At 43.5% G+C, this 72,089-nt stretch overlaps 1 protein-coding gene across 1 annotated transcript; it reads left to right on the plus strand.

The window, feature by feature from the left end:
• Positions 1-24,305: 24,305 nt before the first annotated feature.
• On the plus strand, positions 24,306-31,850 carry LOC123433225 (small GTPase LIP1-like). Its single transcript, XM_045115440.1, has 7 exons — positions 24,306-24,662; positions 29,727-29,818; positions 29,893-30,034; positions 30,492-30,796; positions 30,925-30,978; positions 31,073-31,197; positions 31,356-31,850. Exons 1-7 carry the CDS (start codon positions 24,563-24,565, stop codon positions 31,549-31,551), a joined length of 1,014 nt encoding a protein of 337 aa, XP_044971375.1. The 5' UTR covers positions 24,306-24,562; the 3' UTR covers positions 31,552-31,850.
• The last annotated feature ends 40,239 nt before the right edge of the window (positions 31,851-72,089 follow it).

Consider the following 72,089-nt stretch of genomic DNA (forward strand, 5'->3'; position numbering starts at 1 on the left):
GTAAATCTGGCTTACACCCGTTGTATGCGAACGTTAGAATCTATCACACCCGATCATCACGTGGCGCTTCGAGACAACGATCCTTCACAATGGTGCACACTTAGGGGAATACGTTCTCGAAATTTTATGAGGGATCATCTTATTATGCTGCCGTCATTCTAAGCAATAAGATGAAAAACATGATAAACATCACATGCAATCATACAGTGACATGATATATATGGCCATTATCATCTTTGCTCTTTCGATCTCCATCTTCGGGCATCGCATGATCATCATTGTCACCGGCATGACACCATGATCTCCGTCATCGTGTCTCCGTAAAGTCGTCACACCAACTACTACTACTACTACTATAGCTAACTGTTAGCAATGAAGTAAAAGTACTAAACACGTGGCGTTGCATCTCATACAATAAATTAAGACACCTCATATGGCTCCTGCCGGTTGTCATACTCAACGACATGCAAGTCGTGATTCCTATTACAATAACTTGATCATCTCATACATCACACATGTAACATCACGACTTTGGCCATATCACATCACATGTCAAACCCTGCAAAAACAAGTTAGACGTCCTCTAATTGTTGTTGCAAGTTTTACGTGGCTGATTTAGGTTTCTAGCAAGAACACCTTCTTACCTACGTGACAGCCACAACGATGATATGCCAAAGCTATTTACCCTTCATAAGGACCCTTTTCATCAAATCCAATCCGACTAGAGTGGGAGAGACAGACACCTGCTAGCCACCTTTATGCACGGTGTGCATGTTGGCCGGTTGAACCTGTCTCACGTAAGCGTACGTGTAATGTCGGTCTGGGCCGCTTCATCCCACAATACCGCCGGAAAAGAATAAGACTAGTAGCAGCACGCAATTGAGAAATCAGCACCCACAACCTTTTGTGTTCTACTCGTGCATATAATCTATGCATAGAAAACCTGGTTGTGATACCACTGTTGGGTAACATAGCATAAATTCAAAATTTTCCTACGCCATATTCAGATCTTCCCATGGAGAGACCAACAACGAGAGAGGAGAGAGAGCATCTTCATACCTTTGAAGATCGCTAAGCGGAAGCGTTGCTAGAACACGATTGATGGAGTCGTACTCGTGGCGATTCAGATCGCGGTGTGATTCCGATCTAGTGTCGAACCACGACACCTCCGCGTTTAACACACGTGCAGCCTGGTGACGTCTCCCGCACCTTGATCCAGCAAGGAGGAGGGAGAGGTTGGGGAAGATCTCCGACAGCACGACGGCGTGGTGTCGATGGAGAGACAAGGTTTCCCGGCAGGGCTTCGCCAAGCACCGTGGGAGAGGAGGAAGAAGAGAGACAGGGTTGCGTCGAGAGAGATGGAAAAAACATGGCTCCAAAGGCCAAAACCCCCACTATATACAGGGCAAAGGGAGGGGTGGCGCCCCCTTTAGGGTTTCCACCTTGAGGGGGGCGGCAGCCCTAGATGGGAGAGGGGGTGGCCAGGGAGGAGAGGGGGGTGGCGCACCCCTAGGTGGGCCTTAGGCCCACCAGCGCCTAGGGTTTCCCCTCCCTCCCTCTCTGGTGCGCCTGGGCTGAGTGTGGGGGGCGCACCAGCCCACCCAGGGGCTGGTTCCCTCCCGCATTTGACCCATGTAGCCTTTCAGGGCTTGTGGCCCCTTCCGGTGGGCCTCCGGAACCCTTCCGGTGGTCCCGGCACTTTGCGGGTGGTGCCCGAAACATTTTCGGCGTCCAAACCCATCCATCCTATATATCAATCTTTACCTCCGGACCATTCCGGAGCTCCTTGTGATGTCCGGGATCTCATCCGGGACTCCGAACAACCTTCGGAACCTCATATAACAATTCCCTATAACCCTAGCGTCATCGAACCTTAAGTGTGTAGACCCTAATTTTTTTGGTATTTCGTGTTCCATATCCATACCTAAAGATAGAGAACAACTTAGAACAACAAATAAATCTACTTAGTGATAAAGCAAACAAGCACACACGAGGATATTCACCCCACCCTATTGCTCCGCGGCAATGGCGCGAGAAAAAGGTCTTGATAACCCACAAGTATAGGGGATCAATTGTAGCCTTTCTCGATAAGTAAGAGTGTCGAACCCAACGAGGAGCTAAAGGTAGGACAAATATTCCCTCAAGTTCTATCGACCACCGATACAACTCTAAGCACACTTTACGTTCGCTTTACCTAGAACAAGTATGAAACTAAAAGTACTTTGTAGGAGTGATAGGATAGGCTTGCAAGAAAGGAAAGAACACGTAAATAAAACTAGGGGTTGGTTAGATAAAGAAACAACTACGAGTGTCTAACGAGTGTGGAAAAGTGGTGTTAGGAGTTGCGGAATTGTCCCTAAGCAATTGACTACGTTACTAGATCGATAACAAGTATCATGTGGGATAGGCCTCTGCTAGCATGTCATCCCTTACTTGGAATTCTATGCACTTATGATTGGAACTATTAGCAAGCGTCCGCAACTACTAACGTTCATTAAGGTAAAACCCAACCATAGCAATAAGATATATTGGTCCCCCTTCAATCCCATATGCATCAATTTCTATGCTAGGTTTGAAGCTTCTGTCACTCTAGCCTGCCAATACATAGTCCTATCAACATACAAATAACCCTATGGTGTGATCCACGCGCGCGATCATATGATGGGCACCAAAGGACAGCAACATAACCACAAGCAAATTAAACCAATCATAGCAATTCATCAATCACTGATAGGACAATGATAATCTACTCAGACATCATAGGATAGCAACACATCATTGGATAATAATATGTAGCATAAAGTACCATGTTCAAGTAGAGGGTACATCGGGTTGCGGGAGAGTGAACCGCTGAATATAGATGGGGGAAGATGATGGATATGTTGGTGAAGATGACGGAGGTGTTGGTGTAGATCGTCGTCACACGATGATGTCTCGGGCGGCGTTCCGGCCCCGCCGGGAGAGAGGGGGAGAGAGCCCCCTCCTTCTTATTCTTCCTTGACCACCTCCCTGGATGGGAGAAGGGTTTCCCCTCTAGTCCATGGTCTCCATGGCGGCGGAGGGGCGAGAGCACCTCCGAGATTGGATCTCTCTCTCTGTGTCCTTCTGTTTCTGCGCTCCGAGATTCTGCGTTTCACCGTTTCTTAAATTCTCGGAGATCCGTAACTCCGATTGGGCTGAAATTTCAACACGATATTCTTCCGGATATTATCTTTCTTGCGGCGAAAGAGTGGCCACAAGCCTGCCAGCCATGGGCCGACCCCCTGGCCGTGGCTACATGGCTTGTGGGCACTCCGTGCATCGCCTCGCGTTGATTCTTCTTCCCAAAAATCATAAATATTCCAAAAAAATCCCCGTAAGTTTTTATTACGTTTGGACTTCGTTTGGTATGGATATTCTGCGAAACAAAAAACATGCAACAAACAGGAACTGGCAGTGGGCACTGGATCAATATGTTAGTCCCAAAAATAGTAAAAAATTGCCAAAAGTATATGAAAGTTGTAGAATATTGGCATGAAACAATCAAAAATTATAGATATGACGGAGACGTATCAGCTTCCCCAAGCTTAATTCCTGCTTGACCTCGAGTAGGTAAATGATAAAAAAAAGATAATTTTTGATGTGGAATGCTACCTACCATAATCTTGATCATATAATCTAATCATGGCACGAATACTGAAACACGAGTGATTCGAAGCAATAGTCTATCATTTGACATAAAGACAATAATATTTCAAGCATACTGACAAAGCAATCATGTTTTCTCAAAATATCATGGCCAAAGAAAGTTATCCCTACAAAATCATATAGTCTGGCTATGCTCCATCTTCCCCACACAACGTATTTAAATCATGCACAACCCTGGTTTTAGCCAAGCAATTGTTTCATACTTTAGTGTTCTCAAACTTTTTCAACTTTCACGCAATACATGAGTGTGAGCCATGGATATAACACTATAGGTGGAATAGAATATGGTGGTTGTGGAGAAGACAAAAAGGAGGAGATAGTCTCACATCAACTAGGTGTATCAACGGGCTATGGAGATGCCCATCAATAGATATCAATGTGAGTGAGTAGGGATTGCCATGCAACGGATGCACTAGAGCTTATAAGTGTATGAAAGCTCACAAAAGAAACTAGTGGGTGTGCACCCAACTTGCTTGCTCACGAAGACCTAGGGCAATTTTGAGGAAGCCCATCATTGGAATATACAAGCCAAGTTATATAATGAAAATTTCCCACTAGTATATGAAAGTGACAACATAGCAGACTCTTTGTCATGAAGATCATAGTGCTATTTGAAGCACAAGTGTGGAAAGAGGATAGTAGAAATTGTCCCTTATCTCTTTTCTCTCATTTTTGGGCTCTTTGGCCTCCTTTTTTATTTTATTGTTTCATTTTGGTGGGCATCTTTGGCCTCTTTTTTATAAATGGGCTTCGCTGGCCTCTTTTATTTCCTCACATGGGACAATGCTCTATTAATGATGATCACCACACTTACAACTCAATACTTAGAGCAATGATGACTCTATATGAAATGCCTTCGGTAGTGTACCGTGACAATGATCTAGCATAGCAATGACATCAAAAAATGGACAAGCCATGGAAACATCATGCTAGCTATCTTACGATCATGCAATGGCAATATGGAAGTGGTGGCACATGTCATGAGAAGGAACGATGGTAGTTGCATGGTCATATATCTCGGAATGGCTATGAAAATGCCATAATAGGTAGGTATGGTGGCTGCTTTGAGGAAGGCTATATGGTGGGTGTAATGCACCGGTGAAAGTTGCGCGGTACTAGAGAGGCTAGCAATGGTGGAAGGGTGAGAGTGCGTATAATCCATGGACTCAACATTAGTCATAAAGAACTCACATACTTATTACAAAAGTCTATTAGTCATCAAAACAAGGTACAACACGCATGCTCCTACGGGAAAGGTTGGTAGGAGTTAACCATCGCGCGATCCCGACGTCCACACAAAGGATGACAATCAATAAATAAATCATGCTCCCACTTCATCACATAACGGTTCACCATACGTGCATGCTACGGGAATCACAAACCTTAACACAAGTATTTCTACAAATACACAATTACTCACTAGCATGACTCTAATATCACATATTCATGTCGCAAAACTATTGCAAGGAATCAAACATATCATATTCAGTGATCTACAAGTTTTATGTAGGATTTTATGACTAACCATGTCGGGACCCCGATCCTAAGCCATAGGAATCCAGCCTGTAACACATCACATCCCTTTGTGGTCTCACGCACGGTTAACTCCACGGCTGCAGCCTTACCTTAGCCGGGACCGTTTGCGTCTTTTGACTCACGTATGCGATAGTGTCGCTAGCAATCCAATGTCAAAGAACCCGGATCGACATGTCTAGTCATAAACCAAAGTGGCAGTTCCGCACAAGGACAGGCATACATGACCCAACAAAGCAGGTGTCGGTCATCAACGAACGTAGAGGAGTCGTAGCAAGCTACAAGGACTCCATTACGTCGCGTGACATTTCCCCAAAGGGGACAGACACAGCAGCTAAGAAGGACACATGCCGGTCAACCAATGTGTCTGGAGCAGTAGCGAACTACCAAGGCTCGTTGGATCACAAAGGGGCATTTCCTTGTAAGGAGTGCTACTAAAGTTCACGACTAGGTATTCGAACCCCATACATATCAAGTAAGACACACGTACGCATGGCATACCGATATGTATAGATACATCGATGGCATCACAACATAACCATAACCATACAAGCTTTATTTAAGAGGCTCGGAAGAGCCACACACATAATATTACACATTAAGGTCTCTCGACCCATAATAACAGTCATACAAATACAAGCCAGCGGAAGAGTTATAAACTGTCTGGGTACAGACAGTGCAACTAGAAGGCACATGGCCTGACTATACTACAGAGCCGACGTAGGGCCAGATCGTAGCTGGGACACCAGCTACTCGTCGTCGTCGATGTCTACGAAGAACCCTCCATTAGGGTCATTAGCAACCTCCGCAACATTTATTAAGCAAACATGAGTACGAAGGTACTCAGCAAGACTTTAGGAGAACTAACTACTCATGCAAGGTATCAAAAGGTATTGTGGGGTTTCATGCGGGAAGCCAGCATTTGACTCGTGGCTAGACAACTTGCTTTTTGAAATTAGTTTTGACAACTTGATTTCTCGCACACGAGTCCACTAACACCACAACAATACACTATTGTGGAATCATTCCGTCTCCATACGAAAATGCCGTCCACGACACTCACGCTTATCTTGACAATTTTATGAGTAGCCATTGAAGTTATCTATGAACAACATATGTCTCCAAGTAGTCCATATCCGCGGACGCGGCTATTCGAATAGATCATAACCCTGCAGGGGTGTACTTCGTCATACACGCTCCCGCCACTTATCGCCATGTGCATGTCATGCACCTCGGCAACCTTCAAGCGGAAGCCCAGCGAGGGAGTCGGCCACGACCGTTAACCACACTAGTACCTAGTCTAGGTTTATCGCCTATCTGAGAGTAACCCGTACGGAAGTCCGGCCGAGGTTTCCGCCACGGCCTCAAACGATGTGCGCAGGGTTCCCAAGTCCACCGTCCGGGTGCCACTTGGTACACCGTGCCACTGCCTACCGCATCACGGCCCACCTCTCAGGTCAGCACCATGCACGGCCTCCAGCATTACTATAAACACCAGAAACTACTTGCAACTCCTGGACCGAGTACTACGCGATTAATAGGCCGAGCGGGGTCATATTTCAGGGCCCAGCATGTGGTAGTATCTAGTCTTGGATTACATACACGGAACTCAGTTCCTATGGACGGTTCCAATGAAACAACCCGCCATGTACTCCTACACAGCCTTTCACCGGTACCTTTACCAAATCAAGTTCAACACACGACCTTTGCTCACCGAACACATTCCACATTTCTGTTCATCTCCCAGATGACAGACCATACACAACTCTAAGCATAGCATGCATAGCAGGATAAGGCACATCATAGCTCAAGCAACTACCAGGTATGCTAGGTTGCAAAGTTCGGCTATTTACTGTGACAAGGTTAAGTCATGCAAAGGAAGTGGGTCCAACTATCGTGGCAAAAGCAGTTGAAGCATTTGATCCTAATGCAATAAATAGGTGCAGGAGCAAGAACATAGGAGTTATCGGGATGATCAAAAGGGTTGCTTGCCTTGTTGCTCAGAGGAGGAACGATATCCGTCAGACGAATATTCGGTGGAATCCGGGGGTGCGGAGCCTACCGAAATGAATGGCAACATTCAATAGCAATCATATGCAATCAAAATGATGCATGAGCATGGCATGAGAATGCAAAATGATAAGTTATTATAATCAAGATGTTTTAGGTTTAGAGTTGATTTGAATCACATTCGAATAGCAATTCAAACGGTATTCTCGGATACCGGTTTAATTGATTCGACCTGATGCTCAGATCAACCTAATGTTAACATGCATGAAATGTCATGTTATGGTACTGATTTATATCTAGGGCAGTGTGTGATCATTGTATTTATAATGAAATTTGGATATTTTTGCAAATTCCATTTATAAAGTGATTAAAGAATTGAATTATTCCTTATTTCACAAATTAGGGTCCTGTAACTTTTTCAAACATAGTTGAAAATAGCATAATCAGAATCCTTGAATTTTTCTGATACTTTTTCATATATAAATTATTTTCATTGGAGTTACAGATTAATTTCTATGATTTTTGCAATTTTTAGCAATTTCCTGAATTAGTTTTAAACTGGAAATTCCATTTATTGCATCAGGCTGACGTCAGCAGGTCAGCCGACCTGTGCAGGTCAAACCTGACAGGGGGGCCCCACTGGTCAGCCTCTCTGGGACTAATCCCGCGCTGACCAGCCCCTAATTGGGGTTTGACCAGGCGTGGGGCCCTCTGTCAGCGACTGAGGGGAGGGCGATTACGCCCTAATGGTCGGCCACGTCGACGACCACCGGAGGGTGGTCGCCGGCGACCAAACCCGCGGCGGAGGGCTCGCCGGAGGCGACCTAGACGGCGCTGCACAACACGAAAACACACGCGGTTGGCAGCTACGGCAAGCTCGCGAAGTGGCCGATCTGGCAGGACCAACTGGGGAGGCTAGGGTCGCCGGAAGAGGCGTCGGCGACGAGCCGGAGCGGCGGCCGAAGCTCGGGCGTCCTCGGGGTCTTTGAACCAGGGGGATCTACGCTCGGTTCTTAGCTGCTACGGCATCTACACGTCTTGCTGGAGCTGTTGGTGCCCTCGGAAGGACGGGCTGATCATCGGAGGGCTACCGGCGACGAGCGGCAGCGGCGGTCCTCGTCGGGCTCCGGTGAAACTAGCGCTAGAGGAGGGGATCGACGGGGGAAACTTAGGGGAAACGACCGCATGCTCACAGGGAGTGCAGAGTAGAGCTTAGACGGCTCGGGGAAGGCCTGGGGGCGACGAATCGACGGGAGAGGTCCGGCGGCCGGAGGAGGAAGACGACGGCGTTGCGGGCGTTGCAGGGCTCGAGGAGGCTTCGGCTTCTGCAGAGACGACCAGGGCGACGAGGCGGAGCTAATGGCGTGCTCTGGGAGGGGATTCTATGGCCAGGGGCACGGGCAGCTCGAGCTCGAGCTCGGCTCTAATGGCGGCAGCAGGGAGAAGGAGGGGATCCGGGAGGAGGAGGAGAACCGAGGCGGGGAATGGATAGGGGAGGCTCTGGGGAGCTTATCCCCATCGTCGCCAGCGCGAACCGGCGGCCACGCAGGCACGCAGGTGCGTGGCCGCGCCGGAGGAGGCGGCGGCCACCTCCTGCTGCCTACTGGCGCGAGGGAGGGGACGAGCGGGGAGATGGGCCGGGCCTGGCTTGGGCGACAGGTAAGTTTTTTTCCATTTCCTCTGGGTTTTTTTTTCTGTTTTTCTATTTATTGCTTTGCTAATTATTTCAGCTCCAAAACAAAAGGTAAAAACTATTTTAGACCTCCTGTAATATTTTTTATAATATCCCCACTCATTTCCAAGACTTTCAACATTTTTGGAAAATTATAGTTTCTGATTTCAAATTTTAAATTTGAAACCAGTGGCTTTTGCATTTATTTAAAATGCTTAAAGTGTCAAGAAAATAGTTTTCTCCAATGCTCATTTACTTTCATGATTTATCAGAAAGTTTGAACATTTCTTGAGGCCATTTTGGGTTCATTGATTTTGAACTAGTTAAAATTTCCTTTAATTGAAATGGTGGCTAGGGTTTTGAGTTTTTCCTTTGCCACTTTGTTGTTTTTGTTGAAACTTCTTAGATGCAAATGCAAAGAAGACATGAGCACAATGCTATCTTGCTTAAGGGTTAGGGATGTGACAAACCATGTGAATGGCCAACTCCTGTTAACTCTCTAAATAGGTATAAGTGAAGCATGAGAGTTTAATTCTTTCTACAAAATATATGCCCCGCTCTAACAAATATAAGTGAAGCAAAAGAGCATTCTACAAATGGCGGTTTTCTATGTGTAGGGAAACAGGCAATCCAAACTTCAAAAGATATAAGTGAAGCACAAGAAGCATTCTATAAAGCCAACCAAGGACTATCTCATACCAGCATGGTGCATAAAATAAAAAAGGAAAAAAAATAAACACAAAAGACGCTCCAAGCATTTGCACATATCATGTGACGAATTAAAATATAGCTCCGAGTAAAATTACCGATAGATTGTAGACGAAAGAGGGGATGCCTTCCGGGGCATCCCCAAGCTTAGACGCTTGAGTCTTCCTTGAATATTACCTTGGGATGCCTCAGGCATCCCCAAGCTTAGGCTCTTGCCTATCCTTATTCTTTCATCCATCGTGCTCTCACCCAAAACTTGAAAACTTCAATCACACAAAACTCAACAAAACTTCGTGAGATCCGTTAGTTTAATAAAATAAATCACCACTTCAAGTACTGTTGTGAACTCATTCTAAATTATATTAGCATTATATCTACTATAATCCAACTTCACCATGGTTCATACCCCCCGATACTACCCATAGATTCATCAAAATAAGAGAATAATGCGTAGAAAACAGAATCTGTCAAAACAGAACAGTCTGTAGCAATCTGTATATTCCGTATACTTCTGATATCTCAAAAAATCTGAAAACTTACGAACGTCTGGAAAATTTGCATATCACTCAGCATAAAAAAGAATCAACTCAAAATCTCTTCCATAATAAAAATGAAAATTAATTTTGTGAGCAGAAAGTTTCTATCTTTTCTTAGCGTGATCAAACAACTATCACCCAAACTAATCGTAAAGGCTTTACTCGGCACGTTATTTTAAAAAACACAAAGGAATTTTACAAGGGGATAATTATTTTTGTGAGAAACTTCCATGAAAAATTCTACATTGTTTCCATGAGCATGAACGCAAGTGTTCAAGGTCGACCCTCCCTTCCGCAATGCATCACCTTTCAATCGCTTCTCTTTTTGAAAAAATTTAAGTTCCCCTCTATATTTTTTTGTTTTTAAACTAAATAAAAGAACTCAACAGAAATAAATGACTCTCTAAAACTTCCGGGTTGTCTCCCAGGCAGCGCTTTCTTTAAAGCCATTAAGCTAGGCATAAAGTGCTCAAGTAATGGATCCACCCGGATCCCAAGGTATATCAAAGCCAATTTTAATTAGCAATGATTTGAAATTTAGTAGTGAGCACAAGGTAACATATATCAAGCAATGACGAAGTCTAACTCTATTCCTATGCATTGGCATGTCATAAAAGAACAGTTCATGCACACCAAGTAAAGGCCAATACATAGCATAAGCAGTTTCTTGCAATTTTATCGTATTGGAAACATAGAGAGGTGGAGATGTAGTTCCTCTCTCATAATAATTGCAAGTAGGAGCAGCAAGCACATGCATATTATATTCATAAAAATCATCATGTGTAACATAAGGAGCTATAGCTAGCTCATCTTCATAAGCATCATTCATATTGGCATCATGGCCACAAGCATAGCAAGCATCAAGTTCATCAAAAAGGGATATTTCAAACGAATCCAAGGGATCATAGCATTCATCCTTCGGTAAGAACGAAGGGAAATTGAATAATGTATGAGTAGAATAGTTACTCTCATTAGAAGGTGGACACGGGTAGCTATTCCGTTCTTCCTCCTTTTGTTCTTTGCTCTCCTCGTCATCTTTTTCATCTAATGAGCTCACAATTTCAGCATTTTCTTCTTCCATAGTTACCTGCAAAATAATAGTCTCTTCTTGGGCAACATAGAATTTCTCCTTAAATCATTCAATATGGGCATTATATTCATAATTAGTATAACAATAAGCATAGCCAAATTTTCAGATCGGTAAGGAGCATCATCATTATCATCACACCTTTTAAACAGAGCCTCAGTTTCACAAGCACCCATAAAAGCAACAAACTCACATCATAGTAATCATATATACCATTAGCATAAGAAGCCAAGGTTCTATGATCATTAAACTCACAAGAAAAGGGAAGGTGTGGAGCCTTCATCCTAGAGCAACAAGTAACACCATGTCTCTTGCATAGTTCCCAAGCATACCATTTCAACAAATGGATTTGATCCCATAAAAGTTTCCCTTTTTGAGTCAAGCGATAACCCCTAAAGTATTCACATTGATCCAACGTGTATCCCATTATATAATTGAATGGGGCTTTCTCAGGATTATTAAAGAAGTATATAATATTTTCCACGTAACGAGCATCGGGGGTTTTAGGAGGTTCCCCATCTCCATGAGTAGCAAGTACACCTAATTTTTTTGGTATTTCGTGTTCCATATCCATACCTAAAGATAGAGAACAACTTAGAACAACAAATAAATCTACTTAGTGATAAAGCAAACAAGCACACACGAGGATATTCACCCCACCCTATTGCTCCCCGGCAATGGCGCGAGAAAAAGGTCTTGATAACCCACAAGTATAGGGGATCAATTGTAGCCTTTCTCGATAAGTAAGAGTGTCGAACCCAACGAGGAGCTAAAGGTAGGACAAATATTCCCTCAAGTTCTATCGACCACCGATACAACTCTACGCACACTTTACGTTCGCTTTACCTAGAACAAGTATGAAACTAAAAGTACTTTGTAGGAGTGATAGGATAGGCTTGCAAGAAAGTAAAGAACACGTAAATAAAACTAGGGGCTGGTTAGATAAAGAAACAACTACGAGTGTCTAACGAGTGTGGAAAAGTGGTGGTAGGAGTTGTGGAATTGTCCCTAAGCAATTGACTACGTTACTAGATCGATAGCAAGTATCATGTGGGAGAGGCCTCTGCTAGCATGTCATCCCTTACTTGGAATTCTATGCACTTATGATTGGAACTATTAGCAAGCATCCGCAACTACTAACGTTCATTAAGGTAAAACCCAACCATAGCAATAAGATATATTGGTCCCCCTTCAATCCCATATGCATCAATTTCTGTGCTAGGTTTGAAGCTTCTGTCACTCTAGACTGCCAATACATAGTCCTATCAACATACAACTAACCCTATGGTGTGATCCACGCGCGTGATCATATGATGGGCACCAAAGGACAACAACATAACCACAAGCAAATTAAACCAATCATAGCAATTCATCAATCACCGATAGGACAACGATAATCTACTCAGACATCATAGGATAGCAACACATCATTGGATAATAATATGTAGCATAAAGCACCATGTTCAAGTAGAGGGTCCAGCGGGTTGCGGGATAGTTAACCGCTGAATATAGATGGGGGAAGATGATGGAGATGTTGGTGAAGATGACGGAGGTGTTGGTGTAGATTGTCGTCACACGATGATGTCCCGGGCGGCGTTCCGGTGCCGCCGGGAGAGAGGGGGAGAGAGCCCCCCCTCCTTTTTCTTCTTCCTTGACCTCCTCCCTAGATGGGAGAAGGGTTTCCCCTCTGGTCATGGTCTCCATAGCGGCGGAGGGGCGAGATCCCCTCCGAGATTGGATCTCTCTCTCTATGTCCTTCTGTTTCTGCGCTCCCAGATTCTGCGTTTCACCGTTTCTTAAATTCCCGGAGATCCGTAACTCCGATTGGGCTGAAATTTTAACACGATTTTCTTCCGGATATTATATTTCTTGTGGCGTAAGAAGGGCTCCAACCGCCTTAAGGAGTGACCACAAGCCTGCCAGCCGCGAGCCCACCCCCTAGTCGTGGCTACAGGGCTTGTGGGCACTCTATGCATCGCCTCGCGTTGATTCTTCTTCCCAAAAATCAGAAATATTCCAAAAAAAATCAGCGTAAGTTTTTATTACGTTTGGACTTCGTTTGGTATGGATATTATGCGAAACAAAAAACATGCAACAAACAGGAACTGGCACTGGGCACTGGATCAATATGTTAGTCCCAAAAATAGTATAAAAGTTGCCAAAAGTATATGAAAGTTGTAGAATATTGGCATGAAACAATCAAAAATTATAGACGATGGAGACATATCAACAATTCCCTTTGTCTGTCGGTATAGAACTTGCCCGAGATTCGATCGTCGGTATACCTATACCTTGTTCAATCTCGTTACCGGTAAGTCTCTTTACTTGTTCCATAGCCCATCATCCCGTGACTAACTCCTTAGTCACACTGAGCTCATTATGATGATGTTCTACCGAGTGGTCCCAGAGATACCTCTCCATCACACGAAGTGACAAATCCCGATCTCGATTCGTGCCAACCCAACAGACACTTTCGGAGATACCCGTAGTGCACCTTTATAGTCACCCACTTACGTTCTGACGTTTGATACACCCAAAGCACTCCTACGGTATCCGGGAGTTGCACAAACTCATGGTCGAAGGAAAAGATACTTGACATTAGAAAAGCTTTAGCATACAAACAATACGATCTAGTGCTATGCTTAGGATTGGGTTTTGTCCATCACATCATTCTCCCAATGATGTGATCCCATTATCAATGACATCTAATGTCCATGATCAGGAAACCATGATCATCTATTGATTAACGAGCTAGCCAACTAGAGGCTTGCTAGGGACACATTGTGATCTATTTATTCACACATGTATTACTGTTTCCTGTTAATACAATTATAGCATGAACAATAGACGATTATCATGAACAAGGAAATATGATAATAACCATTTTATTATTGCCTCTAGGGCATATTTCCAACGGGGGGTAGATATTTGCGCGGCAGCCCAAAACTTTTGTCCGGTGCGGCGAGAAACTGGCGCGTGCAGTCACATAGAACACAATATTTTTATCTGAACTGTGTGCGATATCCAACATTGCAAATGAATCCTATAGTTTATCTCGTGTTTGATGAGATTGAACGTGGAAATTTTGGTCATGTTCATTTGGAAGAGAAGATGGGAATACAACGACAAATTTTGGCCCGAATTTCCCTCGTTACGGTGGTTGTCCATGTCATTGCTTAATTTAACATGACTTGCAATTTTGAGTACTACACAAAAGAGCCTACAACATTGCCCGCACTTACTCAATCGGGTAATTAAACATAGTTAGTTGACCTAAACAATATTACTCTAACAAAAGACCAACGCTCTAACAAAAGACCATGTATGAGGATTGACCCAAGATAGTTTGCACTTCATCGCACATGATTCATGCACATGAACTATTTATGATATACTTGATTTTAATATTGTTTTTCAAACGAAAAATGAGGTTACTTCGACAAGGGATGTTGTTTGAATTGTAATAAGATTTATTTGTAGTGAACACGGACCAATACTGGTGTCGTGATAAAATATGAAATTATTAAAGGTTTGGTTGAACATTTTCTTATACATCAGCCGAGTTTTCTAGACATTTAATGTGTATAACTAAATTTTGAACTATAGTTACGATGTCCGGTGCATCATAATGGGTTGAAAATCATATAAGTGTCCATGTCATCATCTTTTATATCACAAGAAATGAGAATGAATTTCAAACATCTGGGGGGTCTTGGCTCGACCGCAAGCATTGAAAAACTTGGTTTTAATTTACTGTAAATCCAAAACAAGACAAAAATTCATGAAACTTGGCATGTTGTCATGACATGGCACATATGTGCCTTGGTAATTTTTTTGTGGATTTGGTACAAGTTTTGGCACAAGCCCCTTACAAACCAAAGCTTCTCACGGGAAGATTTGTGGTACCGGTAGGGAACACGTCACATTAATTATGTGGATGAAATGACATTCGTCATCTTCTTGTCTTGAACTTTTTCTAGAGAACATAGACTAGTGAGTGTGTTTTGCTAAAGTATGGAATTATTCAGGGTTTGTTTTGCATTTTTATACATTAATTGAGTTTTCTAGGAATTTAATGTGTGCAATTCAAATTTGAAATGCAATCACAAGGTCTGTGCATCAAAAAGGGTTAAAAACCATATAGTGTCCATGACTGCATCTATAGAGGGGCCATGCAAGAAATGAGAAGTTTTTAAAATTCAGGTAAATCAAAAACTCGTCAGAAATTCATGAAACTTGGCATGATGTTATGACATGGCTCATATGTGGCGTGGTAAAAAAATGTTCAATTTGGGTCAAGTTTTGGTAGAGACCTCTCACAAACTGGAGCTTCTCATGGGAAGCTCTTTGTGGTTCCAATATGGAACGCGTCACCTCACATGATGGGAGAAACGACATCCGCGGACTCTTCTCACCTTGAACTATTTATAGAGGCAACATAGACTAACATGAGTGTCGTGCTAAAATATGGAAGTAAATAGGATTCGTTTGCCCTTTTTATACATTTATTGAGTTTTATAGGCATTTGATGTGCATAATTCAAATTTAAACTACAATCACAAGGTCCGGTGCATCTAAATGGGTTAAAAATCATATACGTGTACATGGCTGCATTTTCAGTTCCCATGCAAGAAATGGGAATGTATTTCAAATATCTTGGTGGTCTTGGCTTGGCCACACAAACATTGAGACACTCGGGTTTTAAATTCACGTAAATCAAAAACTCATCATAAATTCACTAAACTTGGCATGATGTCATGACATGGCACATATGTGTCGTGGTAAAAAATGAGCAATTTGGGAGAAGTTTTGGCACAAGCCCCTTACAGACTGGAGCTTCTCACGGGAAGCCTTTGTGATTCCAATAGGGAACACACGTAACATGCCATTATGTGGGCGAAACGACATCTCCTCCCTCTTCTCGCGTTGAACTTTTTCTAAAGGTAACATAGACCAGTAGGAGTGTCGTGCTAAAATATGGAATTATATCGAGGGTTCGTTTTGCCTTTTCATACATTAATTGAGTTTCATTGGTATCTAATGTGCATAATTCAAATTTGAACTACAGTCAAAAGGTTTGGTGCATCAAAATGGGTTAAAAAAGCATATAAGTGTACATGGTTGCATCTTTAGGTCCCATGCAAAGAAATGGAAATGAATTTCAAACATCTCAGGTTTTTGGCCCGGCCATAAACATTAAGAAACTTGGGTTTTAAATTCAAGTAAATCAAAAAGTTTTCATAAATTCAAGAAACTTGGCACGGTTTCATGACATGGAACATAATGGCATCATAGGATTTTGTTTTCCTATTTGAGACACGTTTCCAATACATTTTTCTATTCTAGAGCCAACATTGAGAATATTGGTTTAAACTATAATAAATCTAAAACTCACACAAAATTCAAGAAATTGGGCATGGCCTCGTGATATAGCACAAATATGATGTGATATTTTCTGTGTCCACTTTGGGAAAAGGTGCACACATTAATAGCCAACAAAAGCTTTTTGGAAGAAAGAACTATCAAGTTACCACGCAAATACTTGCATTATTTATAAACCATGGGCGTTCTACTGCCCATTTACATGCTGCCACACATCGCACTCTTTAATGGCAAGGAGGTGCCATGCAAGTAGTAATTTGAGTTGATGGGAGCCATGCGAGCTGGCCTCCGTTGCGCAAGCTCCCCGGGAGGCGTGCAAGCAGTTCGTTGTAGGCTCACCGGGAAGCGAGCCCTTTGACCTCCATATCCGTGTGCCTCGCTTCCAAGATGTTCATCAGTGGCACTTGAGCCGCTGTTTAACAAGAGGCTTTACTGCCCACTAGTTCATAATCCTATCTCATCACCTCCCATTCCTCTTCATCATTCAAATCTCCACGCACCTACACCATGGCGCACAAGGATCATATGCCACTAGTCTTCCGGTTTGGTCAAGTCGATACCGAGCCAGAGGAGATAGAACATAAAGACGAATGGGATGCCATGGACACGACCCTATAAGAGCTGCATGCCACAGTGGATGCTGCCCTGGCGCACTCGCAAATAACCATTCACGCGCCTGCGCCAGCAACCATCCCCGTGGCATTGATGTGTTGGTCACCAAGCATCATCGCAGAGATGGAATCCACGGGCGTTAGCGAGGTCCCCGCGGACCCAAGCAAGCTCGTGTACCTGCAAGCGCAGCACCTCCTCGCGCGCCTATGCTCGTGCGTGCCCCTACACAGGCCACGCCGGTCCCCATGCGCGCGCCTGCACCCACCGCTGCCATGCACGTGTGTGCGCCTGCACCCGTCCTGGCCCTCTCAGTGGATTGGGACGCCGTTGTCAATAGTTTCCTCGCAGCACTGCTTGTCGTGGCCCACCGGCCCCCCGTTCGTCGATCTCGAGATGACCCGCTCTTTGATTTGGAAGTCCGTAACATTCTGGTCTCGTTTGAAGAATTGAACAACTGCCCCCAGAGCACGACATCGCCAGCGGAGGATGCTGCCACCGCCACCACAACTAGTTTTATTTATATTGTATCTCGATCATATGAACGTAAATTCAAAGCTTGACTAAATGAAATTTATGGTTTGATGAACTAAGTATTTATCTCTGAATTCACATAGTAAACAAAAAACACCATTGTTTTTTTGGTTGAATAAACACTCACCACAAATGGTTGAGGTTGAATACCCGTTTGCAGATCAACAACTATGTTTCCTTCGCCCATAAGCCAAGTGAAAAATTGGCGGAAGGATTGGCGCAATGTGTCAACGCAAACGTTTCTCTAATATGACCTGTGTTCTTACTACAGAAAATCCGAGAAGATTTGCATCTATCATATTGGGTAAATTACCATTTGTCAACATTGTAGCACTCACATTTGTCAAATTTTACAGGAACAAAATTACAATTAGGGTGCATTTTTGCAACTAAAATTCACTAAACATGGATTTCATTCATACATTAAGCAGTGGTCTTTGTATAAAATAGTTCAACTCGACAGCTGAACCGAACAAACTTTCCCCAATTTTGCCAACCACATACTAAAATAGCTAGTTCAACCATATATACTAACTAATTTAAAGTACGTGGTACAGTTCTACCATATCTATAGTTAGATGAACTAAACAGAATAGCCCCTAAATACTGGTACTATGGAGGGGCTTTGTACTACTTCTAGCAGAATCGAGCGCGCTCAGTAAGAGCCCGTAGAGGAGCCTGACGATGAGTTGGTGGAGTCGTGTTTGTTGCCTGCCAGTGCTACCCTCCGACGCTTAAGACGCCCACTCAAAGCGGCGAGACTCAACGTAGATCTACGCATTCTGTGCCACCATGACGGCTTCTCCTGCGACCATGACATTGATGAGCTTATTCGCCTGCGCGACCTGGCGCTCCACCTCCTTCTATAGGTAGTAGATGTAGCGTGCAAGGTTTGCGATGCAGAAGCCCAATGGCGGGCCTTTGGCGGCCTCCACCTCCCGCTTTGGGCCTCGGTGGTAGAGTGGGTGATGACCCGCTGCATGACGGCAGGGGTTTGTGTCCAAGGTAGGCGACGGTATGGTGGCGGACCTGGCGACCACCGTCCAGAGATGCCTTCAGGCAGCGGTGGTGGAGCGTGTAGTTGGTGGCGTGCACACACCCACTAGGGATGCCACGTGCACTACACACTTCAGAGGACTGTTGCGCTGGTGGGATGAAGCCTCCCACCTGGAGCTATCCTATGGCGGAGTGGCTGAGCGACAATAAACGGCCGGTGCCATTTGAGATTGGGGGAGAAGCGAGGGAGGGGATGAAGGCAATGTTGTGTCGATAGCCGTGAGGTTTGTATAGCAGGTCGACAAGCATTAGGAATTTGGGGATTTTGCCAAGCCGGGCGGGAAGCTAGATCCGTAGCACAGTTTTGTCCATGGGAACCTACGCGGGAACGGGTTGATCGAGCCAACGCATGGCCAAAAGTGGTGCCAAAGCATGCACTCAAATCCATGTGGGCGTAAGTACCGCTCCCCCGAGTGGTACTACTGCTTATACACGACTTGTGGGTAGAAACGATCTGATTTCCCTCTCCACTATATAAGTCGGTCTTCTTCTCCAAGAGACCTTACTTCTTTTCCCCCAAAACTCCATTGTTTCTCCTAAGCTTATTCTTGCCTGATCTCTCTCCCTAGCCATCGAATCATGTTGATGCTCCAGGGTTTAGAGGAGAAGGCCTCGATCTACACTTCGACCAAGAGAAATCTGATTCTCCCCACTAATCCCTTGTGTAGCTTGTTACCTTTAGGTGTTTGAGCACCCTAGACGGCAGAGGTCACCTTGAAGATATATTCCATTATGGTGGAGCTTCTCGTGTTGTTGGGAGCCTCCAATTAAGTTGTGGAGATTGCCCCAACCTTGTTTGTAAAGGTTCGGTCGCCATCTTCAAGTCCACCACTAGTGGAATCACGACATCTCGCATTGTGTGAGGGTGTGAGGAGAATAAGGTGGCCTTAGTGGCATCTTGGGGAACATTGATTCTCCACATCGCTCTAACGGAGACGTGCTTCCCCTCAAAGGGAAGGAACTTTGGAAACGCTTCCTTGTCTTCATCAGTTCCACTTGTGGTTAATTCTTACCTTTACTTTGGGTTTATTACTTGCTTGTTATTGTTGTTGTTAGCATCATATAGGTTGTTCACCTAGATGCATATCTAGACAACCTATTCTTTGCTAAACCTAAGTTGTTAAAGAAAAGCTAAAAATAGTAGTTGCCTATTCACCCCCTCTATCTAGTCAACCATATCGATCCTTTCAATATCACATCTTATTAATGATGCGCATGATGAGACTATTGATATTGTTGCTACTGCTCATGTTACTACTATTGAATATCCTGCTTTGGCAGAATTGCTTTATTGTCATCTTCCTATATTAAAAATAAAGAAATTATGGATGACGCACCGTCTACTCCACTAATAAGTACATCACCTAATCCTACCACACATACTAATGTTGAAGTGAGTTTTCCTAGAGCTATTAGAGAACGTGACCCCGATAATGATCCAAATGCTTTGATAAGATCGTTTAAAAAAGAACTTTAGGAGATATTTTTACTGAATGATGAATTTTGTGCTTCTCCCATTTTATGTTAAATGTGATGCTTATGATTTTCCCATAGAACATGATGTTATTAATAATTATGAATCTCTTTGCTTTCTAGGATTGCATGATGAAAATGTTTTTGATCATATCCATAAAATTGAAAATCTTGCTAAAATTTTTCTATGGCACTAGCCTTCCACACTTTATTCTTAAGTTGTTCCCTATTTTACTTGGAGTATATGCTAGAACATGTCTCAATAAATCGCCACCCAGAAGTATAACAAGTTATCAAGATTGTCTCGTTGCTTCAATGAAAACATAAATGCAATTATACAAATGTCATTGTTGTACATAGAGACATTAATATTTTTTTCTAAAACCAAACATGAGGCTTTACCTCAAGCTTGGGGAGGTTTTGTGAGCTAAAAGTAAAGAATACACATAATGGGATTAAGGATCACACTTTGCTAGTATATTTACCACATCTGAGGCCTTAGAAGTAGAACAACTCAAGATCGTTGCGGTGGCCGGTCTCCCATATTTAAAATGAGGAGTAATGTGTTTGTATTTTCTTGAAAAACGCAAGAATAACAATGATTCAACGTTAACGTTTTGAAGATTGACTGCTATAATTGCCAAATATTCAGGCCAAACCATTCTTGTTTGATCCAACCGGTCATGGACTACTCATAGTACTTTGAAGTTGGGCAATGAATTGCTGGTTGTTCACGTAATTTTCCTTGTGTTAGATTTTGTGACAAACAGTCATGCCTTGCACATTATTTAGTGTAGAGTGAAACCTTCTTATTGCTCGCATTTTCATGAATTTATTCCATTTTTTGATTGTAACATTCCCGTGGTATAGTGGACATATGATGATTTCATCAACTTTAAAGTATCTAAGTTCACTCTATCGAATGTGCTTTTTTATTAAAGTACGTGAGTGGCATACTATGTTATTATAAAAGGCATCAAAGATTTACAAGGAACTCTCTAAATATGCGAACACCCAAAAGAGCACACCCACACCTTACACCACAAAAGAAATTCAAGACTACTCTCTCAGGAAACATTGAAGACCTCCAACACCGGCAAACTTCCACATGACTAGTTTCTGGAAGATCAAGGAGACAAGTTGAGATAACTTTTTTTGTTGTTCAACCCTATGAAACACCCTCACATTTCTATGCTTCCATAGCTCCCACACAATCGCAATCACCAATGTATCGAATCCACACTTATCTACCTTGTTGAACCTATTCTATTGGCGAACCACTATGAGTTAAAACAGTCGTCCGCGACAAGGCATGGGATGTTGATCCGACACCGATCAAAAGAAGTATGCCAAACCTCCCTAGCATACACACAATGGGTCAAGATGTGATCCAACATTATCTATCGAATGTGCTCATATGGATGGATTGTACATGCATTTATGGGTGGGTGTAACTATAGGTATGTGCGTGCGTGTATGTACAACTTGAAAAACACAACATTGGTCATAGATTGTATTACCTTTGTCCTGATTTATTAGTCCTCGTATTCAGGGTCATATTTCAACCATGATTTTAGCTAATAAAATATAAACTGTACATAAAAAATTAATATTTGTCGTAAGTTATGTTCAAATATGAATTCAACGATATGTTTTTCATAACATGCATTTTTTTGTTAAAACTATAATCAAAATTTAACACAAAATATAAAAGGAAACAATAAACCACAGGTAGTGGTGGTAACAAGTTTTGAAAGTTTGAACTGTATAGTTTGCCAAACATTCAGGTGAGAATTCTTTATTTAAAATCGTGTTTAAATTTTATGTCATATTTGACATCAATAAAATAAGTTTTTCCCTATCTAATAGTGAGTCTAAATTCTATGTCTTTTATGATACTTTTGTCCATTTTAAACCAAACTAACACTTAAAAAGAGCCTTTTGCCCTCATGTGATATGTTTGTGTGCGTGTTGCTGCGTGTGTGTATGCACACGTGTGCTATCGATGCTGCATGTGTGTGTGCATGGTGTTGCGTGTGTGTTGATGCGTGCGTGTGCTGCTACATGTGTGCGTGTGTGCTAATGCGTGCGTGTGCAGCTACATGTGTGCGTGTGTGCTGCTATATGTGCTGCTCCGTGTGTGTCTTGCTGCGTGTGCCCGTGCGTGTGCCCGTGTGTTATCGTCGACACTAATACTGTGTGCATGCTATTACTTTACACACTTACATATCACATGAAAAACAAAAGATTCTTTTCAAATGCAATTTAGGTTTAAAATTGATAAGTGTCATACTGAACATAAAATTTAGAGTCGTTGTTGTTAAAAAAAGTTTTTTAGTGTAAAATAAGAAAACGAATTTAAAGATATTGTTAAATAAGGAATTGTTTCTAACATTCAACCCAAACCGTTTTTGTTTTATCCAACAATGGCAAAATGGATACAATTAACCTATAGACGCAGCTAATTCACAAAATGAACCATGCATGAAAAAAAATTCATACGACTAACCTTTTTGTGTGGCGTCCAACAGCCGGACGCCACACTACACTGTGTAGAGCGTGACGTATGAGCGCTACACCTCTGGCCAGCGTGGCATCCGCTGCCACATGTTTGGTTGTGTGGCGCCTAAGTGAAAGGAGCCACACACTACATTATGTGGCGATTAACTGAAAGGAGCCACACTATCTTACCCGCTGTAACTTTTAATCCACGCATTCGATGAAAACGTGCTTCATATGAATGTTGTGTATTTTTTTGTGTTCTATGCAGTGGTAGCATTTTCATCTATATTAGGATTAATTTTTAATAAAAAACTCTGCTACGAAAATGCATCACAGTATAACTGATCGAATTTGTTAAGACTTACAAACTTGGCATGACGATAGCCATTAACCTATAGCTCTTATGCATTTGAATCCTACATGAGTTTTGCACTAGATAATGTGTGCATTCATGTCATGCCTATGCTTTCCATGCAAGGTTGCATTTTATAAGATTCATAGTAAATAATGATGGCATCGTATGATTATGATATAATTATGAAAGTTGGAAAATATTATGTCTATTTTAAATTCATGTCATTTTCATACCCACTAAATATATATGTCACTATGTTTTAAGACATTGAAGTATCTAAGGCAATGTTCTACGAGATTGACACTCATTAAATTCACCAAGTCCATGGATGTCAGCAGAACTTTGCATTTTGTAAAATGCATAGCAAATGGACCATGCTTCATATCATGTTATGTAATTTTTTGTAACAAATTTTTATTTATATAATGTTAGTCACTTTTACTATAGATTTTACAAAATAAGACTTTCTGTAACAGAATTTCATTTATATCATGTTAGTCATTTAAATGCAAGACATGAACATGTTAAAGATGATTAACATGAAAAGCATTGGCATGACGTAAACGTATACATTATGTAGTGCAAAACTCATGCAATATATAAATGCATAAGAGTTATAGGTCAATGACTATCATCATGCCAAGTTTGTAAGTCTTAATAAATTCAGTCAGTTATACTATGATGCATTTTTGTAACAGAGTTTTCATAAAAAAATGATCCTAACATAGATAAAAATGCCACAATTGCGTAGAACACAGAAAAATATACAATATTTATACAAGACACTTTTTCATTGGATGCATAGATTAAAAGTTATAACGATTTTTTTCCGAAAAAAAAGTTATAACGATTTTAATATAAGGTAATGTGTCTCCTTTCAGTTAGGTGCCTCGTAATATAATGTGACTCCTTTCATTTAGACGTCACACAACTAAAAGTGTGATCCTAGATGCCACGTCGGCTAGAAATATAGCACCCGTATGCGACCCTACATAGTGTAGCCACATAAAAATTAAACGTGTGATTTAATTTTTTCATGTACAGTTAATTTTATGAATTAGTTACGTCTATGGGTTAATTGCGTGCATTTTGACTCCAACGGCCGTGGACCAGCCATAGCCGGCGCGGTTGCAACCGCACCAGGAGTCCATGTGCGAGTTTGCCCCATCGGCCATCGCGACAGAGCACCGGCAGCAGAGCGAGCGAAAAGAAGCCACGACAGCAAGGGGGGAGGAGCGGCAGCCGTCGCCGACACTGATCCCACGAGCAGATTAGAGAGCTCGCCTCCGTCGAAGATCTGAACTCCCTCCTCCCGCTTTCGGAACTCGGATCATTCCTTCCTTCATTCCGGATCCGCGGATCTACCCTTCTGTGCTGCTGCAGCAGCTGTCGCTGCTCGGTTGATTTGGTGGGTGGAGATGAGGTTCTGGAGGGACGGCGGCGCGAGCGCGAGCGGGCGGGACCTCAACGGCGGGATGCCCTACGGCCAGGTGCGCGTCCTCATCGTCGGCGATTCAGGTCAGTCTTCCGATTTAAGAACTTGTATATCTTACCTAGCATGGGAGTATGGGACACGTTCGGACGCTCTAGGAGGCCTTACGGTACCGATTGAGATCCACGGCGTTCATGACAACTAGTTACACGCTAGCACTAGAATGTCATCATTAATTCCAGTAGGGCACATCTAGATGTGCCCTAGTTATTACACATCTAAGTGACTCAATCAAACTAAAAATGAAATGAAAATCAAAAATAAAATGCCCGTACGAATCTCTGCGTAAAAATCAAGGATATAGGACTTAGATGCGCAATACTTAGGGCACATCTAGATGTGCTTTAGCAAAACTTTAGCTTTGGTACGGCGAGCGTAACTGGTTTTAAAATCTGTATAAATATATTCACCAACCAACTGAACATGATTTATTTTTAGGGGCTATTAAGCAGTTGGCTTAATAGATGTTGTTCATAACTTTGGTGCTCCGATTCTAAGCTTTGAGTTGTATATATTGAATGGATGGACAAACAGCAGCTCCTTTTTAGTTTTAGGATTTACTAGCACGACACCTGTGCTTCGCTACAGAGCAGACATCAGCTGACATGAACAAGACGACAATGCAACTAAATGAATCAAAAATATTATTATATAAGGTCAATTAAACATTTAAAAGTGGCAACCACAAGTCCACAACCATAGCACTTAGAGTGAGCAAGACGAGATTCTTGATGGTGGAGACGCGGAAGACTGCATTGTGGTGGCGGCCACAACTGTCCATAATGCTAGCCTCAGATGAGCATGAAGCCCTGGCAGGATTTGAAACAAGGATCTGCCTCCAACTCCTTAACCACGGCCTCGATGATGTCTGACATGATGGAGCCAGATTGGAGCAAGTCCACGTCATAGACGGCGTGGTAACTGTCCATGGTGTTGTGCTGCATCTCAATGGCGCTGGTGTGGATGAGCGCAGAGCCCCAGCCGGAATTGAAACAAGGGTTCGTCTCTAGCTCCTGCACCACAGCCTTCACGACATCCAGCATAGTGGAGCCAGACCGGAGCAAGTCCGCTGACTACCATGTCCAAGAATCCACCTGCCCACAAAATCAAGAAGCGCTCTTGGCTGCTAGCCTTGGTGAAGGATCAAAGATGCCTCCCTCCCTTCCTCAGCAGAAGAAACCCACACCACATTTGGCTTTGATTTGTTTAGTGATTCCCACACAAGATTCACCTCTGTCCTTTAGCCTGGGGGGGGGGGGGGTGATGACCAACCATATTTTTCATTTCCATATATGTGTAGACTGGAAACATGCGTAAAACATAGTTAGTCATCTAATCTCTATTGCCATTAACACCAAACCCCCATGAGGCTTCTTCAGGAGGCAGGGAAGATTCCGGGAAAGCACCAGGACGCACCTTGTACAACTCGGTGCTGACGGCGACGACTGGTGTTGCCCTGGTCTCGTTGCTATGGCGGTGGCTTGATGGAGGGTTAGGGATTGTTCGACGGTCTTCCTTGATGGCTTCTAGCGTGCTTTTCCACTGGATGAGATATGCAACACCCTCCTTTGAGTCTATTGGTGATATAGTCGTGGCGCCATCCTCCACACCTCCTCATTGGCATGTCTCCGTACTCTCTTGACCGTCCTCGCCGCAGCACCCGACATGGAGTCCACATCAACAACACCATTCCTGCTGCAGGAGGGAGTATCTGCGGTGATTGGCCGCGGCATGGCTGCCTCCCCTCATGACGACATGCTCACGGCCGCCAGCCCCCACGCTTGGAGTCAAGGGACAACATTTGAAAAAGGAATGAAGAAAACACTGAATATGTGCACCATTTTGAAATTGAACCACGACACCATCTACTTTTTTTTTGTAGTACTGTAGCTAGAAATAGCTAGTGTTACAGGATACACGTATTCAGGGTTTTTGGCTATTTGTTCGTGGCTACACTATCATTAGGATAGTATGACAAGAACATGCAAACACCAAGGTGAGTGAGCAATCTAAACATCATAACCAAGGTAAACCTCCTCAAAGCCCACCCTTGTGGAAGTTTTATCAGAGGAAGCAATTAGAAATTTAAAATTTTCTTGAAGCGTCAGCGAACAAAAGCATGAAGCTGCATCTTCAAAAAGGGATGCTGCAAGGTTGGTGATTAATTACCAGGTCCTCATGCTTGATGTGGAGGGTGACCTCCAGGCGCTCGGAGAGCTTGTGGGTGCACTCCAGCAGGTCTCGACGGCCACATTGTACACCTTGGAGGCCAACACGCCCATCAGGTACTCCATGTCACCTGGTCCATCCAATTCGTCTACCCGGTCCTCCTACCCAGCGCCGTGTTCCCTCATGCCTACGACGGACCTGCTCCCGCTCTACAGTGACTCAGGTATCAGGTAATCGTCTACTCTGTATGAAGAGAATGGGAGAAGGACGGCGTAGTTGTTTGGGACAGACTCAGAATGGGGATACCCGCAAAAGAAATAAGACTAAGCCGGGTCCAGCTAAGAGACAACTGGACTCTACTCACAAATAAACTTTTCTACTAGGACTCATACACACCCTGGATACTTCTAGGCTAAGCTTAGGAGACAATTGGACTCCTACAATGCCACGACATTACTCCCCATCTCGTGGAAGCAGCTTTTCCTCAAGCTGCATATTTGGTAGAGCTGACTATTCCTGCATGTTAGCTGGTCCCATGTTCTTTCTTTTATAAGCACGCCCCCAGTAGCTTTTCATGAAGTTACTCCTGCCATGGAGGAATGGTCCGTTGTCAAGCTGGAAATCCGGATAGAGTTCCTTGAATTACCCAGCGGCTCCCAGGTGCTCTCTATTGTTGGCAAACCATGCCATTGCACTAGAACTTCCCACTTGTCTTCGCGTTGGCATGCTTGCTCCACCTTTGCTGGAACTGGAATGAAACGCCAATGTTCAATCAATGAAAGGTCTGGGGCAGATGCGGGTGGATCTCCATGAAATTTCTTCTATAGTGCAGCATGCATGGATACCCGCACCAGTAGGTAGATGTACTCGATTAGCTACTGCACCAATCCTCTCCAGGACTTGATAAAGCCCATAATATTTTGGTGTTTAACTTAGCATGTGCTTTGACCGCTAGAGATGCTGCCTGGCGGTTGTGCAGTCTGAGCCAAACCCAGTCTCCCACTGCAAATTGGAGGTCACGGTGATTAAGTGTCATGTTCCTTTATAGCTTGGAGAAGCCTGTCACGAATTTCCTTTAGGAACTCATCCTGCTCTATGAGGGAGCGCTCAACCGCCTCCACACGTGCTGAGCCAGGCTCATATGACACCAACGATGGAGGCCTCCTGCCATAAACCACCTGAAAAGGGCTGGTTTTGATAAAACGCTGGACAGCTAGTGTTATAGCAATATTCTGCCCATGGAAACCACTCAATCCACTCACCAGGATGATCACATGTTAGGCAATGGAGATACATGGGGACGATTCAGTTGACAACCTCAGTCCCACCCATCGGACTAGGGATAGAATGCGAAGCTGAAATTATTCACACCTATTCAACCAGACCATCCGGTCATCGTTGCCATTGAATGTGTGAAATTCCAGTTTGTGGTATTGATGCACACCTGTGGTATCTGCAACATGGTGGACCCTGAAGAACATCAAACTTGAGGGCCTGGATGACACTGATTGAGGAAACCAAAATCCAGGCTGCGAGTTGGGAGGGATCATGCAGGCCCGGTGTCCCGTGAGATGATTCTTGGAACCAGGGCAGTTGCTGTTGTCTTAGAATTGAGGGCGTGGATGTCGTGGTTGTCACCAGGTTGGCAGCCAGATCAGGTACTATGCTGCCTCTCAGAAAAGGCAAGGATGGAGGGCGCTGCAAGATGCCACCACCTCCTCCTTGCACCCCCGGGCTCTGCTCTAGTGACTTGAATCGCGAATCCAACGGTGGAAACTCCTTGTTGAATTTATTGCTCAGCAGGGCAATTGCTGCCAACACATCTTCATTGGGATTGGTCTTTTCAGGCGCATCGTCAGCCATGGTGGCTAGCTCTAATACCAGATGTTGCAGCCGACGTTTGCTATGGAGGTTGTATGGCGGGGCACACGCTGGCGCAAGGGTTGTTGCCGTGATACAGTAGAGGGGTAGTGGGGAAAGGATGGGGAATTAGTGAGGTAGAAGAGAAGCACAGGCAGGGAATAGATATTTCATTGCTTGCCCTCCTTACAGGGGATACATCCTTATATAGACCCTTTAGATCAGTTACTGTTCTCTAAGCACACTACACTAGTACAACGGTAATCAAACCAGAACCAATCCGGATCATTGAACGAATGCAGATTGCAGAGAGACGATGACCGTTAGATCTAGCGAAGCGGTAATTTAGACAACCCAGTCTGAATATACGACACCATAGTCTGAATAATTGACATGGTGGTCGATGGAGAACACACACGCGTGGACGAGGTGTTGGATCTTTACGGGAGCAGTGAGCAGATGGGCTTCGAACGGGGCCGGATGCTTCGGGTCGGGCGTTTGCACAAGGTGACATGCGCATGGCGATGGGGCCGATTCAGCAGCGTGGGAAGCAGACAGACGGGCATGAGAGGCCAGATTCGATCCGATATTGGAGGGGGATGTGCTCTGATCTAGGCAGAGGAGGCAGCCCAGCAGCGGCCTGATCTGGCCAGGGCATTGCTGACGGTTAGAGGATGAGATCAATCCAGAGGAATATTAATCGAAATGAGATAAAAAATATATCAATTGTCCAAGATGAATCTAAAGAAACTGATAGAGAGGACTAGTCGCCGCGTCTGGAGAGAACTCTAAACCTTGGCTCTTGATACCATGCTAGAGGAGCAACTTCATTGTATTACCATAGCCCATGGGGGAGAATATATAGTACAGGAGACTTGGGGTACAAGGAAGGAAATCTAGACCAATATGACTACATACAGAGACCTAGACCAATACTAATACTCCTTAATGCATCCATTATGATCAACTTGTAGCGATGCTCAAATACTGTTTGTAGAAGTGTAACTTGTTACTGTTTAGTTTAGTGGACTTGATGAAGTTTCCTTCTTTTCTTTTTCTAGGTGTGGGGAAATCTTCATTGGCACATCTCATTCTTCAAGGTTCTGCGATTGCTCGACCGACCCAAACAATTGGGTGTACAGTCGATGTAAAAGTATGTAATGCAGTGTGCTCACTCCGTCGTTTAAGCAGTATATTCTGATAGAATTGTTTACTCAATCGTTTCAGCATATTACTTACGGAGGCCTAGGGAGTTCATCTAATAGCATCATCGGGGATGCTGAAAGGAACTTCTTTGTTGAGCTTTGGGATGTTTCAGGGCACGATCGCTACAGAGATTGCCGTTCACTTTTTTATTCACAAATTAATGGTACACCTCTCTCTATATACCAATATAATATTCCGGCCTTTGCTTTCCTTTAATCTGGTTCAGTCATCTTATATGGCATAATATCCATTTCTAATATTATTTGGTTCTCAACCAGCATTAACAACATATTTTCTCGTATAAAGTACAGTGACAATTTTGCATATTTGCTACTAGCTGTTTAACTCACAACTGCCGAGCTTTATGAGATTCTGCGATTTCAGTAATTCATTCTCTGGTGTTCCTATTTAACTAATCACCACAAAGTGTAAATATCAACTTCTTATAGTATGACTTTTCCTGATTCTCAATTTGATAGAATCAATCCATTCTTTCTATTGTGCCCGACTGATTTCAGATACGTGTTTCAAGTTTTCCATAGCAACTAGGTATTACAAATCCGTGTTAGTACACCAGATAATACAGATCCTGTATTCACTTCTCCATAATTATTCATCAGGTGTCATATTTGTTTATGACCTATCTCAGAGGAAGACAAAGACAAATTTGAGCAAGTGGGCAGTTGAGGTTGCTGAGTCTGGGACCTTTTCAGCTCCTCTTGGGTCTGGTGGTCCAGGAGGCCTTCCAGTTCCTTACCTAGTGATTGCTAACAAAGTAGACATTGCTCCAAGAGATGGTAGAAGAGTTAGCAGTGGAAATCTTATTGATGTTGCTCGTCAATGGGTTGACAAGCAAGGTCTACTTCCATCGAATGAAGAACTTCCACTTGTGGATAGCTTCCCTGGCAATTCTGGTCTGCTCACGGTAATTCTAATGTTGCTCTTGTTCACATCTTTCATACTGTATTGCGGTGGACTTTAACAGTATGACTCTGAATTAAAATGTTTTGCTCTGATCTCATTATTTATGTATATGTTGACCTTTGGATGCAGGCTGCAAAAGAGGCTAGATATGATAAAGAAGCTGTGGTTAAGTTCTTCCGCATGGTTTGTGCAACAGAATAGTTTTCCATTTGAGTAGCAAATAAGAATTCTTGCTACATAATAATATTTACTAATGTTGTTGAGATTTAACTTTCAGTTGATAAGGAGGAGGTATTTCTCGAATGAACTTCCTGCCCCTAGCCCATGGTCTCTCACTCCCAGAGGGGATACCATTCTTCCTGTAGAAACCACGAATGACGAAGAGTTGTTCAAAAGGAAAAGGTGAGAGCTCTTTGTCTTACTTTTTTATGTGTTACCAAGAGCAGGCTAGTGCAGTCGGTGAATTGATATTATCTTTGTAGTTGTCCATCTGAATTCCATTTGACCGGCTATTGGTCAGGCCATCTTGTAGACACATTTTATTTCCCTCATTTTTGCAGCTATGGCGGGCAGAGGTACAAATATAACGGTGTCGCCCCACTATCTGCTCAGCAGAACGTAACTCTACCGCTCAGTCCCTCTCCTCAACAGCCGATGTCCTCTTCCGCGGAGAACTACAGATACCACAGATTCTCGTCATCAGCAATTCCTGACAAAAACAGCAGCAGGACAAGCCGATTAGACATCAATTTATGATACACGGGCTCATAATCACCACGAATAATCACCATGATATACAGCTTGCGACGTGGGAAAAGCACATACTCCCGGGGAACTATTTGAATCCGACTTTCTGTATTCTTGAGAAGTTCAACTACTGTCTTACTGGCAACATGTGCATGTCGTCGGATATGCCTCTTTTTGTTTATTTTGTCTTTCATTGTGCGATCAGTAGTTAGCATTTCTTTCATATCTTGTCCAATATTTATTGAACTGTGATGTATTGGAATTGGAGACAATGAACATGTATAAAATCAGTAGAAACATTTTAGAGATGACTATAGTGTCAAATTGTTCTATTCATGATCTAAAGTCACCTGGAACAGTAGGAAATGGGACTTAGTTTTGACTGCAACTATTATTAACATTGTTCTGGATCAATTTCGCATTCTAGGCTGAATGCCAAGCTCATAATTTTCTTTAGTTGAAACTTAGGGTGTGTTCGGTTTCTCTCGGCTCCTGAACTCCGCTGTTGGAGCGGCGCTGAACGCTCGAACTCCAGGGAGCTGAAAATACGGAGCGGAGTCGATTGCAGTTCTGTTTTGCGGAGCAGTTATTTCCCAGATCTCAAATCTTCAAAATCATGGAGTTGCTAAAATTTACAAAGAAACTGCCACCGCCAAGTGAAAATGGTTCAGAGTGGCCACACAAATCGCTTGTTTTTGTTTCATCCACCTGCCACCAGTGAATCAGGAGCGGAGCTGTCTGTCGAACAGGTTTTTCTAGCGCTACTTTTCACAAGGAGCGGCATTTCAGGTGGTGGAGCAGGAGTCAAGGATTCGGAGGAGCCAGACCATTTCCGAACACGCTCTTATTCGTGTGTCTCCAGCGTCAACCGGTATTGCTTGTACTCCCACGACTGCTCCTCTGTCCGTGCCCTTGTTGCCCTGTTCAAGGGCTCGGTATTGTCTGGTCTCATCGTAACTGCCTAACCTTGACATCCTTGTTATCCCTTCGCAAGCTTGGCGTCGTTTGAAGATTGGGCCCAATGACACGTTGCCTTTCTACATTCACGAGGAAGGTCCTTCAGCAACAAACACACACAAAAAGCAACACCTTCTCTTGCCTAAGGCCATCTTTGGATTATCGCGTTCTATAGAATATACATGTAGAAAATACATGCCTCCGTCTATGGTATTGTTTCCGGCCGAAAATCGTTCGTGTTCGGTATAATATACTTTTCATACCTTCCTATTACGATACACCGCAACCAAGCACGGCCTAAACAAGTTTAAAATATTTGTCTGACGCCTAGAGCGGGCGTGCAACTGGACACCACTTTTTTTGAGCAGAGTACAATTGAAGTCGTTCACATACACGAACGTACACTTATCCTTATGAACGCACACATGCACACCCTACTTCTATGAGTACCTTCGAGAGACTAAGCCGGCACATCATCTTGAGATTGACGAAGTCGTCACTGACGCCTTCATTGTCTCCTCCCACTGAAAGTACATCGCCGGAAGACCTGGAATAAATCCAGGAAAATGCAAACACCAACGTCAAGTCTGAGACTTGAACTTTGGTGGACAGGGGATACCACAGTCCTCCTAACCATCCAACCACGGGTTGGTTTGCTTGTCCTTTGTGTCAGAGGCTAAACGAAGACGGTGACCATGTGTTTCCTCAAATGCAAAATGGTGAAGTGTTGGAGTAGGCTAGGCTGTGCATGAGTGAACTCTGAAAAAATCTGTTGGGTCGCAATTCTGCTCATAAGATGCCCGCAGAGCTCTGGAAAGTCGAAGTGGGCTCTCAGCTGAAGAGTGTGAGAATGGTGGGGAGCAAAAAGCTCTGTCAATGTTAACGATGCTTCCCCAAGTGCTCAGAGAAGCCATCTGTTATAAGATGCCCGTAGAGCTCTGGAAAGTCGAAGTGGGCTCTCAGCTGAAGAGTGTGAGAATGGTGGGGAGCAAAAAATTCTACCAATGTTGACGATGCTTCCCCAAGTGCTCAGAGAAGCCATGGAAACAACCTCATCGGATTCAATGGTGAAACCTTCTGAAGATCACATGAAAGTCAATTTTGATGGAGCTTTTGACTAGGGCACTAAGGAAGGAGGTTGGGTTTGCGCGATTTGCGACCAGGCCGACCTGTTTGGTTTGTGACTAACTTTGCCACAACTAACCTTAGGCAAAGTGTGGCTGCCACAAAAAATGTGGCTAACAAAATGGACACCACAAGTATGAGAATGAACCAAACACATGTCTAAAGTATTGTGACATGACTAAGGTTAGACTTGACAACCTTAGACGGAGAACCAAACATTGCTCCTGGGCCCGTCCCTGCATGCCACCTCATGCTTTCCTCCAATGAGGGTGATGCTTGTAGACACCTGCGTCCTGTCCACATCAACCTTGATCACATTCAGACCCTCATCCCACCTGCCACCCTTAGTGCGTTGACTGACATCAGCCAACATGGGAGGCCATGCAGTTGTATGTCAACATCATGGCGCCATCATCGAAGCAACGCTGACCTCATCATCTCAATTCACCCCCGTGTGCCCCCTCACTACAACATCAGTAACAATGGGCACTAGTGTTGGGAAACACGGTATGTTACATTAGCAAAAACTAAAAAATCTACTGTAAACGCCCAGAAACATACCCCACCAATAGATCACGGGGGAGGGTTTATCACTAGAGCGCATTCCCGCCGGCACAAGAAGAGTTGGGAAAGTGTGTCTACTGTCTCCTCCCAATGAGATCCCATGAATGGTTCATTCAAATGCCACGTCTGCAATGCCTCTAAAGTGTCCACTGATGGCTCTATTTTATACAGGGTTTTCGTGTGTATTTTGCTTGATTTGACCTAGGGTTTTGCCAGTTTCCGCTTCTTTACTAATGAATAACAGAGAAACTTGGCATTCTTGCTTGATTTTCAGGATCAAACACTTCTGCAAGGATTAAATCCATATTTGGATAACTACGGAGGAAATGGACAACTTCCCCTTTGGAGAAAATTGCATCTGGCATCAACAAAAGATAAGACAGTGCATGGTACGAGCCCAATGGTCGCACGAGGCGCAGCGGCCTTTCTCTCAGCTACAAAGACAATTTCTTAATTACGCGACACACAAAAAAGAGACGAAGGAGGTGGAAGCAGAGATCATAGACAAGAAAGAGAGATCTGGAGGAGAATTGCTTCACCTAAATCCATTCCGGGTTCCTTTGCTGCGTGATCTTCCATTCCACTATCGACAACATTGCCATTAGAAAGTGATCCTAACTTGTAAGGCTAGGGTTTAAACTCGATTCCTACTATAACTCAGAGATAAAAATCTGGTTAATCATTCATCTTAACAATACAAAGACGATTCCATTTCATTTGTTCTTTGTTTTTGGTTGTTATTTACCTCTAATGCACAACTAATTCCCCTGGGCTTAGGAGATGTAAGGGATTGATGAGATGTATTTGTGAATAATTCTTATCTGGATATATTTGTGAGATTATGTTGATGATTGGTAACTAGGTTGATCGTCTATAGTGTGTATACGTGTTGCCGGGTTAGTCCATGAACTCAAATTGAAAGCAGAGTTTAAAACACAAACTCTGCCAACAACCGCCCACGCGGCTGACCTGGACCGGGAAGCGGCCCTGCGTGCGGAGCTGGTTGCGCGTCCCACTCCGGCATCTCTACCGCGTGATGAGCCTGCGCCCCGCGAGCCCCCGGCTCGAGATCTCGATCACCGCCCCGCGGCGCCTTCCTGGAGGCGTGATCGTCAGGATCACCGTCGGGGGGAGCGGTGGGGCGGGCCGTCGATGCGGTGTGGTGATGATGGCCTCCGTGCTGACTGGCGCTCCTCTCGGGCGGAGGGTGTGGACTGGCGCCGGGACGACGAGCCTTCTAGGCTCGTGGCCCCAGAGGCCCTGCCTGATGCCCCGCTTCCCGCCCCGGCCCCGACAAAGAAGAAGAAGAAATCAAAGAAGAAGAAGGCTGCTGGTTCTTCCCTTGGCGGTGCTGGTGGCCTGACGCCGCCAGGAGCTCAGGGGGCTCCTGAGCAGGAGGCTCTGGACCCCCCTGCTCGGGTTAACCGCCAGCGCTCCCGCGAGGACACGATGTGCATCAATTGCGGGTGCGCCGGACACTACCGCTCGGAGTGTGAGGCTCTCCCTCGGTGCCCCACGACTCTTGCCTATCTTGGGTATGGCACTGAGCGGGGTAGCTTCTACTTCGTGGATGCAGAGATTGAGGAGGTAGCTGCCCGACCACACCTAGCGACGGTCACCTTGGAGCCCGAGCAACCTATCCCGGATGGCCTGGTGATCTCGTCTGATCTCATCCATGATGAGCTCGCGGCCTACATTGGTGACTTTCGTGGCTCTGAGTTTGCCTGGGACGTGACTGAGACGGCTCCTCTAGTCTTCTCGGTCCCTTTCCCCTCGGCCGAGCTACTCCGGGTCTGCTCGCATGGGCCCATTCGCTGTCCCCTCAACCAGTTCTTGATCAGCGTCCAGGCGACCACGTCAGAGCCTGTACCCGTCCGTCCCTTGGAGAAGGTCTGGGTCCTCGTATACGGCCTCCCAAAGGGGGGTAGTGCGGCTTCGCGGGGTGGCAAGCTCACTCATATTCTGAAGGCCATCTCCGAACCCGTGGGCAAACTGATCACCGCCGACCTGGCTTCTTTCGAGGATGATGGCCCCGCCCGCATTGAGATTCTCTGCCCGACTCCTGCTGAGATCGATGGTCTGTCCTTGGTCTTCTACATTGGTTCGAAGGGCAGGCGCCTCACCTTCGAGCTCGAGTCCCCGGCTCTGGCGGTTCAGCTTGATCCGGCCCCGTCTGGGCCGGACCCTGGTGACGGGGGGCTCGACGAGGAGGGGGGCTCTTCGGAGGAGGGGTCTTCTTCTGATGGGGGGGATGAGTTGGTCGGGGCTCCGCCCGAGCCGTCAGGCGGTCAGCGCAACCCCGCCCCTTCGGCTGCTGGCCAAACTGGGCTCGCAGGAGGCTCCACGGTGGGTACTTTGGCGCCGGTGGTGGCGGTAGGCACGGAGATCACTCTCCCTGCCTCCCCTATCCCGGTGGTCGCTGCTGAGGAGGAGGTGAGCGTGGGCATGGAGGTCTGCCCTACTTCGTCCTTGCGCTCGCCAGGGGTGGTTTGCTACTCGCGCTCTCCGGGCTCCCCCCTTCCCCAACCTTGGGGTCCCCGGATCCACGCCCTCCGGTGGCCATCGACCCTGGATGCGAGCCTGAGTCCCCTCCCGTGCCCCGCTCGCGGCCTCGGGAGGGTGCCTCCCCAGCCGTGGTGGCACGTCAGAGCGCCCGGATCAGCCAGTCTCGGATCCTTCAGGACGGCCGAGTCCCGACGATCCCTGAGCTGGCGGCCCGGCGTGCTGCGGCCCGCGATCTGTTCCCAGGTACGCCTTCCCTCCCTCCCCCTTCTGGCTCTGGTTCTCGGTTTTCTGTTCGCTCTAGCGATTTGGTGCCCCTTTTGGCTGTGGTGGCTGCGGACAGTGGTATTGTGTTTCGGGGGGAGAAAGGTCCCCCTCTTGAGCAGATCTCCATCCTATGTGCGAAAGAGAGGCTTGTGGGGGCGTTAGCGGAAGCTCACTGTCTTGCTGCGCGCTCCAACTCCCCCTCCCCCTGGTGCACGCCGGACCTGGTCATAGCGAGACCAGGGATGGCGACGCACGCCCGGCAGCGGTTGCAGTTGGTCCCGGATCGCCCATAGCTGGGTTCCCCTCTGGTCGGGAGCCTAGGGGGCGGCCGCCCACCCGTCTCAACCCCACTGAGACTCGAGGTGAGGAGCGAGTGTCACGCCCCAGAGCTCCCTCCTCAGGCCCGGGGACCTTCGATGTCCCTTCTTCTCGGGGACGCCGGGGTCGGCCATCTAAGGCTACTCCCTGCCCCGTGGTTGACGAGCGGGCTAGTTCGGCCCCGCTAGCGGGGCCTAGGCATACAGACGAGGTTGTTAAATGAAGCTCCTATGTTGGAACATTAGGGGCTTCGGCCTCCCTGGCCGGCGTCGACAACTTATTGAGTATTTGCGCCAGGAAGAGATTGACATAGTGGATCTCCAAGAAACGATTCGGCAGGACTTTAGCATGTTCGAGCTCCAGAGGCTCTCCCGCCACCAATTCTCCTGGCAGTGGCTCCCTGCTTCGGGCCACTCCGGGGGAATCCTGGTTGGTGTTCGGGAGGAGGCGTTCTCGATGGAGGACATGGACCGGGGGGAGTTTTTTGTGAGCATGGCCATCACCGACCGATGTACCCACCTCAGCTGGGAGGTGATTATCGTCTATGGTCCGGCGGACCATGCCCGCTCGGCTGAATTCCTCACCGAGCTCAAGCATAAGGTGGAGCGGTGCACCACCCCTGTGGTGGTGGCCGGTGATTTTAATCTTATTAGGCGGGCTTCGAATAAAAGCTCTCCGAATGTAGATCGACCCCGGATGCGTCTTTTCAATGACTGCATTGCTGACTTGGCGATACGGGAGATAGTTCGCGTAGGGGCCAGGTTCACGTGGTCGAACAAGCAGGCGGACCCCATCCGGAGTGTTCTAGATCGGGTCTTTGTGTCGCCCCAATGGGAAGTGATGTTCCCCCTCTGTGGGCTTAGGGTGATCACGCAGATTGGCTCAGACCATACGCCCCTCCTCTTCTCGTCGGGGGAAGGCTCCCCCCTAGATCACGGCACTTTCGCTTTGAGACTTTTTGGTTGGATCAACCTGGTTTCTGCGAGTTGGTCCGCGACCCTTGGCATTGGGCTGCCGCCTCCCCGCCGCGAGTCTTCTGTGCGGTGGACATTTGGCAACACTGTGCCAAGATGGCGCGCCAGGCCATGAAGGGCTGGGGTGCTAACTTGGGTGCTGATCTCCGGGCCCATAAAGGGGCCCTGCTAGGTCAAATTAAGTCCCTAGATGACTTGGCGGATGGAGCGGGTCTGTCCCCGTATGACTGGACCCGGAGATACTCCCTTGATGCCGAGCTCATGGGCATTTTCAAGTCCGAGGAATTATTCTGGCAACGTCGTGGTGGCCAGAACTGGCTTCTTAAGGGGGATGCAAACACCGCGTACTTTCAGGCCATCGCCAACGGCCGTAGGCGGAAATGTGTCATCCCTTTCCTCCGGGACGGAGATGCTCTCCTGGAGAGCCCAGAAGACATCTCATCCCATATTTACTCCTTCTATAAGGAGTTATTCTCGGCTGATCTGCGGGGAGGCTCCTCTCTGTGTGAGGACTTTTGGCCGCTAGCTGATCAGGTGTCCGACGTGGAGAATGCGGAACTCACTCTCCCATTTTCCTCGGAGGAAGTTGGCCAGGCAATCGCCTCTATGAAGGCGTGCTCGGCCCCGGGGCCAGACGGCCTCCCGATGGTTTTTTCCAGCGATTCTGGGAGACCGTATGTTCCATGAATTTTATATAGGCACATTGGACATGGACATGATTAACTATGGAGTCATTACTCTCATCCCCAAACTAGTTGGGGCTGCAGAGATTCGGCAATTCAGGCCTATTACGGTGATTAACGTGTTGGCGCGTATTTTTGCTAAAGTCTGCGCCACTCGCTTGTCCCCTGTGGCCGAACGGATTGCCCACCCCCTTCAGTCTGCATTCCTGAAGGGCAGGAAGATCCATGACGAGATTCTTGCCCTCCACGAGGTTGTCCATGAGGTGGCGTCCAAGGGAATGAAGGGGGCCTTTCTCAAGTTGGACTTCCAGAAGGTGTACGACCGTCTTGATTGGTCCTTCTTGAGGTTAGTATTGCAGCGGCACGGATTTGACGAGAGGTGGTGCTCCTGGATCATGCACATGGTACGATCTGGTAGCACCGCGATCAATATCAATGGTGAAGTTGGCCCCTTTTTTCGGGCATCCAGGGGGGTTAAGCAAGGTGACCCTATCTCCCCCCTGCTTTTTAACCTCGCCGTGGACACCCTTGCTGGCATCCTGGATAAGGCAAGATTAGCAGGGCATATCCTGGGGGTGGTTGGTCATCTCATCCCGGGGGGTGGGGTTTCCCACCTCTAGTATGCAGACGACACCATGATCATGGTCTCTGGCTCCGACTCCGACATTGCTAATCTTAAGTTCCTTTTGCTATGCTTCGAGGAAATGTATGGACTTAAGATTAACTTTGATAAGAGCGAGGTGGTGGTCCTGGGATACTCTAAGGCTGAGCAATTCAGGATTGCGGACAACCTCAACTGCAAGCTGACGACTTTCCCTATCTCGTATTTGGGAATGCCCCTAGCGGAGTCCAGGATTCTGGTTAGCGGGTTTGATCCTCTTGTGGGACGAGTAGCGTCCCGTGCGGAACCCTGGTGCGACAGGTTCACTTCTAAAGGTAGCAAATCCATTCTCATTAGCTCGAACCTCGCAAGCCTCCCCATGTATATGATGGGGCTGTATATCCTGCCTGAAGGTGTACACAACGCCTTCGACAAGGAACTGGCTAGATTCTTTTGGCAGACAGGGGATGGTAGGCCCAAGTATCACATGGTGAAATGGGCTGACGTCTGCGTGCCAAAAGACCGAGGGGGCTTAGGCATTCCTGCGTCCCGCCGCATGAACATGGCCCTGATGCTCCGATGGGTTTGGCGGATTCTGCAGGGAGATGGGGGTTTGTGGCTTCAATTGATTGAGGCCAAGTACCTTCGAGGCCGACCTCTCTTGGCATGCTCTCTCGCGAATGGTTCGCAGTTCTGGAAGTCTATCCAGAGCATTAAGCACGATATTGGGCTGGGCTTGCGGATCTCGATAGGCGACGGGTCTGGGACCCAGTTTTGGTTAGATCCCTGGTTGGAGGGAGAGCCTCTGCGATTCCGTTTCCTGAGACTCTTTGCTATCTGCGCCGACCCTGCTGTCCTTGTCTCTGCATCTGCTCTGGAAGACGGATGGCATGTGGCATTCCGCCGCCCCCTTGGCCCAGCTGAGGTCGAGGACCGGGAATTATTATTGGCAGTGACTCCCCTCCCGGCCTCGGCGGTTCGTGATAGTGTCTCTTGGAGTCTTTCTCCCTCGGGAGAATTTTCTGTTAGTTCGGCCTACCTGGCGCTGTGCAGGATGCCGGTCCTCCCGTGGCTATCCCCACTCTGGAAGGCCCTGCTGCCCTTGAAGATCAAGATTTTTGTTTGGCAGCTTCTCCAAGACCGTTTACCTTCAGGGACTGAGGTGCTGAAATGCCATGGTACGGGTAACGGCATTTGTCCCCTGTGCCATGTCCCGGAGACTGGCTCTCACATTCTGTTCTCATGTGTTGCGGCACAGGCACTATGGTGCTTTGTACGCGAGGCTCTGGGACCGGAGTGGGAGGTCTCTGACCTTGCAGATTTTCTACAGGTGCGGGGCACTCAGGTCGGCCATAAACGCCGACTGTTTTGGATGGTCTTCGCGGCTATGATGTGGACCCTCTGGACTACGCGCAATAATATGGTGATTGAGAAGGTGTTTCTGCGGCGTGCTTCTAACTCGTTCTTCAAATTCCTTGCATTCTTGCAGATCTCGCATCCGCTCGTTAGGACTCGGGACCGGGACCGGCTTCAGCACTTCCTGGACGTGTTGATGGCGGCCGCCCGACGGCTCTCCTCTCCCTTGCTTGCTGCCTAGCCTGTCCCCGTGAGGGCATTTTTGTTTCTTCTTCCTCTCTTGGGCTGGACTGTGCTGTTGCCCCAGCGGACTATCTTTTTATTTCTTTGTTCGGACATGTTGCCTGGATTCTGGTCTGTGTGCTTTATCTATAAAGCGGGGCGAAAGCCTATTTTGAGAGTATTTAAAAGAAAAGATTATGTCTAAGGACTAAAAAGGCCTAGACGTGAGGAGAGTGTTGAAATATATTGCCGACCTCTCTTTATCAATTTAGACTTTTAGTTGTGTTGGCCAGTGCATGAAGTTTAACATGGTAGCATCCAAGGTACCACGTTCAAGTCATGGCTTTCACAATTTATCACAAAACTCCCCCGTTTGTGTTCATATATAGGCCTCTTGATCCACATCTCTGAGTCTATCCATGTATTGCCTTCCCACATAACACATGAGAAGTTGTGTTGAATTAGCATGATTGGTTTGATGCCAAAATTTGGCGTGCCAATATTTAGTGAATGCCAACTGTTGGCTAGTGATTGGTTGACTACCACCTTTTCTTGCCAACCTCACAAAAAGTTGCTAACTTTTGGTAGCTTTTCATTTTACCAAATGTTGGTTTACCTTGGCAATGCCAAATATTTGTATCAAACCAATTACGCCTGTATGTGTCGATTGCATATCCCTTTCCACAAGTTTAGAGTTTTGATTAAGCTGGCTGGTGAATAAAGCTTAACAATTAGGTCATAAACTGAATTATGAGCATAATTTAGGCGAAAAATCGCTTCAGAGTCATTAAATATGCACACGGGGTTTCCACCTCACATAGACCGAACCACATCTGGAAGTGGTAGATTTCATAGGGGCCTCATTGCAAAATGGCCAAAAGTAAAGCACCACGCCCATAAAAATCCACAAAGCGCATGCATTATGCATGTAGCAACGTGAATATAGTAGGGGTAATTGATTTTTTGTCCCTAGTTCGGCCACACTCGACAGGTTTACCACTAGTTTCTGAAAACACTCGTTCCCGTCCAAACCACTTTGCTCGTCTTATGCTTTTTCCCTTTAACCGTTTAACTGTTACTTTAAAAAAATAATAAAAAATTCATACTAACTCATAAAAATGGAAATAATATATCAAAATGTTCAGAAAAACATCACCTATATGTGCATGTCATTTGCATTCATGACAAAAATGTTGGAAAGTCCTCATCTTAGTTTGAGCTCACATGGTCTTAGCATGAATAGTATAATCTGAAAAATTGATTTTTGTAAAAAAATCTAATTTTTTTGGTGGTAAACATTAACCAACATTTTGATTGATTGCCAAGTTTCACAAGGGAATGCCATGTAGGAAGTCGTGGCAAAAAATAATTGATGCTCCAAAACAAAAGCATTTTGAATTGCTAATTTTGTTTTAGCCACGACTTCCACGAATGTTACTCCTTGATGAAACTTTGCAACTACTCATTTTTTGCCAATGTTTGACACAAAAAATTGTAATTTTCTGAATTGTTTTTTCCTTGATTTTACTGCTCATGTTGAGATCATATGAGCTCACACTGAGATGGGTACTTTCCAACACTTTTGTCATGTTTGCAAATGACATGCACATATAGGGGCGATGTTTTTCTAGACATTCTGATATCTTATTTGCATGTTTGTGAGTTAGTATGAATTTTTTATGAAGTTTGCAAAGTGACACTCAAACGAACATAGGGAAAAATAATAAGACGAGCAAAGCGGTTTGGACGGGGATGAGTGTTTTTAGACGCTAGGGGTAAACCTCTCGAGTGACCCAACTAGGGGCATAAAACCAATTATCCCAAGATAGTATCCTCCAATCCTACATATTTTCAGTTTTCAATTCTTCTGCAACTACGGGAGTTCATCCATGCTTTTCCAACTCATTCGTCACCGACACCACCATATTAGGCATCATGACTCCTTTTAGATCCTTCCTGATTTGGTGTTCAAATTTATTTTCCAAATCTCCTAGCAAACAACTGTTCCCCATGAAGGACAAGCTTATGCTGGGACAATGTAAGAGGGGTATTGTCTCAAAATGGTATAACCTCTGGAGCATGAGTCACAACAGCCAGCCAGGCAACACTAGAAGTTAGAGGCGCAACTCGAGGTCCAACACATCAATGGTGCCCAAGCCGCTTGCGGGGGAGGCTTTTGACTTGCCGAACATGCCATCGAGTCTACCGTACAGTTCCAAGAGCGGCACGTGCTCCTCAAAGTTCTGCCGCCCAACCTAAAAGGACCTAGTTGTCACCTAGAGGGAAGGGGGGGGGGGGTTAACCAATTAGACATTATCCTAATGCAAAATTAAACTAAATATATACTTTTCAAGTGCACATCTATGCATAGGGGTTGATTGCACATTTTCAGCCTACTTTCTCCGATAGAAATGTTAGGGCACTCTTTGAAGTTCTTTGTGTTCGATCAAATATGATGAATCTGAAGTTGTTTGATGCATGTTGAATAATAAACCCATGGATACTTGTGGTGACATTTGAGTATCTATGTGACATTAGGGTTGATTGATATGTATCATTGGTGTTATTTTAGTACGAACTCTAGGGTTGTTTGTGACACCTATAGGAATATCCCAATATATCGATCAGAAAGGGTAAGTTTGAGGTGGTTCTACTACCTACAACAACTGGTTCTACTATGTTAGCATTGTTGAGAGATTCCACTAGTGAAAGTATGAACCCTAGGCCTTGTTTCGAAGCATTAATATATCGTTTTTCTCGCTGTTTACTATTTGTTACCTTGCTGTTTTTATTTATTCAGATTATAAAAATTATATTTCTACTATCCATAGTACACTTGTATCACCATCTCTTCGCCAAACTAGTGCACCTATACAATTTGCCATTGTATTGGGTGTGTTGGGGACACACGAATTTTCTTGTATTGGATTGCAGGGTTGCTTGAGAGAGTCCATTTTCATTCTAAAAACCTCCCATAGATTGATAAACCTTAGGTCATCCACTTGAGGGAAATTTGCCGCTGTCCTACAAAACTCCGCACTTGGAGGTCCAACAACGTCTACAAGAATAAATTTGCACAGTAGACATCAAGCTATTTTCTTGCGCCGTTGCGGGGGAGGTGAGTGCTTGAAGGTATATCTTTAGATCTTGCAGTTAAATCTTTTAGTTTCTTGTGTTTCACTAGTTTGGTTTTATAAAAGAAAACTACAAAAAATGGAATTTTGGTTGCCTCAATTTCTTTGCCTTTTTAATGTCTTTCGTGAAAATTATGGTTTAGAAAATTGTGCTCAATTGTTAGAGGAAGAATTTATAAAAATGGTAATGTGAATTATTTGAATGATGAGCATGATAGTAATATTGTGAGTATGAGTTCTATGAATATCCATGATGCTAATTATGATTGCACTAGTCATGATAAAAACATTTCCTATAAGCATGTCAATTTTTGTGGAGTGAGTAAAATTTGTGAAGACATGCCATATATGGATGATAGATTTTGTAAGAAGCTTAAATGTGATCAAACTAATTGGTGGCTTAAGTTGATAGATGAATTTGCCACAATATTATGCTGTTTTCATCCCATTACTTGTGAACTTTGTAATAGGTCGGTGATCTTAATTTCCAATGTATACATTTTCATGATCAATTTGCTTCCAAATATTGTGGTAACTTGATCTTTGATGAACTCTATAATGAACTTTGTTTATTTCTGGGTGTGAAGAATTGTGGTTTGACATATTCCTTATCATAAATACCCATGAAGCTAACCTACAAGAAATCTATATGTTTTGCATAGTAAATTGCAAGGAGAATTCTTATGTTGCCAATTATAGAAAGACATGAAAACCAATAGAATATAAAAGGAATACTAATGAAAGGGTAAAGGTCTCCCAATAATCTCCTATTGTTTCTCGTAATGAGCCAGGTTGCAAGGAGGGACTTCCCATCTCTTCAATAAAAAGTTCGGATAAATTATTTGAACCCACACACAAGGTGGTGAATAAGAAGAAAAGAAGGAAACATAGAAGTAAAAAGGTATCTCTATAAAATAATGTTGCTCCTATAATTGTTGAGAATGAATTTGAAAGTAGTGTGTACGATGATACACTTGATGATTATTTTGTTATGCCTACTACTTGTTGTGATGATGATGATTGGGAAGATAATGATACTCCTTATAATATTGAAAATCTTTTTGGAATCAACTTGGAAAATTATGATGATAATAATTGTTACACTATTGGTGCTATTCATGCTAATGATATGCAAACCCACAAGCTTGGGGATGCTATGCTTGATGAGGATGACATATTCGAGAATATATTTGCTGCAATTGATGTGTGCTCCAAGCTTGGGGAAGCTATGCATATAATGAATATGATCTTGTTAGCCCCTACTTCGAATGACCAAATTTGTTATGATGATTGCACGCCTCCCATTTATGATGATTGCAATTTTGATAAAAAGTGTATTTGGAGAGGTCATGACTTTATTTTGTAAAAAATCTACTATCTTGGAAGAGGTTTCAATTGATTATGATGGGAATCAAGTTACTACTTATGATGATTATTGTGATGATACTTATGTTATAAATGGTAGTGACGGTTATTATTATAAAACTTGTCATAATTATGAATAACCTTTATTTTTTCTGAACATTACTCTCTTAATGTGGAAACAATTTATAGAACTGAAGTCTCGTATGATACTGCTACTATTATGTATGAGAAATTTGCTTATGATGAGAGTGATAAATTTTATATGCCTATGGATCATGAAAAGAATGTTTTATGTGATAGTTATATTGTGGAATTACTTCATGATACTACTGAAAATTATTATGAGGGAGGAACATATGTTTGTAGGAATTGCAATAATATCAAGTTTCCTCTCTATGTGTTGAAATTTTTGAAGTTATTCTTGTTTTGCCTTCCTATGCAAGTTGATTCTTACTAGAAGAAATTTTTTGCTCACAAAATCCCTATGCTTAGGAAGTGGGTTAGACCTAAATGTTCTTGTCAGGTGATTCATGATGCTCTCTTTCATGTTTCAATTACTACCTTATATATGAGCATCATTGGAATCATCATGCCTAGGTAAAAAGCATTAAAGAAAAACGCTAGTTCTGAAATAACCCAACACTTTTAATTTTTTGAGTGTTCACATGATTAAGATACTTTATTCATAATGTTTTATGTCTTTTATTTCAATACGGTGCGGAGTAAAGCCTTTGGAATAGTGTGGATACTTGTTTGTTTGATACTGTGCAAAAACATAAATTTTTATATTCAGTGCATAATTTCTATGATTTTATTGGAACATAAAAAATATGAAATTTTTAAACAGATTTTATACGCAAATTCTCTTAGGCATCCTAATTTTTCAGAATTTTTGGAGTCAGAAAAGTATTGTGTCCATTCACATCTTCACAGATTGTTCTGTTTTTGATAGATTCTGTTTTGCATGCATAGTTTGCTTGTTTTAGTGTTTCCATATCTTATATTGAGTGATATAAATTATGGGAATGATATGATACAGTAGGTATTGTGTGAGAAGAATTATGAATCTTGTATTGGCAATACTTAAGTGAATGATCTATCCTTATTACACTAACCCATCTCATGAAGTTCCATTAAGTTTTGTGTGATTGAAGTTTTCAAGTTTTGGGTGAGATACCGATATGATTGTAATAAGGAGCATCAAGAACCAATACTTGGGGATTCACAAGGAATTCCCTAGGTAATATCCAAGGAATAGTGAAGCGTCTAATCTTGGGTATGCCCGAGAAGGCATCCCCACTTTCGTCTTCAATGCTATCGGTATATCTTACTTGGAGCTATATTTTTATTCATCACATAATATGTGTCTTTCTTGGAGAGTCATTTTATTTTGTTGTTATCTGTTAGTTATTATTTTACTATTTTTTTCAATAAAAGTTCCTAGAATTGCCTTTAGAATGCTTGAATTGCATGTGTGATGTGTGGTGTACAAAAATAGAAACTTTTTGTGTGGTATTTGAATTATCAAATTTTACTGGAACTTGGAAAGTTTCTGAATTGTTGACATAGTACTTTCATACAAATTATTTATCATGTCCTATTTTATTTTAATTTTTATAGATACATAAGTATACTTTTGAAATTGATTGCTATAGAACATTCTGTTTGGACAGACTGCGGTCATAGTTTTGTTATCTACTTATCCTAGATTTTTCATGGATTGTATTGATGGATATAAATTGTGGAAATGATAGTATATATTACCTTATGTTTTAAAATTACAATGCAACTTGTCTTGGCAATACATGAAGTGTTGATTTATTCTTATGTGTACTAACCTATCTCACGAGTTCTTTTCAAGTTTTGTGTGGATGAAGTTTTTGAGACTTAGGTGAAACCGTGATATGAGAGGATTGAACGAGACAAAATTAATCAAGCTTGGGGATGCCAAAGGCACAACAAGTAAATATTTAAATAAATCTCAAACATCTAATCTTGGGGATGCTACGCATTCCACCTCTCTTCGTCAACAACCATCTGTTGGCCTATGTTGATCCTAAGTTTTTATTAGTTCCCATGATATGTGCTATTCTTGGAGTGTCTTTTGTTTTGTTTGCTATTTGAATAAATATCAGATCTGAAAATCTTTATTGATAAAGAGTCCTCACACAACTTCTTAATTTTTTCACTACTCATTGATCTTCACTTATACCTATTGAGATTAGTTTGGTGTTTACTCATGGGTTTCACTTATATCCTAAGAGTATATTGTGAATGGATGAAATAGATCTGAAATTGGAATGTGCTTTATGCTTAGTAGTAGTTTCACATTTGGTTTAGAAAGTAAAAACTATTGAAGTTTAACAATCACAGTATTAGTCATATGAGCAATTCATGAATGATTAGTATAAGAAAGAGAACTTTCACATGCAAATATATTATCTTGGACATCTTTTATGGTTGTGAATACCCATTAATTATTTTCAACCTTGATCAAATTGCTGAAGTTGGAAAAGGAAGACAACATAGTGGTTATGTTTGGGTATATTTGCATAGAAGTTATATTGTTACGGATCCTCCAACATGTGTTGCTTGTTTAGAACCTTTTGCTAACCAAAACTTCATACTGAGTAGATATACTACTTGTGCATCCAAATCCTTGAGCCAAGTTTCTTCCATGAGAGTCCACCATACCTACCTATATATGGTATTTCACTGCCATTCTAAGTAAATTTGCATGTGCCACCTCTAAAACCTTCAATAAACATCCGTTTTGTGTGCTCGTACTGCTCATGGAGCAATGATGCAATCATTATATTCCATGCTAAGTGGATTATTCTCAATATGAGTTTTTATTCACTTCTCATTGCACCAGAGAGGCTGGTAGAAAGGATTCCCAGTCCTTCACAATACAAAAATAAATAAACAAGAACTCGCCCTAGAAAGTTGATTGTTTGGAAGGTATGTGTGGATACGACTAGCCATGGAATGTGTTTGAATGGTGGAGGGAGAGTAAAATTAAAATTCTATCTGGGGACTGCCAATAATGTGTTTAGCATGGAAGATATTGAAAACTCTGTTGTGACATTGATAGGAAAATTATACCACTCAAAATTACATATTCTTCTCTGTTTCAAACAATGATCTCCGGCACCTCTGCAAATCCCTGCTTCCCTCTGCGAAGGGATAATCTATTTACTTTCACGTTATTTACTTTTCATGTTGAGTTTACTTCGTATTCCAACCTCAATCTATTTGTTGGCAAGCATGATATGTCGGGGAAAGATCCAAACACATATATCCAGTCAAATATATTCGATTATGATTCATTATTTATGACGATTATCTTTATGATAAGTATGTTGGGAGGCGAAACAATAAGCCCCTATCTTTCTGTGTGTTCGATGGATGTTGTTTGTTCAAAATATATGCTTTGAGTATTAGCAATCATAGAAGACTATATGATGATTGAGTATGTGTAGATCTTACTTAGACTTGATGATGCATTGAAATTGTTTGATTACAAATAACATAGGTTGTTAAGTTTCAAGAGAATGCATTGTTTGAACCATGACATGTGAATTGATTGCTACTCTATCATGATGATTTTTATGAGAAAAAGTTGCTGGTCATGATGCTAGAAAAGTGACTCAAATTATCAATGATCAAAACTATTAACTATGCTAGCATTCACACTTCATAAATTACTTATTTTATCATTTACCTACTCGAGGATGAGTTAGGAATTAAGTTTGGGGATGCTGATACATCTTAAACGTATTGATAATTTTTGAAGTATTCATGGCATATTTGCGTGTGTTTACAATATGGTTTTGAAGCACTTTATATGATTTATTTAGAACTAACCCAGACTCACGCTGTTTTCAGCAGAGTTACCTTGGCGTTGTTTTTGTGCAGAAAATAAAAGTTCTCGAAATCGACCAAAACTTATTTATGATATTTTCTGGAGGAAATATGAAATAGTGGAGCAAAGAACTATCGAAGGGGAGCCACGTATGGGCCACAAGCCAACATGGCGCGCCCTGTTAGCTTGTGGGGCCCCCGTGGCTCCGTTGCACGTGATTACAATGCCGAAAAATCCTATGAATCTCAAAACTCCTAGAAGTAAGCTTAGAACATCTGATCCGCAGCTGCAACTCTTCGTATCGACAAAAAGCCCATCTGGAGCCTTTCTAGTACCCTGCCGGAGAGGAATATCATCACCAGTGGCCATCTTCATCATCCAGGCGGAGGCCATGATGAGGAGGGAGTAGTTCACCCTCGGGGCTGAGGGTATGTACCAGTAGCTATGTGTTTAATCTCTCTCTATCGTGTTCTTGAGATGGCATAATCTTGATGTATTGCGGGCTTTGTTAATATAGTTGCATCATATGGTGTTCTTCCCTCGCCATCTTGTTGTGATGAACTGAATCTTTCCCTTTGAGATTTCGTTATGTTGGATTAAATATCTTGGGTTTGAGAACACTTGATGTATGTCTTGCATATGGATACCTGATGACCCAGAAGTGTAGGGGATCTATCGTTGTCTTTTCGATAAGTAAGAGTGTCGAACCCAACGAGGAGCAGAATGATCTGACAAGTGGTTTTCAGCAAGGTAATCTCTGCAAGCACTGAAATTATCGGTAACAGATAGTTGTGTGATAAGATGATTCGTAGCAAGTAGCGAGTAACAATAGTAACAAAGGTGCAGCAAAGTGGCCCAATCCCTTTTGTAGCAAGGGGCAAGCCTGGACAAACTCTTATAGGAGGTAAAGCGCTCCCGAGGACACATGGGAATTTCTGTCACGCTAGTTTTCATCATGTTCATATGATTCGCGTTCGCTACTTTGATAGTTTGATATGTGGGTGGACCGGTGCTTGGGTGCTGCCCTTACTTGGAAAAACCTCCCACTTATGATTAACCTCTCTCGCAAGAATCCGCAACTACGAAAGAAGAATTAAGACAAAGCCTAACCATAGCATTAAACTAGTGGATCCAAATCAGCCCCTTACGAAGCAACACATAAACTAGGGTTTAAGCTTCTATCACTCTAGCAACCCATCATATACTTATTACTTCCCAATGCCTTCCTCTAGGCCCAAATAATGGTGAAGTGTTATGTAGTCGACATTCACATAACACCACTAGAGGAAAGACAATATACAACGTATCAAAATATCGAACGAATACCAAATTCACATGACTAATTATAGCAAGACTTATCCCATGTCCTCAGGAACAAAACTGACTACTCAAAAAGCATAATCATAATCATGACCAGAGAGGTAGTGAATAGCATCAAGGATCTGAACATATAATCTTCCACCGAGTAATCCAACTAGCATCAACTACAAAGAGTAATTAACACTACTAGTAACCTTACAAGTACCAATCGGAGTCGCGAGATGGAGATTGGTTACAAGAGATGAACTAGGGTTTGGAGATGAGATGGTGCTAATGAAGATGTTGATGGTGATGAGTCCTCTCCGATGAGAGGAGTGTTGGTGATGATGATGGCGATGATTTCCCCCTTCGAGAGGGAAGTTTCCTCGGCACGACGACCGTGCCGGAGCTCTAGATTGGTTCTGCTCAAGTTCCGCCTCGTGGCGCCGGCGATTCCTCCCGAAAGCATCCTCCTAATTTTTTCTGGAACGAAACCCTTCTTATAGCAAAAGAGGGGAGCCAGAGGGCCAGCAGGGAGCCCACAAGCCCCGTAGGCACGGCCAGGGGGGTAGGCCGTGCCTAGCAGGCTTGTGGCCTCGTGGTGGCTCCCCTCTGGTACTTCTTCGGCCTAGTATTTTTTATAAATTCCAAAATAATTGCTCGTTGATTTTCACGGCTTTTGGAGTTGCGCAGAATAGGTATCTCAAACTTGCTCCTTTTTTAGGCCAGAATTCCAGCTGCCGGCATTCTCCCTCTTCATGTAAACTTTGCAAGATAAGAGAGAAAATGCATAAGTATTGTACCATGAAGTGTAATAACAGCCCATAAAGTGATAAATATCAACATGAAAGCATGATGCAAAATGGACATATCAACTCCCCCAAGCTTATACCTCGCTTGTCCTCAAGCGAAAACCGAGATCAATAAATATGCCCACATGTTTAGAGAGAGAGGTGTCGACAGAACAAAATACGGACATGCATGCATCATGATCATAATGAGAACAACAATACCATCATATAATCTCTTATGCTAAACTGATAATTCCTTAACAAAGTAAAGTATGGATCAAGAACCTTACTGACAATTAACAACCAACAACCCTTAGTCATTGAAGCAATTGCAATTTATCATAACATCGGAAAGAGTCAAATAAGAGCTTGTAAAGCAAATCCAAATACTCAATCATCCTTTGTCTTCTACAATTGCTAAAACTCACGTGGTACTCATGAGATCTAAGTTTCAGTTGGACACAGAGAAAGATAGGGGCTTATAGTTTCGCCTCCCAACTACTTACCTCAAGAGTAATGTCAACAATAATAATTCATGAATACTTACTTCCAAGTTGACATATGAATATAGATCTTTCCCTAGCACATGACGTTAGCCAAGATAAAGGCGAGATAAGGAATTGGTGTCGATCACCATGACACTTTTAGGGACAAAAGTAAAGGTACAAGATAGGCCCTTCGCAGATGGAAGCAGAGGTTGTCATGCGCTTTTGAGGTTTGGATGTGCGACCTCTTAGTGTGAAGGAACGTCACTTTATATTGCCCCCTGTGATAAAGAACTTTATTATGCAGTCTGTCGCTTTTATGTCTTCCTCATCACAGGTTCGTACAAAGCTTATTTTCCATACACTAATAGATCATGCTTATTTAGGGTGCAATTTTTATTGCTTGCACCGATGCCAACTTACTTGAGGGATCTTATTCAATCCATAGGTAGGTATGGTGGACTCTCATGGCAAAACTGGGTTGAAGGTTTATGGATGCACAAGTAGTATCTCTACTTAGTGCGGAAGTGTTGGCTGATATGAGGTGGAATCAAGCGTCACATGCTAAGGGATCTCTAATCATATAACATTGTTCGGAACTAAGCAAACATAATTCATTATGTTGTCTTCCTTGTCCAACATCTACTTCTAAGCATGTAATAGTTTAGTGAGTGTTCACAATCATAGATGGTGCCCATGATGATATATTTATATGTGAACCTCTCCTTCTTTATCACTTCCTATTTGTTGCAACAATGACCAAGGTCTACATTTGTCCACCCTCAACAAGTTTCAATCAACATTCTTTTTATATGTGAAGCCATCACTTCCCATAAGATCATTACATGATCTTTCATGCTTTTGTTCTTTTATCATTCTCTTGATCATGGCATGAGGCAAGGCCCTTAACTAAAACACTCTTTATTATATGACTCACGAGCTCGAATACATTGGGGGTGACACAAAGCAAAATTCAAGCCTAAAACACTAAGAACTTTATTCTACTAGAGAAAGATAAAACCAAAAAGTATCGAACAAAGAAAAGGTAAAGGAAAAAATGTGATGGTGATACGATACCGGGCAACTCCCCCAAGCTTGGCACAAGCCAAGGGGATTGCCCATACTCATGCTTAGTTGTCTTCCTTCGATGGTGATGGTTGTGGAGCTGTTGCAACCTGGGTTTGATCCTTCGTCTTCCAAGGCATAGGTGCTCCATCATGGAAAGATGACCGAGTCTCCGGAATCCTCAAATCTGTAGCCAACCGTATTGATTTAAATCTATAATCATACTCACAATTTTGGTTCCGCAGGTCATAGATCTGGGCTTGGAGGTGTTCAATTCTGTCATTGAGCCTGGAGAGGTGCTTCCCGATGTCATTGGCATTGATCTTGTGCTTGTTGGTGAACTCCGTGATCAACATGTGGTTGGTGTTGAGTCCGTGTTCCACCATCCCTTGGCACTTGAAGGCTTGCTGCTCCATTGCCTCGAGCCTTGTATCCATGCTTCTAGTCTTCTTGGGCCCCTCAACATCACGGATGTGCAGCACCCCCTCACGCATCTCGATAGATTGAGGGTGTTGCAGCACTCCCGCGAGGTAGGGATTGATGACCTTCTCGAAGATCTTGTCCTTCAGAGCTTTTGGGGACGCCATAGCGATCTAGATCTGTCTGCACAGCAGCTCAAAACAAAAACAGAGGATAATTGCGTGATACGAGGGTTAGACCTTTCGGGAGAATATATAATGATTTTTTCCTGACCAGAAGGAGTACTCCGCAAGAAAATGGAGTCCGGAAGGCATACGAGGTGCCCACAAGCCCCCTAGGCGTGGCCAGGGGGTAGGCCGCGCCTAGGAGGCTTGTCGCCTCCTCGTGCGCTTTTTGGACTACTTTAAATTTTTCTTTTTTTCTAACAATTCCAAAACAGAGAAAAATTCCTACTGGAAAAGTTTTGGAGTCAGTTTACTTTCCGAATCATATACCTCTTCGTTTTCGGAGTATGAAACAGGCTGATAAATATCCCTTATATACTCCTCCAGAGTTATGGTATTGATAACATTGCTTTCAACATCTATGGGAGTACCTGAGATATAATGCTTGATTCTTTGCCCATTTACCACTCTCGGAACATTACTTTCCGTGTTGTTGATCTTGATGGCACCGGAACGGTATACTTCCTCAACAATGTAAGGACCTTCCCACTTGGAGAGAAGCTTGCCTCCAAAAAATCTTAAACGAGAATTGTATAGAAAGACATAATCACCTACATTGAACTCACGTTTTTGTATCCTTTTATCATGCCACCTCTTAACCTTTTCTTTGAACAACTTGGCATTTTCATATGCCTGAGCTCTCCATTCGTCAAGTGAGCTAATATCAAATAACCTCTTCTCACCAGCAAGTTTGAAATCAAGGTTGAGCTCTTTGATTGCCCAATAAGCCTTATGCTCTAGCTCAAGAGGTAAATGACATGCTTTGCCGTAAACCATTTTGTACGGAGACATGCCCATGGGATTCTTATAGGCAGTTCTATAAGCCCACAGTGCATCATCAAGCTTCTTAGACCAATTCTTTCTAGACCTATTAATAGTTTTTTGCATAATTAGTTTAATCTCTCTATTTCTTAGCTCTACTTGACCACTGGACTAAGGGTGATAAGGAGATGCAATTCTATGATTGACATCGTACTTAGCAAATGTTTTACGGAAAGCACCATGAATGAAATGTGAACCACCATCATTCATCAAATATCTAGGGACTCCAAATCTAGGGAAAATAACTTCTTTAAGCATCCTAATAGAGGTGTTGTGATGAGCACTACTAGTTGGGATAGCTTCTACCCACTTAGTAATGTAGTCAACAGCAACTAGGATATGAGTATACCCGTTGGATTTTGGAAAAAGGTCCCATATAATCAAAACCCCATACATCAAATGGTTCAATGACAAGTGAATAATTCATAGGCATTTCCTGACGTTTACTTATTACCTATTCTTTGACATTCGTCACAAGACAAGACAAACTTACGGGCATCCTTGAAGAGAGTGGGCCAATAGAAACCTGATTGCAATACCTTGTGTGCAGTTCTATCTCCCGCATGGTGTCCTCCGTAAGCCTCGGAGTGACACTTCTGTAGGATCTGTCCCTGTTCATGTTCAGGCACACAACGTCTAATAACACCATCTACTCCTTCCTTATAAAGGTGAGGATCATCCCAAAAGTAATGTCTCAAATCAAAGAAGAATTTCTTCTTTTGCTGGTATGTAAAACTATGTGGTATATATTTGGCAACGATATAGTTTGCATAATCAACATACCATGGCGTACTACGTGAAGAATTGATGACATTCAGTTGCTCACCAGGAAAGCTATCATCAATAGGTTGTGGGTCATCAAGAACATTCTCCAACCTAGACAAGTTATCTGCTACGGGTTTCTCAGCACCCTTCCTATCAACAACATGCAGATAAAATTCTTGTAGCAAGAGAACCCATTTGATAAGTCTAGGTTTAGCATCTTTCTTTTCCATAAGATACTTAATAGCAGCGTGATTAGTGACTTTGGAATCAACAATGTAAGACCTGAACTTTTCACATGCAAACACGACTTCTGAAAATTCCTTTTCCGTAGTAGCATAGTTTCTTTGGGAACTGTCTAGAGTTTTGCTAGCATAGTGAATAACATTCAACTTCTTATCAACTCTTTGTTCTAGGACAACACCCACACCATAATCACTATCATCACACATAATTTCAAAAGGTAAGTTCCAATCAGGTGGTTGAACAATAGGTGCAGTTATCAAGGACGTCTTAAGTATTTCGAAGGCTTCCTCACAATCATCGTCAAAAACAAAAGGAATATCCTTTTTCAAGAGATTGGTAAGAGGCCTAGAAATCTTAGAGACCCTTAATGAACCTTCTATAGAAACCAGCATGACCAAGGAAACTTCTTATACCTTTGATATCTGTAGGGCATGGCATTTTCTCGATCGCATCAACCTTAGCCTTATCGACTTCAATACCTCTTGCATAAATTTTATGTCCTAGGACGATGCCTTCATTAACCATAAAGTGGCACTTCTTCCAATTCAAGACAAGGTTGGTGTCTTTACATCTATGCAAAACTCGATCAAGGTTGCTGAGGCAATCATCAAAAGAAGACCCGTAAACGGAGAAGTCATCCATGAAAACCTCAACAATCTTTTCACAAAAGTCAGAGAATATAGCCATCATACATCTTTCAAAGGTAGTAGGTGCATTACATAAGCCAAAAGGCATACGTCTGTAAGAAAAGGTACCGAAAGGGCAGGTGAAAGTGGTTTTCTCCTGATCAGATTGTGCAACGGGTATTTTGGAGAAACCAAAATAACCATCTAGAAAGCAAAAGTGTGTGCGTTTGGACAATCTTTCTAGCATTTGGTCGATAAAAGACAAAGGGTAATGATCTTACCTAGTGGCTTTATTCAATTTCCTAAAATCAATCACCATCCTATAGCCAGTAATAATTTTGTGTGGGATCAATTCATCCTTATCATTAGGGACAACGGTAATACCTCCCTTCTTAGGGATGCAATGCACCAGACTTACCCAATCACTATGAGCAACATGATAGATAATACCTGCTTCCAGGAGCTTTAGTATTTCTTTTCTTACTACCTCTTTCATCTTAGGATTTAATCTCCATTGATGATTTGCAACTGGTTTGGAATCAGGATCGGTTTTAATCTTGTGCTGGCATAGAGTGGGACTAATGCCCTTAAGATCATCAAGAGTATATCCAATAGCAGCACGGTGCTTCCTCAGAGTTTTTAGTAACTTCTTTTCTTCATGCTCTGAGAGGCTAGCACTAATAATAACAGGATATATCTCTTTTTCATCAAGATAAGCATACTTAAGAGTATCTGGCAACTGTTTAAGCTCGAACACATGATCACCCTTTGGTGGGGGTGGATCTCCAAGCAGTTCAACAGGAAAATTATTCTTAAGGATAGGATGTTGTTCAAAGATAACTCTATCTATCTCATTCCTTTCATCCATATGCATATCATTTTCATGCTCAAGCAAGTATTGCTCTAAAGGATCAGTAGGAGGCACAACAATAGAAGCTAGAGCAATAATTTCATCCTTACTAGACAACTCTTTTTCATGAGGTTGTCTACCAAACTTGGAGAAATTGAACTCATGTGACACACCTTCAAAGCCAACAGTGACAGTTTGCTTCTCACAGTCAATATGAGCATTGACAGTATTGAGAAAAGGTCTGCCAAATATGATGGGACGAAAGCTATCTTGTGCGGTAGCAAGAACGAGAAAATCAGTAGGATACTTAGTTTTACCACACAAGACTTCAACATCTCTAACAATTCCCAAAGGGCAGATAGTATCTCTATTGGCAAGCTGAATAGTGACATCAATAGGTTCCATCTCGACAGGTGCAATCTCGTCTTTAATTTCATCATATAAAGATTGAGGTATGGCACTAACACTAGCACCCACGTCACATAAACCATGATAACAATGATCTCCTATCTTAACAGAAACAACAGGCGTGCCAACAACAGGCCTATGTTTGTCTCTAGCATGAGGTTTAGCAATTCTAGGAGCATCTTCACAGAAGTGAATGTCATGACCATCAACATTGTCGGACAAGAGATCTTTGATAATAGCAATGCTAGGTTCAACTCTAATTTGCTCAGGGGGTGTAGGTGTTCTAATGTATCCCCTACGTATCAGAGTTGAAGCTTTAGAATGATCTTTTATTCTAACAGGGAAGGGTGGTTTCCCAATGTAAGCACTAGGAACAATAGGATCATTATAGGCAATGACTTTCTCTTCAACTGGATTGGGTTTAACTACATTGACTTCTAAGGGAGGATGATATTTAAACCACTTCTCTTTAGGGAGATCAATATGAGCAGCAAATGATTCACACAATGAAGCTACTATCTCAGAGTCAAGTCCATACTTAGCGCTAAAATCACAAAAAATATTCGTTTCAACAAAGGATTTAACACAATCAAACTTGAGATTCATACCTGACTCCTTACCTTCATCAAACTCCCAATATTCAGAGTTGCATTTAATTCTTTCCAATAAATTCCATTTGAATTCAATATCTCTCTTCATAAAAGAACTGGTACAAGAAGTGTCAAGCATGGTGCGATTATCATGAGAAAGCCGAGCATAAAAGTTCTGAATGATAATTTCTCTCGAGAGCTCATGGTTGGGGCATGAATATAACATTGATTTAAGCCTCCCCAAGCTTGAGCGATACTTTCTCCGTCACGAGGCCAAAAATTATAAATATAATTCTGATCATGATGTACCAAATGCATAGGATAAAACTTTTGATGAAATTCCAATTTCAATCGGTTGTAGTTCCATGATCCAGTATCATCACATAGCCTATACCATCTCAATGTTTTATCCCTCAAAGATAAGGAAAGACCTTCTTCTTGACCTCATCCTCAGGCAAACTTGCAAGCTTAAATAAACCACAAACTTCATCTACATAGATTAGATGCAAGTCTGGATGTGATGTTCCATCTCCTGTAAAAGGATTAGCCAACTTCTCTAGCATACCCGAAGGAAATTCATAGCAAATATTTTCAGTAGGTGCAACAGGTTGAGGAGAAATTCTTTGTGCTTCCATTTGAGGTGAAGATACCCCGAACAAGCTCCTCAAAGGATTAGTTTCCATAGTGACAAGTGACAATAAATTTCAGCACACTATATAAATGTTTCCTTACCAAATTCCACTTACCAAAAGCGCTTCACTCCCCGGCAACGGCGCCAGAAAAGAGTCTCGATGACCCACAAGTGTAGGGGATCTATCGTAGTCTTTTCGATAATTAAGAGTGTCAAACCCAACGAGGAGCAGAAGGATCTCACAAGTGGTTTTCAGCAATGTAATCTCTGCAAGCACTGAAATTATCAGTAACAGATAGTTGTGTGATAAGATGATTCGTAGCGAGTAGCAAGTAACAATAGTAACAAAGGTGCAGCAAAGTGGCCCAATCCCTTTTGTAGCAAGGGACAAGCCTGGACAAACTCTTATAGGAGGTAAAATGCTCCCGAGGACACATGGGAATTTTGTCAAGCTAGTTTTCATCCTTTTCATATGATTCACGTTCGCTACTTTGATAGTTTGATATGTGGGTGGACCGGTGCTTGGGTGCTTCTCTTACTTGGATAAACCTCCTACTTATGATTAACCTTTCTCGCAAGCATCCGCAACTACGAAAGAAGAATTAAGACAAAGTCTAACCATAGCATTAAACTAGTGGATCCAAATCAACCCCTTACGAAGCAACACATAAACTAGGGTTTAAGCTTCTGTCACTCTAGCAACCCATCATATACTTATTACTTCCCAATGCCTTCCTCTAGGCCCAAATAATGGTGAAGTGTTATGTAGTCGACGTTCACATAACACCACTAGAGGAAAGACAACATACAGCGTATCAAAATATCAAACGAATACCAAATTCACATGACTACTTATAGCAAGACTTATCCCATGTCCTCAGGAACAAAAAGGACTAGTCACAAAGCATAATCGTAATCATGACGAGAGAGTTTGTGAATAGCATCAAGGATATGAACATATAATCTTCCATCGAGTAATCCAACTAGCATCAACTACAAAGAGTAATTAACACTACTAGCAACCTTACAAGTACCAATCGGAGTCGTGAGACGGAGATTGGTTACAAGAGATGAACTAGGGTTTGGAGATGATATGGTAATGATGAAGATGTTGATGGTGATGAGTCCTCTCCAATGAGAGGAGAGTTGGTGATGACGATGGCGATGATTTCCCCCTTCGGGAGGGAAGTTTCCCCGGCAGGACGACCCTGCCGGAGCTCTAGATTGGTTCTGCTCAAGTTCCGCCTTGTGGTGGCGGCAATTCCTGCCGAAAGCCTCCTCCTGATTTTTTCTGGAACGAAACCCTTCTTATAGCAAAATAGGGGAGCCAGAGGGCCAGCAGGGAGCCCACAAGCCCCCTAGGTGCGACCAGGGGGGTAGGCCGCGCCTAGCAGGCTTGTGGTCTCCTCGTGGCTCCCCTCTGGTACTTCTTCGGCCCAGTATTTTTTATAAATTCCAAAATAATTCCTCGTTGATTTTCACGGCTTTTGAAGTTGCGCATAATAGGTATATCAAACTTGCTCCTTTTTCAGGCTAGAATTCCAGCTGCCGGCATTCTCCCTCTTCATGTAAACCTTGCAAGATAAGAGAGAAAAGGCATAAGTATTGTACCGTGAAGTGTAATAACAGCCCATAAAGCAATAAATATCAACATGAAAGCATGACGCAAAATGGACGTATCAATACCCATGGAGACAACGGGGTATTCTATTGGTTCACTTGATATATGTTATGGCCTCAACTTGCAGATTCCGGTGACCTTGGGGATCTATGCATAGGGGTTGATTTCATATTTTCATCCTACTTTGTCGGATAGAAATCTTGGGGTACTCTTTGAAGTTCATTGTGTTGGATCAAATATGATGAATCTGAAGTTGTTCGATGCATGTTGAATAATTAACCCACGAATACTTGTGGTAAGATTCGAATATCTGGGTGACATTATGGTTGATTGATATGTATCATTGGTGTTATTTTAGTACGAACTCTAGGGCTGTTTGTGGCACCTATAGGAATATCCCAATATATCAATCGGAAAGGGTAACTTTGAGGTGGTTATACTACCTACAACAACTTCTTATTATGTTCTCCACTAATAGGAACTTTGGAGTGATTCTTTGTTGCATGTTGAGGAAAGACCATATGATTCTACTATGTTAGCATTGTTGAAAGATTGCACTAGTAAAGGTATGAACCCTAGGCCTTGTTTCTAAGCATTAATATACCATTTTGCTCGTTGTTTACTACTTGTTACATCACTGTTTTTATTTATTTAGATTATAAAAATATATTTCTACTATCCATACTACACTTGTATCACCATCTCTTCGTCGAACTAGTGCACCTATACAATTTGCCATTGTGTTGGGGACACAAGGGATTTCTAGTATTTGATTGGGGAGTTTCTTGAGAGAGACCATCGTCATCCTACACCTCCCATGGATAAAAACTCTCCAGTTGGAGGCGCAACAATGTCTACAAGAATAAAGTTGCATAGTAGACATCATACAACAATGTATTTAGAGTTTTTGTAAATATATTTGTGAGGAGACCCGGGAGCCATAATTTTCTCTAGAGGCTTCTCTTTCGAAGAAAGCATACGGTGGGTAAACAAATCACTGCTCAGTAATTGATAGATAAGTGCATAGTTATGCAATATTTATTCATGACAATGATCATGTATATAGGCATCATGTCCATAATAAAGTAGACCGACTCGTGCCTGCATCTACTACTATTACTCCACCCATCGACCGCTATCCAGCATGCATCTAGAGTATTAAGTAAGAAAAAAGTAATGCTTGGAGGATGATGACATGACGTAGACAATGTAAATCCAATTAATATGAATAAACCCTATCATTTTACCCTTATTGGTTGTGATACAATACTTGCCATGTCCCTTTTTGTCACTGGGATTGAGCACCGCAAGATTGAACCCACTACAACACACCTCTTCCACTGACGATCAATCAGTCTAGTTGGCCAAACCAAACTGATAGACTAGAGAGAATTACAAATGTATAACAATCATACTTAAAAGAATTCAGAAAGTCTCAAATATTATTCATGAATGATATGAACATAAACCCACAATTCATCGGATCCCAACAAACACACCGCAAAGATGATTACATAGGATAGATCACAGTGAATATCGCGGTGATATTTCCATTGAAGTACATAGACAGAGACCCGTAGGTTTGTGGTGAACTACTCACACATCACCATGGGGCAACAGGGTTGATGTAGAGTCCCTCCGTGATTGACCCCCCTTCAGCAGGGCACCAGAACAGGGCTCTAGATTGGCACATGGCGGAACAGAAGCTTGCTGCAGCGAAAAAAGTGTTTCGGGAGGCTCTCTAGGGTTTTCCCCAAATATGTGAATTTATAGTGAAGAGATCAGGGCCAAAGGCCGTGTGAGGTGGCCCCAAGCCATCAAGGCGCGACCACCCCCCAGGACGCCCCCTATTTGCTTGGCACCACCCCGTGTGGCCTTCGGTCTCCCTTTGAAGATTCCAGGTCTTATTTTTGTCTAGAAAAAATCATCAAAATGTTTCAGGGTATTTTGACTTCATTTGGTACAGACATGAAGAAAATATCAACTTGCACTTGGTAGTGGGTTAATAGGTTAGTGTTCAAAAATAATATAAAACAACACGTAAATTCTTGAAAAGTATCCTAGAATGATACTCCCCCCGGTCCTTTTTTCTTTGCATTTAAGAGAAGTCCATTTTCCCCTCAATTCTCTGCGTATTGGCGTCTTTTGACAGTTCTTTCCAACTTCACCCTCCATTGTCTCGCACGCTTGGTCGTAATTACTGCATCTCTCTCTCCCATGCACATTCATCGCCTCTTCCCAAGAGATCCAGCTCGCCTACATCTTCCTCTCCTCCCCACCAGTCTCATCTCACCTTACCATCCTTCAGATCCCACTCATTCTTCTCCTCCACATCCCCTACATATCCATGGATGAAATCCACCCATTGTGGTTGTGGGAGGACAGCCAACCTGTAGAGTATAGTGAGTCTATGCATTAAAGTTTGCTCGCGAAGGACAGCTTGCTCGACGTGGACGACAACGAGCTCACGTACGGAGGCGTTCTCCCCGCGGTCGATGCGCTCGGGAGCAGTGGATTTCTTCCGCTTCTAGAGGGTAGCCCCCTCGCGGATGGCGACGTGCTCCCGCTCGTGGACGGTGACGCAATCATGGAAGGCAGAGCGTCCATGGACAACAGCCTGCTACTGCTCATGGATGGCAACACAGTCATGGAAGGAAACATGCCCGTGGACGACGATCCAGTCGTGGAAGGCGGCACATTTACAGACTGAAATATGCACACGAATTATAGTGGTGTCCACACGCTTCATCATGTCATACACACGCTGGTTGACAAGGTGAACACGCTGAACGACAAGGTGCACCGGCTCACCGAACTGGTGCGCGCGCTCACCGATGCAGGAATCAAGGTAGATGGTGCCAACCTGAAGGACGAGGACGACTAGCATGCGCTTGTCAATGATAGTGGCAGCAACGACGAACAGAAGTGCGACAAGATGGTCGATGGCGACCCATTATCACCGCTCGAGCAATTATGTGTGCCTCCCGGCGCAGAAGAAGTCAGGCTAGAACTGGTGAGAATTTACTATCAAGATATTCTGCCTAAGGATGAACTAAAGGGAATTATAAAATGATCCAACACTGATCATGGACTTCATGAGTAGTTGTTCCATTAGTGGTTCTCCCTTTTGTTGAACTTGGTCAAAGAATATGTGATGATGCGTGCATAGATGGTTCGATTAGTGGCTGTCTCTTTTATCATGTGATGTTAATTTTGTTATCGATCATTGGATGTGATGTTAACTTTGATCATTTTTTTCTCAAACCAAATGTTCATTCTTTGCAACAAAAGATGGACTACATGATCCCATTACATCAAGAAGACAACATAGCACTAATCTTACATCAACAAGACAACGTAATACTACTCAAATAAGAATGCCCACGCTTGGTCCATGATGGATTGATCACAAGGCAACGTCACCGGTAAGATATGAAGATGTTGAATAACTTTCTTTCTCATGTGTGTCACCTTGTAGTGCTGGTCTCGATTGTCCTTTGGAACCTCAAGCATGCAAGATTGTAGTGTGAGAAATATTCGGTTGCACCTCTCGGTGGGGTACTGATCAAATGCTTGGCACACCTTCATAATTATGTCATCAATGGAACATGGAAATAGCTTTTGGAACAATGACTGTAAGGAAGCAAAGAAACCAAGATCAAGTATGTTAAGATCCGGCGATTTTGGTGGTTGACACAGCAAACGACTGTCCCACCCATCCACTTGGGCCACGACAAGGAAAACCTGATCATCAACATTCACGAGAGTCTTAGCATTATCTTGCTGGATGAATATAGGACGCCCATGTTCAAAAGGAGGCCACTTCGCCTTGATGGCGGGGATAACCTTGTTCACTAAGAAGTCTCTACTCACATGCCTTGTCACCTTGGGGATGACCTTTGTCACAATTTTCCCGGCTAGATGGTTAGGACTATCCCTTTTAGCCGCTTCCTGAAAAGTGAACGACCATATTCCAATTTTATGAATAAACGTCACATTATCATTCACACCAAAGCGTGGGCATGCTACAGTTGCGATAAACATAACCCTCTCTATATAATTCTTGTTCTACGTGAACCATTCCGGCTCTTCCTCATCATCTTCTAGGTATAGCTTGAGAGACTTCTTGGTGTGATAGAACCACTTCTCATCTATATGAATGACATTGTACATTTCTTTAAAAGATGACTGTTCCTTTAGACTCTCTCCCTGAAACTGCAAGAGGCACCACTCAACCCTACGCCTCTTGTTCAAATTGGTGAGAGTTGCTTTGATGGCATTGCTATGGCGTAATCTGGTTCTCTTTAATCCTCCTACAAACCGTGGTTTTGGACACATTTAACTTGTTTGCGAGTTCCTTGATGGTTGTTCTCTTCCTCTTATCGACTGCCTTTATAGTCTCTGAGTCGATGGCTATCCTTTTACGACCACAATTTTTGGCTTCTTGTTCAACACTACAAGCATCCCTCCATATAACTTTCCCTTGTTCCATGAAACCTGGACAATTCTTTGTGGCATAGCGGTCAAACGAGACACTTCCTTGGTCACTCCATGCTTCATAATTTCTAGACTTGTCCTCTCTAACAACATGCCATAAACGGTGAGCTTAGCTTTGTCACTCCACTCACGTGGCTGCAACAGGTGCGAATTATTCCCTAAACCAAATTTAAAGTCAGTTTGAACTTTTACAACAATACAACCCAAATTTTCATTAATTAATTGAATCAACCAACCAGTGTTGGGAAAGTTTCTCACCATGCATGGGTTCACCTGCGTGAGCTTCGCCATTCTCTATACCATGCCCCTCACCTCCAGCATCGCCATGTCCACCATTGTCGTTGCCACCACCAACGGAGTTTCCATCTTCAACATCATCATGCGCGGCGACGTTCAAGTCAGGAAGCTGGCGTCCTCGACCGCGACCACGCCCGACCATGCCAAGCCTCCCTAGACCTTGGACCGATGGCGTGCCTCTGCCATGACCTCATCCAGTCACGATAGGGTGCTCTGACTGCCACTGGATCATGCTGGTGTGAGCTCGCCCACGGCCAGCGAGGCCTAGCCGTCCAAGAACATGGGCTACATATCCTACACTAGCAACTTGCACGCTTCCTCCACCGGCGACTTGCAAGCCTCTTCCACGATCAATGTTGCAGAGCTCACGATCAATCAAGCCTAGACGAGAGCGGTCACGGTTGTGGCTGCTGCTTCTTCAGCTCAAGGTGTCCTTGTTGTTATCGGGGTCGGTGCCGCCACTGCCATCTTCAGAGTCCATACCATGCACGCGGTCGATGCAGCTCAGACCAGCACTGCTACTTCCGCCTTGCACCTCCACGTCCGCCGACTGGTTGGTGTTGCCGTTGCCATCACTTCTGCATGGGTCCACCGTGCCGTGTGAATCATCATTGTTTTGCTCGGTGACTTCATTTATTGTACGTAGTTGGTTTGGACGTTCGAAAGCGATCAAATAGAGCTGAAAATGGAGTAAAATGAAACAAGAACAATCAATTCATACCACCGTCGCTCTTCTGGAATACATAGACGTAGTTCATGTCCTCAGCATGGCCATCATCCTCGGTGCAGCGACGTGCTATACAAATGGTTTAATCCCTTTCCGTGACAACATTTTAAACCATCAGCTAGTGAGTTTGGGCATCTCGAGGTCCTTCCCACGAGACCCAAAAACCGCCGGGGATAGGGAGTAGGAATGCATACATTTTCCAGAACAAAACATATGTGTTGCCATATGTATCCCAAACGTGGTTCTTCACACAACTGTTTGTGATATGTCTGGATATCCCAAACGCTCCATCCTTGCTACTCGTGTGTTCTGGCATTACCATCAAAGTCGATATTCTGTGGTGCTACGTTTATGATGCGTGCCCCATCAGAAGCAGTTCACAATTATAGAACGTTTATGATAATCAGAAAATCACACACATTTACTTTACCCGAACCATATGCGACAAACAATTAAGAAGATTAGCTAATCATCATACGAGTGTGTGATAGGATTATGAAACATCGGACCGTCATAAGAGTGTCGTATAGGATAACTATTGCACATGCTATTCTGGGGGTGCAATGTTTATGATGGGTACCACATGAGAAACAATTCATGATTGTAAAGCGTGTATGATAAGGCAACTATCACAAACATTTAGTTTGCTCGAATCGTTTGTGATATTATCTGCCATCACACATGTTTTGTAAACGGCAACTTTGTGCATAGTTGCACACGTTTCTGCTCTATGAACCGTGTCGGATTATGGTGTATATCACACATATTTGTGTTTTACCGATCGTGTGTGCCGTAATGACACGTAGATCATAATTTCATCATAATTTAATGGTTGCTATTTAAAATTATACCGAATTTGGATTTGAAAGTAGGCTATAGCTTCATTCATATCCATTAGGTTTAAACAACCAATGCATTATTCGATTCACAGGTACATATATTCAAGAATTACATAAGCACCGAATAAAGAATGATGAACCATAGTAGTATACTTGTACTATTAAATACGGTAAATAAAGAGACAAAATACATTCTGGTTGCTGAACTAGGTGAAGCGAAATGCCCATATTGTGCCCTCCTCCATGCAGAAGGCACACACGACTCTAGTCCAACCCCTTGTGATGGCCGACCGCCAATCCTTCACCGTCTTCATGAACACATCTAGATAGTCATCGTGTTCTGGTAGAACTACTTTAACCTTTACATGCCCATCTATCATGTAGTTTGAGAGGTAATCTTGAGTAAACTACTTTGGGAACCACTGCAAAGGAAACAGATTCACACATTGTCATCTAACACAACTCATCATGGGTAGTAAAAAGAAGGCTGCAAAGTTCTTACTTACCACCCCGCAGTTCACTGATGTCTTGGATAAAGTGTAAACAAATAGTTTAATTGTTACCTTTTGTCCCATTTTACTTTTTTTTTTTGAAATAATAAGAACCCAAATTCGTGCCCGTGGGGACTTGAACTTGGGTGGCTGGGTTGTACATCCACTCCACTAGCCAAGTGAGCTAGGCTCACTTCCTCACTTCCTCACTTGAGGTTCATCAATATCTCATTTCCCCATACGCACAAAGGGTCGAAGCGCGGATCTTTACCAATGACATATGTACCTAAAAGCACCAAGTTAATATTAGAAGCTAAACAACAATTGCACAATGATGTAGTACAACACTCCCTCCGTCCCATTATATAATATATTATAACATCTAATATACCCATATATTGGATGAATTAACATCTTATATTATGGGTCGGAGGGAGTTTATTGCATTTTTAGAAATTATCGACTAATTAACTGCAATTAACTACTGTTGTGTTGTTGTTGTTGTTGCTGCTGCTATTCTACGTATATCTAGACATCATCAGAACATTAATGTAACACTCTTCCTTGTTGCTATGTAGTCTAGGATTGAATATTTAGACATTCAATACAACACATGTTTCTATGTAGCCTCACATATATTAGATATGTACATAGTTAACCTACCGATAAATGGGTTACAAATATATCCAGTTAAAAGTCTGATTCATTGATTAATCCCTTATGAGCCCTCGACCTATAAGGTACTAGCTACCGATATCCTAAACAATGAGTATATATAAGCCATGGGATGAAACTAACGTTGATGGAAAACGACAGTCGTTCCCAAAATTGTCCTGTGTATGTACATCGAGAGGCATGATAAACACAACAGGCTAAACATCAACCAAATATATCCATGGTAGACAAAATAATCTCCAAATGATAGCTTCAGTGCGCATGTTTAAGCACGCTATATAAGAAAAACAAGAAGTGGAAAGGTGTGTTAACTGCAACAGGTCTAACATTTAACAACAAGCAAATGTAGTCATTCAAACTAGTATCGTGTCGGTCTAAGTACACTGGTTATTGTTAAATAAAAATGGAAAGGTGTGTTAACTACAACATTCTAAACAACAATGAAATGTAGTCATTGATAGTCGTATTGTTGAAAATGGTATTGATGAAATTGAACTGCACAGTTCATACTTGCACATATAGAGCATCACATTGTGAACAACTAAAATAAACAAGGCATACTACAAACAACCAAATATAGCAATTAAAACTGTGAAGGGGCACGACAAAAAAAATCATGGGCTTCCTCACTTGTCATAGATGGGCTCGTTCTCATGGGAAGATCACGGACCCTGGGTGCGCTCCATGTTGTCGCAGATGGGCTCCTTCCCCTTGGAAGAGCATGGATGTAAGGTGCCCTCTCTGATGTCGCAGATGGGATCTTTCCCCTTGTAAGAGCTAGAGAGAGAGATCCCACCTCGTGGTCGCCGTCAATGAGGTCTGACTTGGCAGCTGTGTATCCCAAGCCAGCATCGCAAAACGTGTCCTTCAGAAATGACAAAAGGGGCTCAATTGCGATGTAGGATGGAAAATTCTTGAGAACGAGCCCAAGGAGACCAGCGGTGGGGCCATGGACCAGATCAACGATGGTTGAACCCGAGGGGTTGGGGTGGGCCACTTAACCTGTGACATAGCACGCGTTAGGTCGTCGTTGTCGATGATATCGTTGTCATAGCGGCGTGTGCGACATACCAGCTTACTCTAGCCCGCTGATTGAGAGCCTGTAGTCAGTAATGGTCGTGAGCTTCCTCGGCAGCCTCCTCGACGACGTTGGGCGAAGAGGCCGCGACACACCTCTTTTAGGCCAGTCGCTCCTCGAGCTCCACGGGAATCATAGCCAGGCTTAGGCAGCGATGCTCTCGAGTGGGGGATGGGGATGGGGATCTGTGGTAAAAGGGTCGTTTGGCATGCGCCATATAAAAAACTCAGGGCGGCTAGGGTACGGAGATTGGTGGGCAAGCTGCACGGGTAAATTGGCAGATGTTGACAATAGAGGCTTTGCGGTGGTGAAGACCTTGCTAGAGTTTTGAGCGAGGAAGGGGTTGTGGCGGGTGGGTGTGTGTATGCGAGTTTTTGGTGGGTGTGTACAGGGTGGGGGGAGGGTTGTGGTGTTTTAGGAAACGGCGGCTATTGAAAATTTTAGTATGCGGGAGTAAAATGTTGGGGCTATTGAAAATTTGGATGATGCATCGCACACGGTCCCGGAAAACAATCGTGTGTTATAAAAAAACCCTCGAGCCGGGCAAATATTTTTGACGGATGCAGGCGGGAGCGGGAACAAACATCAAATACGGTCGAAACATAATAAGTGTGTGTTATCAAAGAAATACCCTACAAGCGGGTATAAATTTTAAAGATTATGAGGGAAGCCTCATGGAGCCAAATGCACTATGTTGATGTGAGTGACAAGGGCACGGGTGTGGCACACGGGTAGTGTGAGTGAACCGTGTCTGTTGCATCATTTGACTTGTCTAATGTTTATAAATTTGGCGAAAATAACGTGGGAAAGGGTCAGACCACAAACAAACTTGAATGTGGACAAAAAATATGTATGAAAAGGGCGGTTTGATGTTCAAATATCAAAGGCACAAATTTGATGTGGCACGTGTCTCACAAAGCGCACTGTATTGCTTGTCCCCCTCTTGTTGGCAGGAGGGGAATCCTAGCTATGAATGCAAGCCCAAATAGCTAGGTATAACATATCACCCTACCGTAACACTAAACCTATGGGAGTCCATCATGGTCAAAACCTGCCCCCTTTCACTTCCAATGAAAGGTGGATGATACGTCCATTTTGCATCATGTTTTCATGTTGTTATTTCTCGCTTCTTGGGCTGTTATTTCACTTCACGGTACAATTCTTATGCCTTTCTCTCTTATTTTGCAAGGTTTACATGAAGAGGGAGAATACCGGCAACTGGAATTCTGGCCTGAAAGTGGAGCAAGTTTGAGATACCTATTCTGCACAACTCCAAACGCCGCAAAAATCAACGAGGATTTTTTTCCGGATTTATAAAAAAATACTAGGCCGAAGAGGTGCCAGAGGGGCGCCAGGGGTTGGCCACAAGCCTGCACGGCGCGGCCACCCCCCCAGGCCGCACCATGAGGGCTTGTGGGCAACCTGCTGGCCCACTTGCCCCCCTCTTTTGCTATATGAAGGGTTTCGCCCAGGAAAAAAAATCAAGGAGGAGCTTTTTCGTGGATTTGCCGCCGCCACGAGGTGGAACTTGAGCAGAACCAATCTAGAGCTCCGGCAGGACGATCCTGCCGGGGAAACTTCCCTCCCGGAGGGGGAAATCGTCGTCATCGTCATCACCAACACTCCTCTCATCGGAGGGGACTCATCACCATCAACATCTTCATCAGTACCATCTCATCTCCAAACCCTAGTTCATCACTTGTAACCAATCTCCGTCTCGCGACTCCGTTTGGTACTTGTAAGGTTGCTAGTAGTGTTGATTACTCTTTGTAGATGATGCTAGTTGGATTACTTGGTGGAAGAGTTTATGTTCAGATCCTTGATGCTACTCATTACCTCACTGGTCATGAATATGATTATGCTTTGTGAGTAGTTACTTTTGTTCCTGAGGACATGAGATAAGTCATGCTAATAGTCGTCATGTGAATTTGGTATCCGTTCGGTAATTTGATATGTTGTATGTTGTTTTTCCTCTAGTGGTGTTATGTGAACGTCGACTACATAACACTTCACCATTATTTGGGCCTAAAGGAAGGCATTTGGAAGTAGTAAGTAGATGATGGGTTGCTAGAGTGACAGAAGCTTAAACCCTAGTTTATGCGTTGCTTCGTAAGGGGCTGATTTGGATCCATTAGTTTAATGCTATGGTTAGACTTTGTCTTAATTCTTCTTTCGTAGTTGCGGATGCTTGCGAGAGGGGTTAATCATAAGTGGGATGCTTGTCCAAGTAAGGGCAGTACCCAAGCGCTGGTCCAGCCACATATCAAACTATCAAAGTAACGAACGTGAATCATATGAACATGATGAAAACTAGCATGACAGAAATTCCCGTGTGTCCTCGGGAGCGTTTTTACTCCTATAAGACTTTGTCCAGGCTTATCCCTTGCTACAAAAGGGATTGGGCCACTTTTCTGCACCGTTGCTACTTCTGTTACTTGTTGCTTGCTACGAATCATCTCACCAAACAATCACTTGTTACCGACAATTTCAATGTCTGCTGAAAACCACTTGTCAGATCCTTCTGCTCCTCGTTGGGTTCGACACTCTTACTTATCGAAAGGACTACTATTGATCCCCTATAATGGTTCATCAAGACTCTTTTCTGGCGCCGTTGCCAGGGAGTGAAGCGCCTTTGGTAAGTGGAACTTGGTAAGGAAACATTCATATAGTGTGCTGAAGTTTATTGTCACTTGTAACTATGGATACTAATCCTCTGAGGGGCTTGTTCGGGGTATCTTCACCTCGATCGGAAGCACAAAGAGTTGCTCCTCAACCTGCTGCACCTACTGAAAATATTTGCTTTGAATTTACTTCGGGTATGCTTGAGAAACTGCTGGCTAATCCTTTTACAGGAGATGGAACATCACATCCAGACTTGCATCTAATATATGTAGATGAAGTTTGTGGTTTATTTAAGCTTGCCGGTTTGCCCGAGGATGAGGTCAAGAAGAAGGTCTTTCCTTTATCTTTGAAGGATAAGGCGTTGACATGGTATAGGCTATGTGATGATACTCGATCATGGGATTACAATCGGTTGAAATTGGAATTTCATCAAAAGTTTTATCCTATGCATTTAGTACATCGTGATCGGAATTATATTTATAATTTTTGGCCTCGTGACAGAGAAAGCATCGCTCAAGCTTGGGGGAGGCTTAAATCAATGTTATATT

This window comes from Hordeum vulgare, chromosome 1H (genome assembly GCF_904849725.1).
Source record: "Hordeum vulgare subsp. vulgare chromosome 1H, MorexV3_pseudomolecules_assembly, whole genome shotgun sequence".
NCBI classification, from domain to species: Eukaryota; Viridiplantae; Streptophyta; class Magnoliopsida; order Poales; family Poaceae; genus Hordeum; species Hordeum vulgare.

Coding starts and splice junctions, on each gene's coding strand:
- LOC123433225 (XM_045115440.1), top strand. CDS start 24,563: ATGAGGTTCTGGAGGGACGGCGGCGCGAGCGCGAGCGGGCGGGACCTC. Junction 30,035..30,491: donor TTTTTATTCACAAATTAATG/GTACACCTCTCT, acceptor ATTATTCATCAG/GTGTCATATTTGTTTATGAC. Junction 31,198..31,355: donor GAGTTGTTCAAAAGGAAAAG/GTGAGAGCTCTT, acceptor TCATTTTTGCAG/CTATGGCGGGCAGAGGTACA.